Raw genomic sequence first — 72,089 nt, forward strand, 5'->3', positions numbered from 1 at the left:
GTGCCCTGTCCTTGTGCTAGAACTGGAAAGGAAACACTCTCCATCGACTGGATTCTGTTGCATTCTTCGTACTTGAGAGCATACCATGATGAAGGTGGATGTGTGCAGATACTCATAGTGTACATCAGAAAAACATCACAGTAGTTATACCAAACTTCTGTCATTTGCTTTAGAGGTACATCAAATATTCCTGTCAAGTTCTTTAGAAATCAAGCCCATAGAAAAAAGAACAGATTCCTGCACAGACAAAATTACCTCTGCCTTGGTTTATTTGTGACATTTCAGTCACCTGGCCTCTCTCAAGACCTACGTTCCTTACAAATTCAATTCAATTTTAATAGATTCCATACATTAAACCATGTCCTCTCCAACCTCCCCTCTCCCAACAGCAAGCTACAGTGGCTTCCCTATGGAAAGCGTGAAGAGCAGCTACTCCAGTGGCTACTCCAGCGGTTTCAGCGGCGGATACGGCAGCGGCGGCGGATATGGCAGCGGCTACGGCAGCGGCAGCAGCTACGGCGGCGGCAGCAGCAGCTACGGCTTCAGCTCCGGCAGCGCTGGCGGCTACGGCGGCGGCAGCATCACCACCCAGAACAAGAAGAGTGTGGTTATCAAGATGATCGAGACCAAGGATGGCAAAGTGGTGTCTGAGTCCTCCGAGGTGGTTGAGGATTGAGCAGTTCAGTTTCAAGGTTTAGCTACCTGTCTGCTATGATCTCCTCTGCCTGTCTGGTAGTTTTATACTCACAGTTCACACCCCAACTCTCATGTAATAAGCAAATCTGAAGTAAAATGCTTGCCAGCCACTCTCCAATAGACCTTAAAGGTGTTTTCTAGTGAAGCAATAAACAATTCTAACTCTACCAAAGACCTGAAAGGGACCAAAGAATCTATTTTGTCAGTCATATTTTGTATGTCTGAGGTCTGACTGTTTGTTCGTCTGTACTGAAACAGTTGTTTGAAGTTCCTGTCTCATAAAGTGACAAATATTCAACGGGCAAATTGCAACTATGAAAAAAAGAAAAATACAACATTCCCTCCAAATCTATGCAACGTCTATTCCATACTCGAAGGGCTATTCCCTTGAAAAATCCGTTGCATGAAATGGACAAAGTGGTATTGTCAAAGGAATGTGAATGTACTGAAACAGTGCTTCAGTGTTTTTGGTCAACTAATGTCTTAAAAATGCCTGCTACAGTAGGTAGTGCATGTCTTCCCAGTGTGTGTCCTGTAACTGTAACTGTTCGACCCCTTAGGAGGCTGCCCACATCATACTGTTGTCCTGAGGTGCTGTTTTTGCTACCAAACCAAATAAAATGTGTTTACTGAAACATTTTTTTCTCCGCTGTATTTGTTTTTAGCTCTGAATGCATCACTCACAAAAAGAAAAGAAAGAAAGAAGGAACAAAGGGATGAACAAAGGGATGGAGTTTGCGAGGGAGGGATGAATGAATTAACTTTTTTTTAATAACTCCTAAACAGAGTACAGACCAGAAAGTGGATTTTAAAAGCCAGAAATCTCAGCAAGTAATAATTTACAACATGGTATGGATCAACAACTCTATCAACCCCCACAGATATATTATGGTCTGTTTGTGCTATGAGGCAGGAAGAAATATTGATAAATGCACCTTTAACAGTTAACACTTAGCCTCCTACAGTGTGGCTGTAGTGGTTGTGCTGGGCGGCCCAGGTATAACTGTGTGAAAAATAGCATGCAGCCTCAGTAAACACACGCACACACACACGCACACACACACACACACACACACACACACACACACACACACACAAATCTGCTCTGGACCACTTCAGGTAGACTTGTATGGAGAAAATATTGAAATTAAAAAAAGGGTTTCATTATTTTCAGCTATTTACCACCAGGTGGCACTATCTCACCATGAGAACAGAGTCCATATGTTATCCTGCAGAGGGAGCGCTTGTACTGTAGCAGTGAGGGTTCATACTCATGAGTTATTACTCCACTGTTAATGTAAACCCTGTGTGTGTCTGGAATCCCTAAGATGTACAGAGCATATTGCTGGTAGGTTCAACAGGGCAAGTGTAACACTGAGATTACTGAGCCTGTACCAGATTTTATTTCCTGCAATGAAAACACAATGGCACAGTGTTTTTGGAATCACAGTGAGACATCATGATTACAATCTATTTGTGTGTGTGTGTGTGTGTGCGTGTGTGTGTGCGCGCACGCGTGTTAGTTTACTGGCTCAAATGTGTCCACTTAGCTTCTCAGGAAATGAGTACTAATCTACAGTAGAGTCACTGACCAGGTTACAGGTGATTTAAAAAGCATATGGTATAATTGTTTATGGTCCCAGCACAAATGATTACCCTTTAATGAGGAATACCCTTGAAGGTGGGGCAGCCTAACAGCCTTTCAGGAAGTGGAGGGCGCAACCTGAGCTAACATTTATTTTATGCTTTCCCATAGGGAGGCAGTATTGTGTCGTTAAGTCTCACAAACACCCCCATTTTAAATGATGTACTTGATGTACTCACATACACATTACACAAGGACAGCTCAAAAATGAAGAATTCCAAAATGAAATTTGAAAAAAGGGAGCCCAACTCTTGCATAATTGATGGAACAAAATTATGAAATTAAGGAATAATGGTACTTTTAATGGATAGCAGTTCATTTAAATCCTTGGATTAGGAGTTAGGAATGGAACTATCTTCCTAAACCTTGTCTGAAGTTAAAGAACATTGCATTCATGCTTCTTTAAGCATGAATGCAATTTCACTAATGAAGTTTCACTAGTGTCACTAGTTTCGCCATTCAGCGAAGCGTCTGTCCTTTACCTTGAGAGGTGTTCGTCAGATGCAGACCTGGATCAAATAGTACTTGCAAATACGTCTGAAGGATTGTTTTACCATTTTTTCAGTATGCGATGTGTGGGATTTACCACGACAAAACTACTCAGATCATGACAGATAAAGTGCTAATTACAGCAAAGAACACTTCATTCATTCATTCATTCATTTTCTTTACCGGCTTATTCCTATTCAGGGTCATGGGTGGCCGGAGCCTGTCCCAGCATGCATTGGGGCGGAAGGCAGGGAAACACCCTGGACTGGTTGCCAGTCCAACATAGGGCATAAAGAATACTTCAACTTGAAAAAGTATATGTAAATACTAATTTACCCAGAATATGGTCAGAAGCACAATACCTAATGCATCATACCCTTATCCTGGAGATTAACACTCACTCTTTTATCTTGTGTGTTGTTTGGTTTACCTCATTCTGCCACAATATAACACATACTGCATGTTGTATCACGATCTCTCTCTCTCTCTCTCTCTCTCTCTCTCTCTCTCTCTCTCTCTCTCTCCTAATTTGAAGCGTTTCCCATACTCCTTACAGTAACTGGAGTTTTGCATATCCAGTCTCAGGGGCTGCGGCCAAGACGCGGCATCCTAAAGCTAAAGTATGCATGTAAGAGCAAATAGCAGGAGAGAAAAGCAGGCTTTGGTTTGTGGTTACAGCAGGTGACAGGTGTTAACTAAGCAACAGGTGATGACTGACAGAGCCCTAGTGGCAAAGTTCATCTTTTTCTTGGAGCAATAGCTAGCTGGTGCATCGCTGTGCAAATCTGACAACTCTTACCCCCACTGCCTCAGTTCAGGTGATGAATAAAAGGTCAAATGAGTTAAGTGCTCTCACTTTTAATCTCTCAGGCCATGATCGAGGCGTTATGATCATTTTCAGAAGATGCAAATTTCAGCAGAAACTTGTGTGACATTTTCTGTGCCTCGTTTTAATTGGTGAATTTGTCACGGCCTGCAGGTATTTGTAGTAAAGACTACGCATGTAAGGTTCCGCCTGCGTATGTTTTAGACCTCCTACTGACATTCATTTGTATTTATAAATTCACAATCAACCACAAATATTTCTCACTTTTCGTAAGCGTGGTATTAGTGTGAATATAACTAATAGTTTGGATTTTTAGTACCTTGGACTGCTGATCAGTGGATTCCCTGCTATGTTTACCACTAGTGTTGACACACTTATGCAATTTGTGACTCCAGGGAGGTGCTCAAGGAAGCTCAACATAGCCAGGCTATCTTTGCGTTAGCTGGCTAGACAAAACCTAACCTGGCAATCCTGGATAACCGGTCTCACAGAGATGGTTATCTGGTTAACTGGCTCTGTCAACCCAGGATTTACCTATCCAGCTATGAGCGTGTTCACATAAAAGGTGCAGGTTTGTAACAAATAGCCAATCACATGCAACATGGACAAATCCAAAGCAGTATATTTAATATGAGATAAAATGAAACTATTGATCCCTGTAGGAAATAAGGTTGTTGCAGCGGCAAAAGTAATATGATTCAGTGAGGAAAAGGAAATTGAATGAAAGCACACAAGAATATAACAAGAAGCAATAAAACAGTAGAAAATAAACTATTTAGACTATGAATAATTATGGGATTATGTAAACATATGCTGCAGACAATTTCAACATGTTATGTAGACTGTAGAAGTGGGTATGGGAAAGAAATGCATAACATTTGTGTCTTTCTCTCAAGAAGAACAAATGAATAAATATGAGCAATACAAAAACATTGTAACAGTGAAAACTAACACTGTTGCTGCTACCAAGGCTGGAGAGGATTGCTGGAGGAGATAAATAAATAAACAGGCTTATCACTGCCTTGTCATTAAGACACGGTAGATTTTCTATTCACAATGTTGCCTCATCTGTGCAATCTATTACACTAATCAACTCACTAACTCTTGAGAATGCTATGAAATAATTTCAGCGCACATAATATGCAACAGTAACTTTCATTCATTATTGACAACTACAGTCAACTAATAAATAATAATACATTTTATTTGTATAAAAACAGAAACTTACAGTGCAAGAGCAAGGATAAAGTGCAAAAACATAATGAGAAAAACAGAAATATAAAATGCAATTGATTCTAAAAGTCACAGGCAACCAGTGCAGAGAGGCCAAAATTGGGGTGATATGTGAAAAATGTTTTGTCTTGGTCAATAGCCTGGTGGCAGAATTCTACACAATCTGAAGCTGAGTTACAGCTCAAGGTGTTACAGTAATTAAGGCGTGAGGATATAAAAGCACGTATGATTCTCTCTGTATTGCTAAAAGACAAAACAGATTTTTGACATATTCCTAAATTGGTAAAAGCATGACTGGACAGGTTTTCTGTATGTTGCTCAAAATTTAAACTAGATTCAAAAATTACTCCTAAATGCTTAGAAGCAGACTTGATGTTAGAAGTTAGAGGACCGAGAAACGGCTGAATTTGTTTGGGGATGTGTTCAGGACCAATGATAAGGACTTCTGTCTTGTCGGAGTTTAGCTGTAAGAAGTTCTGGGACATTCAATCTTTGACATCAGCTAAGCAGTCATGTAGTGTAGCCAACTTACTGAGGTCACTGGGTTTGACTGTAAGGTACAACTGTGTATCATCTGCAATGAAAAGATATGTTATGATGACTAATAATATGGCCTAGGGGCAGCATATACAGAGATAACAGTACTGGTCCAAGAATTGATCCTTGAGGTACACCACATGTAATCACAGAAGCTGACGAGATAAAATCACCAATTCAAACAGACAATTTACGATTAGACAAGTAGGAAGAGAACCAGTCCAGGGCAGTCCCAGAAATACCAACCCACTGAGACAATATATTGATTAGAATGACATGTTCAGTGGTATCAAAGGCTGTGCTAAGGTCAAGTAATACCAACACAGAACAGTCTCCAGTAACAGCAGCCATCAATAGTTAGTTACCCTGAGAAGGGTGGTTTCAGTGCTATGCAACTGACGAAAACCAGACTGAAATTTATCAAAAACATTGTTATTATTCAACAACTTTAAACCTGCAATAAGCGATTTCAGACCCTGTAACTAATCCTGAAACTAATGTGTGCTACGTGGAGATTTCCGTGAGACGTAATGATATAAACAAATAGCCACACACCCTCTAGTGGTCAGAAAAAATCGCTTAGTGTAGCTTTAAAAGTTGTTCCAAAACCACTTTCTCAAGAATTTTAGAAATAAAAGGTAATTTGGAGATGGGTCTGAAATTGTTTAAGACAGGGATCAAGGCCAGATCTTTTCAACAATTATCAGTCATTATCTACATGCTCTTTTAAGGTTATGTCACCAGAAAACAGTATCAAATGTAATGCACAGATGGTCAGAGACAAAGAGGTCTTTAATGGCAAGATTATTTAAACCCAGACCAAGAGTAAATACTAGGTCAAGCGTGTGGCCACAGTTTCTAAGCTATCTGCTGCTTGATAGAGGCCCTCTTTAATGGCCATGGGCAAATGGCACAGCAAGCATTGATTATATCTCGGATACAGGGCCATCGGGAGGACCGGGACAATTCCCGGTGGGCCGCTCGCTTTATGGGCCGGTGGCCACGGCACTTTGAGCCGCCTATTTCATAAACGAGAGAGAGAGAGAGAGGGAGAGGGAGAGAGGGAGAGGTGAGTGAGCGATGCCCCCACACCTCGCGAACGGAGCGTCAGATGAGCCGATCAGCGCGATCAGACAGTAGTATTTTGGAGAAAAACTTAACAAAACGGAAAGGAACCTTCCGAAAAACGAAAAGGTGGGGCAGAGAAATTGAGGAATAATGAAGGCCCGTGAAGCTGAGGCATAAAAAATGAGGGGTTGGGTTAGCCAAAGTGTGCATTGTCCCAAAACAAGACACACAGATGTGTGAAAATGACATCCTTCTTCATGCTGAATAAAATGGAGTAGAATAGAATACAACTTGTGTTACTTTTTGTAGGGAATGTCCTCCTACCCATGTGGGTAATATTAATGTAAGGAATATGGGTCTTTTCACACAGTGGCACTCATTAGAGTTATCAATTTTCATAAAGTGGCACAAATTGTAAGATAAATATTCCTACAATGTCTAAAAATCTGTCTCATATCAGTCTCATAAAGTTAACTATCAATTGGAAATATTAACTAACAATTGAATAATTATTATTGAAATTTCAATATTAATAGTTAATCTCAATTAAAATACAATATTATACCTTTGGTTAACACTAAATTAACAATATTGATCATCATATACTCTTGCTGTATTCATGTATGCGTCACTGGGGTGGGGATGGTGAAATATTCGCAGGCTGGATGTGGGCCGGTCTGGTCAAAAAGTCCAGGGCCATTTTCTTGTCCCAGTCCATCCCTGCTCGGATATAATAAATCATCATGGAGAGCAAAGTAGTTTTGCTGGTCTCCAAACACTGTTGCCCTGCGATGAGCCCTTCTTACTATCTATTAATTTAACAGCCTAGTATCCCCCTGCACAGTTCTTTTTATTATTTGTCTCATTCATTTGGATGCAATGTTTTTGTTTATATCATGTTTGGTAAATGGAATTGTTGCAATAATGGTTATTTTAAAAAGTCCATAGGATGTGAGTGGTGATGCCATTTTTCCAGAGAGTTGATTGGTGAGGAAGCAGGCTTTTTTATGTTTGGATCTGATAGCCTGAACATAACCTAACCTGCGCCAGAGCAGGTTAGTTGTGCAGCATAAATGACCATTTGCAATCAACCCTGCTATAAAGTGAGCCATCATTGTGAGACCAAAAAGCCAGGGTTAAGCCCTAAGTCAGCTCACTAATCCCATACTATGGCTTCGTAGTAAACCCCCTAGGTGGGAGATATCAGAGCCTGAAAAAATATTCTCACAGCATCCTACTTGTAATTACCACTAGGAGGCTGATGTGAACGGCTTTTCACAGATATGACTTGAATGCAGCATCAGACTACTTGAACTTTCAACTTGCCAACTAGCTCACACTAGTTAATAACATATCTAATACTGCAATATATGCACGTTTCAGGTTATGGATTATCAGAAAATCAGATGTAGGCAGGTCCCATTGCACTCTGAGTGTTATTGTGTTGAAAGGACATGTTTTAATCACTTTTTATGCTTGACAGCCCAGGTTGAAAATAACCGTAATTATCCTTTAATGGTTTTAAAACAGCTTTCTTACCATCAAAACAAACTCAGTACTACAACAATTCCAAACTATAAGTATCTCCAATGATTCTAACTCTATGCCGCATGGGCTTACAGAATGACTACAGTTGTCTGTAAAACATGTTTTTATGATAAAGTTGAACCTAACCTAAGTGTCAGTCTGAGCAGGTTGATATTACATAATCAAAGGAAGGGCCTTAAAATGGAGGGGCTTCTCAAGTGCAGGTGTGCAGGGGCTCAGTGTTAGTGCAATGTCAGCACATTCATTGTTCTAAATGTCATTTTTCATCAGACTCACCCTACACACTTAATACAGCCTTTACTGGGCTCTAGGTGCCTGTGGGCAAGGCTTGTCATTAACACCGCCAGCGGAATGCAGGCTCAGGCAAGGCATTGGCGTAACTCGCCAAGCCTGAAACAAGTCAGATTTTAGGGGAAAAAAAGGAAGATGGATTTGGCTCCAGAGGGGTTTGAGGTGGCCTTATAGTTCTTGTTGGAGCCTGTCTTCTGTCTTTTTTTTTTTCTTGGCTGTTTTAAGGAGTGGTACGAAGAGTAAAGGTGATCAAGGAATGATATATGAGGAAACCTTATTAATAAAAATCGAATCTGATCAATTACTAGGAGTGAAAAGCAGAGCACCCAAATCCATCTCCAACCACTATGCTGTAATTTTTTTTTTTCAAAAAGTGGAGAAAAAATATGCAAAATAGCATGAAGACAGTGTGTGTATGTGTGTGTGCGTGGGTGTGTGCATTTGTCGGTTTATTTGTGTGTGTGTGTGTGTGTGTGTGTGTGTGTGTGTGTGCAAGGGCGGAGGGGGGGAGACATAAATCAAGCAAAAATAACAGATGCTACATCCAGTGGGTAAAGTTTTGTCATGCTCTCATAACGGCGCATTGTTTTGCAAACCACCACAGGAATGTGCAACGCAACTACAGCGACTCAAACAGGTGCTAATAAACTGACTTCACTCAAAGAGGTGAAGGCAACTCTGCACCGCTAGCATATCGGAGTCGAAATCTGCAGGAAAAGCAGGTACAACAAAAATTCACACATCTTGGCCCTGACCCTTTTAAGCTCTCAAGCACCTAAAGGCCTGCAGGATCTGGCAACCTGTGGAGGAATGTCAGCCAGGAGGTACCAGACATATTCGTCACCTGATAGCTGAGACAACTGGGCTGCTCATTCAGGGAAAGTGACTCCAGTGGCATGTGGTTAATTACATTCAAACCGGTAGTTAAAGTTATTGACCTTTCGGAGCCTTTCTGAAAAGGAATTGCGGTAGATGTGGAATGAGTGTAGCATGGGTGTGCATTGCTAACGACACAGCTAGCATTTTAGGAGATTTCCACACAGTTAGTGTGTAATAGTGTGCGCGAGTGAAGAAGGAGAGAAAGCAAGAGAGAGAGAGAGAGAGAAAGAGAGAGAGAGAGAGAGAGAGAGAGAGAGAGAGAGAGAGAGAAATCCAATGCACTTGTCTTACGCCTAAGACATGATTGGAGGTGTGGCTGTACCTTGGGGTGGTTAGCATTCTTTGCTCAGCGCATAGTTGGCCCATTAGTTGCTCCAGGTAACCAAGCCATTGCCTAGTGGTGGGGTGGAGAAGCAGACTCACCATAAATCAGTCAAAAAACAAGAAAAGGTGAATGTAAAAGTGAGGGAAATATGATGGAAAGTGCTGACACCTCATAAAAGCGTTATGAGCTGGATATACAGTCGGGTGTGACTAGTTTGAGCTGGTTTATGTTGAACAAGTTGTGGTATCGCTTAACACAGTCTCTACAGCATGTGCTTTCCCCCTCGGCAAACCTTTGTTTTTCTCTTTTCTAGGCAGGCATACAGAGTCTTAAAGGGTAACTTCGGTATTTTTCAACCTGGACCCTATTTCCCCATCTTTTTGTGTCTAAGTGACTAAAGCGGACAACAATTTTTGAAATTGGTCCAGTATTGAGCGAGATCGCTTCAGCCGGCAGCCGCGAAACAGGCCGCAATGTAATCCGACGGGGCAAATGTGAACCGTCAATGTACGTCCACTAAAAGTGCTTGTTTTTGCCACTGACAGGCTCAGATTGTTATTATAAGTGTCTGACAACATTATGGAAAGGACCTTACAGAGAAATTAAACCTTTTTCTTTACCTTTCGCTTGATCCGGTCTGTGTGTAACCAAGTCTCGCGAGAGTTGAGTTGTTGCAGGAAGTTACATAGACCGGATCAAGCGAAAGGTAAAGAAAAACATTTAATTTCTCTGTAGGGTCCTTTCCATAATGTTGTCAGACACTTATAATAACAATCTGAGCCTGTCAGTGGCAAAAACAAGCACTTTTAGTGGACGTACATTGACGGTTCACATTTGCCCCGTCGGATTACATTGCAGCTCGTTTCGCGGCTGCCAACTGAAGCGATCTCGCTCAATACTGGACCAATTTCAAAAATTGTTGTCCCCATTAGTCACTTGGACACAAAAAGATGGGAAAATAGGGTCCAGGTTGAAAAATACCGAAGTTACCCTTTAATAAGCACTTCTTGCATAAAGGACACTGAATCTGCACAATCTTACAGTTGTGTCAGATTTATTATGAAAACCTGTCATTCTCAGTGCAGCATCAAGCGTGAACATGCACAGTTACGGCACTTATTAATATTTATTTATGCAACAAAATGATTGTGAAGTGCAAGTACACATACAGAAGTGTGGGAACAAACTTAATATTTAAATACTGTCCTGTACAACATACTTGCAATAATCCAAAACTATTTGAGGTTGTGCCAACTTCTTTTGATGCCATCTCAGGATGTTCAACTGACAGGTTTTGATACACTGCTGTTATTATCTCCATTATTTTTGTGACAGGTTGAGGCTGTGGCAGGTTGCAGAGTGCAAAGGATGAATAAAGAAAGAAATGTAATTTTTGCACTTTCACTGTGCATTCAAATGGACTTTCAGGGCCGATGTTAGTCAAAGCTTTTCAGAAAACACCAGTCCAGGTTGTCAAGTTGGAGACAGTTGGGAAGCTTAACTCACAATGAGGTGACTAACCATGGGAAAAGAAGAAATAGTCAGGTTTTAATCACCGGTTTCATGTATAATTGTTTCTCTTGGGTGCAGAACACAGGGTGAGTGACTGGGTGGCATAGTGAAGGGTGAGGTGTATGTGGGAACATGCGTACATGCCTCCCTACCTAGGATGACCTCTCAGGAATGTGCATGCAGTCAGAGCGTCGATGCCATTTATCTCATCCTTTTGACATCAATCCAATAAATTCTGCTGTTTAGCCTTTGCCAACAACAACAACAAACTGAAGCAACAGAAACAGACGTGCAAAGAAAACATTAAGATTGAAACTACTCCCTCACTTGTTAGAGAGAACGTCCCGAAACCAGAAGGTCCCGGGTTTGATCCCCTACGATCCAAAGTGCGCACCCTGCTGAAGTGTCCTTGAGCAAGACACTGAATCCCACCTCTGGGTGACCCTGTACTTTGAGCTCCCTGTGGTGGGGGGCAGGTGAAAAAAACAAAATTTCCCTCTCGGGAATCAATAGGGTAACACAAAACCAAAGACAGGGCACTTGGTTGGCAATGGGAAGCGTGCCAGTTTAGTGTCCTGGTTTCTTTCTGTTTTCTTTAACTTGAAAATGAAAATTGGTTGTGGTCCTAATCCTGGTGGATCGCAAAATAACCGGACTAGCAAATTGTTGTTGTTGTTTTATGAGCCTGGGTGTTAGGACAAGTTTAGGTTAGGGCAAGTGCCTAGGTCCTATGGCAAAAAAAGTTCTAAAACCCCAATGTAAAGCATCTCCAAGAGGCTGGTGAGCCTGTTGGTTTTGCAGTTTCCCCACTAATGGCAATGTTTGTAACAGAGCAGGGAGACTGTTGCCTGATATCAGACAGAATTGTCAACTTGGTACACTCCATTTCCATCTTCAGTCTGACATTGCCTCCACTCTAACCAATTTCCGTGGGGGAGGGGGATTCGATTTTCCCTAACCAATCACTAGAGACCAACGTATCCGCCTGAATCTAACGTCATTTTAAGTCGACACTGATGCGAAAAAACCATCTCCCCTTTGAATAAATGCCTTCAAAGCAGAGTGCTGTTCGGATTTCAAAGTAATTGGTACTTTTAATCGATTTAGAACAGCCTCGATAGCAGTGTCTACCTTGTCTACAGCGGTCACCATTGTTGTTATTACTCCTCCTTGGTTCCGGCGCACAGCTTGACAACGCTTGACAACAGCTTGACAACGGCGTTAGTCCCGCCCGTGGCGCTGATTGGCTAATCGTTAGTCCCCCCCGGCGCTCATTGGACCGATCATTTTTCAACCGAGAGAAACCGCTGTTTCGTGTCACGATGCCAGACCAGAAGCAGTCAACTCGGTGGAGTGGGCGGATTCAAAGGTCTGGACCCAGGCAAGGGAGACTGGGCCATAAAGACTGTATATCCCTTACAAAAAAGTCAACTTGAAATGTATTTTTTAAAGTATACTTAAGTATAAGAAGTGTACTAACTTTGGTAAACTATTAGTTGAGTTGTGTACTAAGGTATATTTGAACTTCTTGTGACTTCATTGGACCACTTTTAAGTTTGAGTATATTAAAGTACATTACATTACATTATGTCATTTAGCAGATGCTTTTGTCCAAAGCAACTTACAATAAGTACATTTCGTCAACAGTAGACAAATATCACAGCCTTCATCAGCTGTACCTTCTGCAAAAAAGAAGCATTCAACAAGTCGCAGTAGCATTAAAAGTACAAGTACAAGCCTAAGTAGAGTATTCTCAAGTGTACCTTTTCCAAGTACATCAAAGGTAAAAAGTATGCTCTTATGGTTTTTGTTTTAAATAAGCATACTAACAGTGTAGTAAAATAAGGGATGAGTGATGAGTTACTTTGCAGGGGCTTCAGTCTTCCCTCAGGAACTTCCCTGGTTATTCTTGTTTGGCTGTTCCACCCAACAAGCATCACATGCTAGCTTCTGAAACAATGTTTGTTAACTATACATGCAGGTGCAGTCATGCCTCTGGGTGCACCATCAATTACCTTCACTTGCTGCAAGTGACACAGCTGACAATGTTACACCGAAGCTACAGTGACAATTTCAAGATGCGTCCAACTCACATTAAACCACATTTGATTTCCTCCGATGCAAATAACTATGTTTACAAAATGTCAAGTAATAAAGCAAGTGTGTGTGGTCCAAGGTTTCAAAACCAGATTTCCTCAAACATTTCCTTTAGCTGTACCACCCGACCACATGCTCCCAAACTTGAACCAAAGCTGAGTTAGCACAAGTTCTAACTTCTACGAGACAAAGTGCTATTCTCTGAATGTACACGCCTTGAAGATGCGACATCAATTACCTTCAGCTATTTCAGGGAGTGACATAATGACAGCCTTGCATTAAACCCATAAATCATTACAGCGTACTGATAAGCATGCCTAAGTGAATTGTACTCTCTTCTGATGAGAGTTGCTGGAGCAGTACAATCTGTGCAGAAATATGCCCGTAAATGACAGCATGCGGACCTTCACAGTGAAAGTACTGATCCACTGATGAAAAAAAAACACAGCCTGCACTGTAGGGCCTTTTCTAAACTTCAGTTTGATCTGTTCTGATTCTGCAGCTGCCTGTGAGAAAAAGGATGATGTAACAGCTGAACTGCGAGCAAGTTGTCTCACGCTCTGAGAGTGAACAAGCACATCGGAGACTAGTCCCTCCCATGACTTATCTCCGGACTATATCTCATTCATTCCACACGGCACCATAAAAGTGAATATTTCAATACATATTTTGCATGTGTAGTGTGTGAATTCATTAAAAGTCTCATGCACTGCTGGGGGCTACATGGTATAATTCATGATATGGAATATACTCAACAAAACGCCTGCAGCGGCAGTACTGTACAAGCCTGTAAATTCAGTTTTGGTCTTGTTTGTGTTTCTGTTGCTGACATTTCAGGTGAAACTTCACTTCATGCAGAAAGAGGAGTTACATTGATAATCCGTGAGATTTTGATTTTGTGTTTTCTCATTTGGCCTCCATCTTTGTTGCTCAGCGCTCATTGCTGTGGTGTTTCTGCACTGCACTTCCCAGAGATCACCTGTCAATCAAACAGTGTGTCCAGTACTGTGACGTCTTTTTCCTTGGATTTTCTGTTGATGCAGTTTGAGTTTCTCTCTTCTTTGTCTGTTCAGCCATGGTGGCTATCACTGCTCATGCTAACTACCCAGTTCTTCTGTTTATTCCAAACAAACCGGAAATGTAAAGTTCATCACTTCCTGTGCACCAGAGGATTTTTTCCGGTGTTGTGCCAAAATTTGTGTCCCCTAGGGAAATTATCATGGTGGAACACACTTAATAAATGACAAGTAGACTAATGTAGACCCTGACAACTTCTTTGTAGAATGAATGGACACTCGTGGTTTGAGGTCTGATCTCATTATGAGGCAACTAGGTAGGTTACTTTCTTTTGATAAAAATTTCATAAAAATTGAAAGAATTTTATCTACTCCCCTGGTGTGAAATCGAGGTGATGACACACCACCGGGGGAAATACTTTTTTTTAGGGGAAACAAATTTGGACACAACACTGGGAAAGAGCTACCAGACACTGGGTGTCAGCAAATGTAAAATCTTTCATGAACTGGGTATAGGTTGAATCACTGTTGTGTTATAGCAATTGGTGATAGTAGCAAAATGGACATTTATTTATATGAAAATGTCATGGATTATTACTTTAAACTTCATCTTGGAAACACTTTACAACGGTATTATTCAAGTGTATTATCCATGTACTAAGCTTTGGAAATTTATTACACCTCTAGTACATGCTCATACTCTGTAAGTACTTGATGAAAGTCTCAATAATATTAAATGCACTAAAGGTGTAACAACAGTGTAGGTCAAAGTGTACAAATGTAATGTGCTAAACTAGGTACTTTGGGCATCCTTCAAATAATGTTAGTTTTGCACTGAATTTTACAGTATTGACGGCTCCCATAGTCCTCTTGTCTACTCAGTCATTCAAACTACTTCTTTTCATGGTTTTATATAATGTGTCATTTACTGCATGTTTCTGTACTATATCTCTTTATTGCAGTGTGCTGTGTACCTTTATGCAGGCTGATTTTCCCATTAATAACAATGTCTTGAATCTTTGAAATTTGCTCAGTGCTTTTCCAATGGGCTACCTCTGTCTTAGTGGTAAGGAATTTGACCTCATTGCTGTCATCAGAGCTTGGATAGCCTCACGTCTTCTGCCATTCAAACTCAGACAGAAAAATTTCTGCCCATAGGGACACCATTCATCAATCAACGTTGACCAATGGAACACATCATGTTGTACAGCATGCACATTGTATTTTTTCCAAACATGACTTTATAAAGGCCACAATCATTGCAGTTGCAATCATATCAAAAGTCGTTCCATTCTGCCAGAATTGAACGTGAAGAGATCATTGTGCAAATTTGCCTCCTACTCTGCCATGAGTTTTGTTTTGCCTCTTTGCTGCCACCAGAAGAATGTAACAGTTGTGCAAGTGAAAATAGTCCCCATTAAACTCGATAATTAGCTGCATGATAAAGCCATGTTAGGAAAAACTACCATCCACATGCTGTTCAACATGATGGATTATGCTAGTCAACACAGCAGTTTGTCTCTGAGCTGTTGTTAATGGATTTTTGAAAACCATGGGAGCCTATGACTTACAGGAGGCCGGGCAAACCTGCAGTAGAACAGACAGCAACACCTTCTGACTGTGGCAAATACATTGGTGGGTTGAGACTTTTCATGGACATTAATGGTTATTGGAAAAAACTAACATTGCACTGGTATTATCCTGTGAGAAGAAGAAAATTCCACGCCAAACACATGGTTATACACGACAAACTACATGTTGCACTTACATGCAGCATGCAGACAACCACACACTGTCAGGGTGTGGTTGGTCTTTGCCAGCTCCGATTAACAATTGCTTCTTTGATGTTGGTCTCATCAAATAGTCACACAAGATACATACATGATATGACTGGTCAGAGGGTAGCAAATGGACACACACATACATACACACACACACACACACACACACACAACACACACTGCGGTGCCACCCTTCCAGTTCAGCTTTGCCTCCGCTGTGCCAGTTAGCCCCCTGGGTATTGTAGTGCAGGGTGTGGTTGCAAAGGATTAGAATAGCTTCACAGAGCAGCCTTGCCCAGTGAACTGGTACATTCTCACCATGCTGAAAGATGTTACTTGTCCTGCATTCATAGTTTGCTGAAGACGCAGCCATTATTTTACACAATATGCGTTGACTGACAGAAAGCATGAATATGCATACGTGTAATCCGACACAGACGCAACATGCCGTGTGTAGACTGTTCCATTGGCCATTCTGTATCAGTCTAGAAACTTGAGTATGTGCTGTCGGTAGTTTACATTTTGTAGAATCTTCCTCATTCAGCTCTTTAAATTTTAGTGACTGAAGGTGTGGCGAGTGTCATCATTATTTTCCTTTGACATGCAGCGGAGTTCCCCTCAGGCTGGATGGACGAGGTCCACTAACACTCCCTTATAGTGGCTTTTGTGGAACTCTCATTTTGCCTGTGTGACTGTGAGGGAGGGAGTAGTCCTTCAGAAGTGCAGTAGGACTGTGCGTAGATGTGGTGTTTGTCTGCACCACACCTTGACCATAGGAATTTCAAGTGGGTTTCCGCTGTTCGCAGAGAGCTCAGGTCAGGATTAAGCAACAGTGAACTAAAGTGGAGGAACTCAGCTTTGGCTTTTGTATAAGGTTAAATCCAAAATGAGGCATCCATCAGTTGAAAAGAGTGACACACTGAAGGCATGAAAGTAAATTATTATGGATAAGTATTTGTTATTAAACCTGAGATTTACTGCTTGCATGATGAAATCATTGCTGTTATTAAAATATTGTGCAATAAATCTGCACCATGGATACAAAACGTTTTGGAATAAAAAAAAAAAAATGCACTCATCTCAATAGACAATAACAAAAATGCTGTGAAATTTGTAGAGAATCATTGATTTGTGATTTACCTCCTCGTCAAGTTATCAGTCTAAAAAACGTAGCAAATAATATTCCTTCTTTATTTTATCTCCCATTTCCCTGTTTTCTTTTACATTTTTTACTCTTATTTGTTTTCCACCCAACACACCCAATCATTTTCACAATAAATCAATCATTGCAAATTTAACTAGATGGCACTCAGTAGAGCGCATACCTCCGCCAACGCTATACAATTGTCAATATACGCCAGTTCCACATGTCACATTGTCACTAAAAGTTAATTTCTTTTTTTACCAACTTGTTTCACATCAGGAGATGCACATATTTTCATGACTGGACCTGAAATTTCACATGAGATCTGCCTGCTCAAATTCTAGCCACTTTTAAGCATTTCAGCCCACAACACCTGGCCAAACACATGGCCGATCAGCTCTATATCACTTCAGTGGCCATTAGGGCCGCTCTTCTACCACTGGACCAAGTTTTGATCTCTCCAGTGCCTCCATGTTGTTTGATTGGGCCAATAATGGAGGGTTTACCTCTTCTTCTGTCTGCTGACAGGCACGCAAAGGTTGATGTTACGTAAATCCGTTCGAAAGTTATATGTGTTTTTATGAGAAGCCACGGCCACTGCCATGCCCCCCTTTGGCCAATCGGTGTGAAAAGTTTATTAGTTCTTCCTTTCCCCATGACCAAACTTTCTATAAAGTTTCATGCAAATCCATTCATAACTTTTGGAGTTATCCTGCTGACAGACAGACAGACAGACAGACAGACAGACAGACAGACAGACAGACAAACGGGCCGGGCCAAAGCATAACCCCCCAACTCGGTTGGCAGAGGTAATAAATGACTTCTGTTAGTCATTATTTTCACCTTCAATTCAAATGAAAATATTTCCGGGCGTTGTTGTTACTTGTTGTCTGTACCCTTTTATGGGACTAAAACACATAATGTGGCATCAAGGTTAATGATAAGTCACCTTTTCACGTAGATTCCTACAAGGTCACAACAGATCTCACATGTTATTATCCATTATAATTCAACTGCTGCTCTAAACCATGGTAATTGGTTTAACCTTTAGCGCATCGCTTAGAGGAGAATCTTACTGATAAACATGTTGGCCTTTATACCAACCCCTACAGGGATAAGAAGACAAGTTTCACTCTCGCCCTGGGGACAGACACATCAAACTCTGTGTAGATTCATAACTAAAAATCTGTGTATGCACAAAACTAAAAACATGCATACGCAGTCTTTTCTTCAGATTTATAAAACCCTGCTGATGTAGTACTCAAGCATTGTTGTGTTTTATAAATCTCAATCATCGTGAAACTAATGCCCACTTCCCACAATTAGCCATAAGTGAGTGTCGACACGCCTCTGTTGAACCTGGTTTGGCCTCTAACAGCGCCATAGCAGCCATTGTATTGCATTGTATTGAACAGCCACTATATTGTAATCCATAATAGCCTGATTGATCACACATGCGCAGGTCTGATTTCTGATCTGATGTGCGTTATTCTTATGCCCACATTACTGTGCAATTTGGTGACAATGTGGAAACCCATTTACTTTCATGCTTGTTGAAAAAAGGATGTTAACACACATCTATAAATGTTATCATTATATGAAACTCTACTGAGACCTAATAGGCTGGTGTTCTGAAAAGATTAAGGCTCCAAATGAAATGTCGCCCAAATTCCGTTTTTTATATTACCCTTGTCTTTGCCATGTTGCAGTGTCACACTCAGCTCAGCTCATTCATAAAAGTGTGTATACGCATGGTGTAAAGCATGGGTGGCGGTACACACATTCTCACAGCACCTTCTCTATTTTTTATACCAATTTCTGTGTGGAAAGTGACATATGCATTCTTTTTATGCATACGCATCTTTTATACATCTGGCCCCTGGTTGGCTTTGAACCAGGCGGTGTGAACCTAATGAACCACAGACAAAAAGGAGTCACTGTGATCCGATATGATAATTTGGTTTATTATTATCATTACTGTCATTAATAATGCAATCCCTTCATTGGTTGAATGTGACTTGAAAAAAATATATGTCCAGTTTTATGTTTTACATGGAATGTGTGTTGTGTTAGATGTTAGTCAGGGACTTTGATTCATGCATAACTTAGTTCTCTCTGGTGCATCTAGATGGGCTTCACACACCTGTCACAGCCATTAAGATGTGACAAACAACGCATGGTTGATTAGATGTTCATGCCCTGAGCAATGGCAGAAACAGGTTGCCCTAAAGTGTGAAGAGAGATAAGGTGAAGTATCAAATTGCCGCATAATGTAATACAAACACTGTCCTAATTATCATGATAATATAGCTGGTACTAAATGTGCCAGAGGACTGTCAGGATTAATTCGCTCTCACATAATTGCTCTCGCTTTTCTCAGCAGTTCCCCTTGCCAAGTTTCAATAGAGTAAATTCCCATTTGAAGGTTGGCTCTCACAGCGCAACCGAACAAGCCAACATTCCACGACATGCGCTGACAGGAAAGCCTGAAATGTCACCTGTCATATCAGGGGAGATCAAATGAGATGCTGTGGCAGCTTTATAGGTGCCACTGCCTTTAAGGAAAGGTGTACAGCTTTTGCTTCATAATCCAAGGTAATTTGGTGACAGGTGAAAGGATATATGAAGGGTGGGGAGTGTAGCAGTTATAAAACCCTGCTGACTGTCATTTTCTCTGGATAGGTTAAAGGTTTTAGGGAAAGGGAGAAATTGTTTGACAAATCAATTATCCTTTTTGCAGCGCAGTCATGTGTCTCATATAGGAACTGTATATGCACAGAAAACAAACATGCCGCAGTTCACCTGTAGGTGTTAAGCTTCTCCATACAGCCAAACACATTATTCACACACAGTATGTACTGCAGGCTGTGCACACACATAAACCTGCAGCATGACATGAACAAGTAAGCTTATGAAACAGTATTGACATGACAGTTGTTAAATGTCTCCAAATGAGATAAGGTAGCCTTCAAATCAGGTATTACCATATTTGGCAAAAAGATTCAGCCACTGCCCTTAGGTGGGTGGCTGGGAAGGAGGGTCAGGTAAACCACGCCTCCCACACTTTCTCCCTTACTTTCTCCACCGCTTCAGATTCACTCAAATAGTTCAGTTCATACAAGGTGAAATGAAACACGCAATTTAAACCTGAAGCCATTGTTAACCATTGCAAATCTGGCAGTGTTGGCTTTCTGCAAGGAAATAGCTTCCTTGTTCTTTTCTGTTGTTCTATAATAAGAATATAATAGAATAACCAGCTCAGCTACAATTGAATTAAGTCACACAAGTAGTTTGCAGTGAAGTTCACACATATTTACACCGGCAACACCATCTACTTTTTGCTAAGACGTTGCATTGTAGTTGGCACTGGCTAATAATGGCATCAAATCACATCTACAGCAACATGGAAAAAGAGGAAAGAATGCAATTCCAGTGATCTTGGATGCTACTTTAAGTCCAAATGTTGAAGTTAATTTGAGTGTCTACAATGATGGTATCCTAGTAATTTTCAGCTGAGCAGCCACAGAAAGTACCATGACCACATGATGACAGTGCTGACTCTCTTGTTTCTAGCTTTGGGAAACATTTGTCCATTAGTCCAAATGTCCATTCGAAAAATGTGCACACTCTGTTTCCAGGTGTATTTTTATTGCATAGAAGTGTGATGAAGAAAATGATCTAAGAAGCACTGGTATTTTCCTTTACTGGGGTGTGGCTCAGTTGTGCCCTGCAGCTGATTTCGAGCCTACCAATTCACAGAGAGACGAGAGAGAAGCCAACACCTATACCACTTTAATGGGCCTCAACAGGTATCAACAGTTCCAAATCAGTCAGAACAAGAAATCTGCTCTACATTTGACTCCTGATGCCCTTTCTTCTCTAAACTGTCACTTATGCAACAGAGAATCAAGCTTTAACGTTTTGTACAAGAGCTGAAAAGTTGAAATAATGACGTGAAATAATCACAATGCACCACTGAATAAAACAGGTATTAACACCAACTTAGCCTTGGCCAACACAGTAAACAGTTTCTAAGACATAAACTGGTATGAGTATTGGAGGCGGTATGTATTTCCCCTCAAGCACCCGCAAGCTGCAGGTCTAAACACATGAACGAAAGAGTAGCTGAATTACACAAATCACCTTGGAATTCATATCCATATCCCGTGTATCCCTACATCCCTTCATTCTTAATCTCTTGTCTTCCCCCCTCGCTCTCCTTGCCCCTCTACGATACCTAGCCCATGGTGCCACTCTTACAAGGCCAGTACACCATGGATTAGTCACATTCATCCCTTGTGCATCGCTGGGTTCATCCTTTTATAAGAAATAGAGAAGATCTTTTCATCTTGACCATGACTGGAAGATTTTGCATTTCTCTTGCAATATGCGTTTTGCTTTGCTTTCTTCCTTTTCTCTTTACTTTCTCTGAAGAACGCTTGAAGAATTTTCCCATGCAATCTCTCTAAGCATGTGAGGGCACTTAAAGTACAAATTGTATTATATATACATGTAGGCATTATCTCAGGAATGTTTTGCTTAATATAGTAACATGGCTGATGGCTTTGAGAAAGGCATCATCATGCAGAGATTGGTTTGAAACATGGAAACTGTGGTGCATTCTGGTCCAGTGTCAACTTTGCAATAATACATGATAGTGTATAGCACACACACCAAAACATACAATAATAATAAACTTTACATTTACAGCACTAGACACCTGCAGTAGCATTACTCTGTCCATCAGTGCCCCCTATAGACACAAAATAAGTCTAGGAGGAAACTTCATTGCAATTTTGTACTTTTATGAGAGACTAGCAAGAGGAGAACACACTCAAGGTTTTCTGAATCCTTGTTAAACGGAGATGGAAAAAAACATTGTTTGGCGTTTTTCTCCACAAATGAGAACTCAAGTGCTCTTTATATCAAAAGTCATTGGATGACAGATGTTTACCAGAATTTCAGTAGAGGAGGGTTTGAGGGTTTTGCTTTTTGTGCTACAAACCATCAGTACAGGCTACTGCAGTGTTATCGAAGTGTGTTAAGTGAATTGTGTTGTCCAGTATATTGCATCTCCTTAAAGTATAATGTTAACTTGCATTCCTTGACCCATTATTTATGCCATGCACAAATGCCTACTTATATAGCACATGCATGCATAGCTTTGAAAACAGCCTGGCAGAATGTGTGTGTTGCAAATGCAGTGAGAAAGACCATGGTAACTGATTGAAAAGCAAATTGATTAATACCTATTTCAGCTTTCGTTAAAGCTCTAAGGTATCATATGCTATTTAGCATGCGTCTTTCTTGCAAGAATAAGAACAGGAGAAAACAGTGGAACAGTGAGTGCAGTTTTACCCACCCCACCCCACTGAAAGCCCCCAGCTATTTAAGTAAAAGTCTTTGCCAACATGTCTTTCCTCCCTTTCCCCCCAGGCCCTGATGCCATTCCTCTGCGAGCACCTGGGCGTGCCGGGCCCCGATCACCTTACAGGGGATGGCACTGCTACCTGTCTGACGGGCTGGGCTGCTCCGAGCCTCTCTACCTGCCTTCCAGGGGCCAGGTAGATGGAGGAGGGTCAAGAGGGAGGCGGAGAGCAGATGGAGCTCAGTGGAAACTCCTCCTCGCTCGGAGGCCCATAAAAACCTGCGGTGAACAGAGAGAGGACACTCAGAGGGACTCGACTCTCCTCTTAGTGAGCTCCACTGCTCTGCCGAACCTCTCTGTCTCTCTCTCTGCTCCCTTCCTTCTCTCCTGCTCATCCCCTCACCGAGGAAACAGAACCAGCCATGAGTGTCAGCATGAAAAGAACGTCTACAGTCTACAGCAGTAGCGGAGGCGGAGGCGGAGGCTCCACCCGCAGCTCGAGTCGTGGATTTGGAGGAATTGGTGGCAGTAGCATGAGTTTCGGCGGTGGAGCATATAAATCATTAGGCACCATGTCACTAGGCGGTGGTGGCGTGAGCGTGAGGCGCTCCATGGCTGTCGGCGGAGGCATGGGCGGAGGCATGGGCGGAGGCTTTGGCGGCAGCAGTGGCGTAGGCATGGCTGGTGGCTATGGCGGTGGTTTTGGCGGTGGTTTTGGCGGTGGCATGGGCGGTGGCGGTGGCGGTGGCGGTGGCGGTGGCTTTGGAGGGTCTCTTCTTGGCATGGGAGGTGGCGGTGGTGGCCCTATGATAGCCCCCATCACAGCCGTCACTGTAAACTCGAGCCTGCTGGCCCCCCTGAACCTTGAGATCGACCCCACGATCCAGACTGTCCGTACCCAGGAGAAGGAACAGATCAAGACCCTCAACAACCGCTTCGCTTCCTTCATTGACAAGGTAAATGACCCCTGTCTGTCTGTTCCATCTCTGTCAAGCTTATCCCCAAATCACGTCAAGAATGTTAACCGAGTTTCTTTTTTTAATTTTAAATGTGTCTGTTTAAAGCATGTCATATATTCCAGTATGGAATATTTTGAGATTTTAAATTTCATGTGAGTGTGCATTTAGGTGTTGAGATGAATGCAAATAAAGCATTAAGAATAGATGGTGATTGCACTGTATACAACAGTGTTCATTGCTTAGTGCAATCATCACACCTGAATAGCTGCAATAGACAGTCTCTCTCTCTCTCTCTAGAGCCCCCTGGGCTCATTAAATATTACACAGCAACTGATCCAAACCTGGATACTTTGCACACTAAGGGCCTAGCTAGAGCAGGCATTGAAAACTAACACTAATAAACACATTAGCATTCATTCGCTGTCTATTAAAATGGAACGTGCCGAAACAGCAGCTTTTCTAATCACCTCACATGAACTCATACATGCTTCTCAAAGCCCCATTGTGCAGCAACTAGCCACTACACTGAAACTGAAAGCAGATTGCTGCTGGTGAACAGTTTCCCTTTGAGCATAATTGGCCCCTTGCAAGCTGTTTCTCTGTAGAGTGAGAGGGAAGGGGGTTGAGGTAGGAAACTCTAGCCCGGCAGTATCCGGTGACCGCGCGCTCTCTCTGTGTGAGGGGAAGAGGGGGATCAGGTTATCATCCATTCCCATGGCAGCAAGGACTCACAGGCCTTCAATGGAGCTGAAAGTGGACGCCATGTAAACTCTACCTGCAATGCATGACACGCAACCTTATCAAAAGTTTTTGCATTAACTTTTAATTATTTATTCTAGATAGAAAGTGGCAAGACGTTTTCAAGAATATGTAATACTTGACGTAATCAAGAATAAAATAACAGTGGAGTTTTTATTTAAGATGCACCTTCCTTGCACTTTAATGTGTAATTAGAGACCTCAGTTCCACTGGGCTTATGAACACTGTGACGATGAGGGACTTTTTCTCTCAGGGAGAGATGAAAAAGAAGTTAGCCACACCCTGCGTGTGAAAACGCTCAGTCAGCTTTTCATACATGGTGTACAAACCACACCTACTCTTTGCTCATACAGGTGAACTGATCACATGCAGTTAATTCATAGAAGCCTTTCTTTTTGAAAAATAGAAGATGCAAAATAAAAGATTTAGCAATTAAGCATGCTTACTTACGTAGTACAATATAATACAAAAAACCTGCAGAATAAAAACCCAGCGGTTTTAGTGATCATTTGTATCATTGTATGAAATAGTAATATTGCACAAATCAATAAATGAATAAAGATCTGTAATTTATAACACAATATATGACAGTTAATACCCTTAGGCATGTAAAACCAGGCCTCTATAGTATTAATTATGGGGGGTTGAGGCAGGCAAGTTCATTCACTAAAACTATGCATCCTGGAGGCTAGGGAGGAGTAACCTCAGGTTTAATAGGAGGGGATAGGCTGAGGCGTGGCACTGTAGACCTCGCATTAACACTCCCCAAGCAAACTTGCACGCACACATACACACCCCAAATGGAGGGAGGGGTCTAAACTCCTGTCTGCCTGATACTTGATTGTACTGTACTCTGACTGTATCTTGCATGTAAGGTATTTTTTGTCTCCTTGGAGAAGGAGTTGAAACTTGTTTCTTAGGATCACGTCAGTTGTTCTCAACAAAATGACCTCACTAGGACAAGCACTGCTACAGTGTGTAGAGAGATCTGCACTCTCCAGAGAACATCCCAGCCCTGCGGGGATATTTTAATACAGCAGCTGCCAATATGTGTGCACAGAAGGGCTTTTATGTGGGAACGTCACACACACAGGCGTGGCACTATGGAAGGATCACCTGAGGAACTTAAATCAAAGAAAGCAAACATCGTTGTTACCCCAGAGTGAGCGTGTCTAATCATGCACAAGCCGGGCCGTAAATTTAATCCACTTATATATTTTAGAATTACACTGTCATGGAAATGTTGCAATGAAAACAAACATGGGCAACATTTCCCATAATACACTAAGCACATGAATCTCTGAATATGAACGTCAATGAATTGTTTTGAATTTCACCACAAAAACACATACTTCCCCTATTCATACTGGATCTAAACCTGACCAATGATGCCACTTCCTGTATACAGGTCCGCTTCCTGGAGCAACAGAACAAAATGCTGGAGACCAAGTGGAGCCTCCTGCAGGACCAGACCACCACCCGCTCCAACATCGACGGCATGTTCGAGGCCTACATCGCCAACCTGCGCAGACAGCTGGACGGGCTCGGCAACGAGAAGACCAAGCTGGAGGGAGAGCTGAGGAACATGCAGGGCCTGGTGGAGGACTTCAAGAACAAGTGAGTTCAAAAGCACGAGTCATAAAAGAAACAGGAGTCACAGAACAACAACTTCCAACAACTCATTTTTCAACTCTGTGCTTTTCTGTCAGATATGAAGATGAAATCAACAAGCGTGCTTCTGTGGAGAACGAGTTCGTGCTCCTCAAGAAGGTCAGTGAGTTTCAGTGGACCCACAGTAGAATTGTGAATTCCAGTCCCTGTTACTGCACCATGCCTTTAATGATAGTGGAAGAAATTATGCCGTACATCAGAGCCATTGCCAATACAAATTCTCTCCCCTCCCCTTCCAGGATGTGGATGGTGCCTACATGAACAAGGTTGAGCTGGAGGCCAGGGTTGACGCCCTCCAGGATGAGATTAACTTCCTCAGGGCCGTCTATGAGGCGGTAAGGAAAATAAACCATACTTTAGTTGTTTGCTTGCTTCTTTGCACTATCACTATTTCATTTACGTCTGGCTCTATCCCTATCTCATCTCATCCATTGTCATCCATCCTCACCCACTACATATACCTCTTCTCCAGGAACTGCGTGAGCTCCAGGGCCAGATCAAGGACACCTCAGTCATTGTGGAGATGGACAACAGCCGCAACCTGGACATGGACGCCATCGTGGCTGAAGTGCGCGCTCAGTATGAGGACATCGCCAATCGCAGCCGCGCCGAGGCCGAGACGTGGTACCAGCAGAAGGTATGTGGAGAGAGAACGTCACCCATATAATAGGTTGTCCACAAGCCCAATATGATACACACACACACACACACCCTGCACACAACTTCAAATAAAACTGCAGAGGAAAGTCCATGAAATCACTGGTCAAAGTTGTTTTAAATCATTTGGACAGAAGAGCTACGGAAAAGCCCTCTGATGTATTGAGAATCAACAACAGATAAATGTACAGACTGAATATTGATATTCGGAGATCTTCAGTAACAATTGGTGTTCTTCCTTCAGTACCAGGAGATGCAGACCTCCGCAGGCCAATACGGAGACGACCTTCGCACCACCAAGTCTGAGATTGCTGAGCTCAACCGTATGATTAGCCGCCTCCAGAACGAGATTGAGGCAGTCAAGGGACAGGTAGGCTTACAGTTACAGCTGTAACTGAGTATACCTTAGTAGTAATTTGCTACAGTTTGCTGGAGTTACAGGCCTACCAGCTAAGTGACTGTGTTTTGAGTCACAGTACCCTCAGCTAAGCCTATACATAGCACTTGAGCTTGCCATAATAACATCACTGCTACCGCTTTTGCTGTCTTTTCAACCTCACAGCGCGTTAACCTGGAAGCCCAGATTGCTGAGGCTGAGGAGCGTGGTGAGCTGGCTGTGAAGGATGCCAAGCTCCGCATCAAGGACCTGGAGGACGCCCTGCAGAGAGCCAAACAGGACATGGCCCGCCAGGTCCGCGAGTACCAGGAGCTCATGAACGTCAAGCTGGCCCTGGACATTGAGATCGCCACCTACAGGAAACTGCTAGAAGGAGAGGAGACCAGGTAAAACCTTGAGCTAGTTTTTGAGCTAGTTAAGAAAGAATGAACCTTAGGAGATATTGAGAGTACATTGCATCTCGGGGTATTGTACGGGCAGCTACACCAGTAGCTAAAATAGCTCATTTATGCACCTCTCTGCAGAATTGCCTCTGGTGGTTCATCTGCTACCATCCACGTCCAGACCTCAGGCGGCGGCGGGGGTAAGTGTGTTGCTCTATATTCTCACACTTGAAATGATTTCCAAGCCAATTCTCAGGTATTCATGAAAAAGTCAAAATAGAAAATGAGTAAGCCACTAGGGCCTGATGAACACTAAAATGATCAGATATTTTTAGTGATCAGAATCAGAAAAATTCCTGCCATCTCATCTCATCTGAAAACATCTCTTTCTCATCTCCAGGTGGTGGTGGTGGTGGTATGGGCATGGGCATCGGCGGCGGCATGGGCATCGGCGGCGGCATGGGCATCGGCGGCGGCGGCGGCGGTGGCATGGGCATCGGCGGCGGCATGGGCATCGGCGGCGGCGGAGGAAGCTCATTCGGCTACGGAGGCGGCATGGCCAGCGGCGGTGGCGGTTACAGCAGCTACTCAAGCGGCGGCGGCGGCGGCGGCAGCAGTCTCAGCATGTCCCGCTCTGTGTCCACAAGACGCTACTAAACACAGCAGTTGTCTGTCTTTCCCTCCCTTCCTCCTCTTCCCTCTTTTCCTCCACCTCCTCCTGTTCCTCCCCTCCTCCAGGCAACCACTCATACAAGCTTCCATACACCACGCCACCTCTCCCCCGCAGCCTCAGAGCAGCCCCTGATTTACACCAAGCCAAGAAAACCTGTTGCATTTGATCCCATCATTTACACGCACAGCACATGTCCCCGTAGACACAGGATAGTCAGAACGTGCAGTGGTGGAAATCAGAGGACGCGCAATGATCGCATCCATGTAATAGTACAGTTCTCTTTGGCATTTGCTTATCCTCAGAGAGTCAGAGAATACACCGAAATATAAGAAGAGGCAGAGAGATTATTAGACCAAAAACAATCGGCAGCAGAGATGTGAGTCTGTTCACGCTTCCTTTGATCAGTCAGCCTGGCTGTCTTTTAGTTGCTGGATCTCCTGTCATGTAGACAAGAGGATACTTGTAGTGTCAAGACGGAGAATCCTCCCAGGGCAACAATCATTGCACACAAAATGGCAGCAGCAGCGTATAGATTTGCACGGAAGGAGGTTCAGATGCCATGTTGTTCACCTCCAGTTGAAAAAGCAGATATGGCAGACACCCACATAGTGTTACAACTATAACTTCATCTCCTCTATTCTGCAATGTCTTCTCTGTTGTCTGCCATCTTGTGTGTTTTGACATCACTAAAAGCAGCCATACATAACACTCCTACAGTGGCAACCCATTCTCTGGGATTTAATTTTTTGTGTTCCTCCTTTTCTTCTCCCTTTCCGAGGGAAAATGGGTTCTCCACTAAGGTTTGCAAACAGTGTTTTAATGCTACTTTTCTTTCCTTTTCACTCTGAACAAAAAAGATGGAAAAGGCTGACTGGTGCAACCAGATTTATTGAATGTGATTGAATGTGTACCACCAAAACATCCTGAATAAATCTGAGTTCCATGTTCATCTCGTCTCCATCTTGTCAATTCTTCGTGGTGTATTGGAATTTTTGGGGCATTACAAATTACTTTGTGTTAGTTGCATTGTTTGTAGTTTGTAAACCACAAATACAAAGATGAGAGAGTTGCACTGCATAGTCAGATGAGTGAACAACTGCTACTTGGTTTGTATTTGTAGAAGTCCCACAGTCTCATACTGCACATTGCCCAATATACTGTATTTATCAAGACAGCACAAAATTAAGCAAACTTGTAAAAAATCAACCCTACCCAGGACACAAAACATTTTCCTCTCATGAACAGCCAACAGTCCTGTAATGCCCAGAAACCCATCAAATGAAACCTGTGATTCTAGCTACAAAACCAAACCCTAAGCATAAGAAAGTTCAATCAATCAAACTTTATTTGTATAGCACATTTTGTACATATCTGTGCAATGCAATGCGCTTCAGAGAGTTCACTTAGATCACTTAGAAAGCACTGCAGTAGATGCAGTACATACCCAGCAAGATGTCGCTTGAGGGTGCATGAGTTACAGAGGTGTAGATGACAGTTGTTACCTAAGGTTGACAGATCAGACAAATAAAAACGTCTGATTACTTAAAGCTGCAATAAGCTAAATTATTCGACCAGAGGGTGACAGAAACCACAACACATTTGCAATTAAACCACAGCAAAGCCACTGCACTATGGAGGCTTACTAAGGACAAACATTGCAAAGCAGCCTGCATAAAGACTAATAGCTAAACTAAACGTACCTACAGAGAAGTGTCACCGGTTACCAGTCTCACTTTGACAGAACAAAGTTGTCCCACAATGACAAGTGAAGAGGTAGGTAGCAAGTTTTTAGTTGTAGTAGTAGAGGGGGTGAGGGCCACTTTTAAACAGCGAGGGAGGAGACAAGCCAGTTTAAAAAAAACCGAAAAGCTACTGAATGGACCAGGAGGAGCTTCGTTCCGGTGCGGGATTTGACAAAAAAAGTTAGAAAAGAGGGGAAAACAGCAACTGCTTCGTCATTTGCTGTTTTGGCTTGAGAACGAGGCTTTGCGGCTTCCGTAGCTGAAATATGTTGCAACGCCGGTCGCTCGTCGCTCGCTTGTAGCACCGTCCTCCATCGTTGAGAAGCTGAAAATGTCAGTAGGTGGGTGGTGGAGTGGTCTTGAAATTGCAGTGGGGAGTTTATTATGATCTGCTTGTGCTATGTGGCAGTAAAAAATTTATTTATTGCCCCTGTACTTAAGCTCATTGTTTAGATTTTTTTTCCTACACCTTCCTTCAGTAGGTTAGTAGTTTTACAGATCGTTAAATGGTGGCCTCAAGCCTGAAAAACCCAATTTTTAACGCAAAAAACAGTGCATTACTACGGCTTTGCTCCAACTAAACTTTGGTTTAATTGTATTTATATTATTATTTGTCTGTTTATGTATTATTTGTTTGCATATTTTTATTTATTTTATTTTTAATTTCATTTTCATAAATCTGATGGGGTAAGGCATTGTCAGCCAACCAGGTGTTTGGTTGACACAAGTTTTATGCTCGTGTAATATGCTTATTCAGTCCTCCTTTAAACATGTTATGACATGTGAATGAATATAGCTGCTGCAGCACTAATTCAGCATAGATGTCTTATGGGGAACCTCTACACTGACTCTAGGAAGAAGAGTAACACTGAGGCTGAGGTAATTTATCGAACTGACAGAAATCCTTGGGATGTTCTCAGAGTTTGAAGGCAGAAAACTCCCACACTGTCCAATTCATTTGTCATAAAATAAGCCTGAGACACCTAGTCTGATAAAATCCCTTCTGACAAGTGATACAGAAAATAATCCTCATCATTCAGCCAGTACCCTGTCATCACACAGTTTGATCACAGTGTATACTCAGCAACATGTTATCTAAGGTGAAAGAACTGGATTGTTGACAGATGGATGGATGGATCTTTTTTTTTTTCAGGGATTTTCTCAGGTAGATAAACTGCCATGTCAAAACATACAAAGTAAATAAGACAGATATAAAACATACAAGCTGCTGTACAGCCAAACTTACATAAGTGTCTTTTATTTGTTCAGTGATGTTACAAAGTACCATGACCGTATGCATTCAAGCTGATCTGTGCAAAATACACCTGAATCCAGGTTAAAATATACTGAACAAAAATATGAATGCAACATGTAAAGTTTGGTTTTAATGTTTAATGAGTTAAAATATCCCATTAATTTGCCATGAAAAGCTTATGTATCTCAAATCTTGTGCACAACTTTGTTTACATCCCTGTTGGTGAACATTTCTCCTTTGCTCAGAATTTCACTCAAATGATTTTCTTATATGAACTGTAACCAAGTAAAATGTTAAATTGTTGCATGTTGCATTTATATTTTTGTTCAGTGTAGATTGCTAGATAGCTACATAGCTACACAGATAGCTACATAGATAGATAGATAGATAGATAGATAGATGACTTTTGTCGAAAGGCATTCTAGGAAACATAGGAAATCACTAGCAGTTTGAAGGAAAGTGGATACAAGATAAGTGTCATCCTATCCCATTACTCCAACAAAGAACCTGCATGTTATAATCTGATGCTGTCCTCTAGTGACTAGAAGCGGGACATCATTATAAGATTGTAGCCAGTCGCTCCCACACTACATTTCCTTTTCCATATTAGGCATTTAATCATTTAGGCACACACACTTATCCAGACAGGCTTACAATGACTGCAACAGTAGAATAACCTTCAAACCAGTTGTAAGGAGTGCAGTGGCTAATTCCCTGCATCCACAGAAGGATTATGGATCATAGAGAAGCGTCAGGAGGCGGGGAAAGTGGTATAAAATATATTATTATAATTAATAGTATTATTATTATTAATAAGGTAAAATGAACCTTCATTGATCCCCATGGAGAAATTACGTCATTGCAGCAACAAAAGTAATAGTGTGCAGAAGGAATAAGCAATAAAAAGCAGTAGAAACAATAAAAACAGCAAAAATAATATAAGAATTTAGCCACAAGCGGCGATTGCGGGGTCCAAGCACAATTTGAAAAGACAAACAGATAGACAAAACATTACAGAAGGTAGAAAGACACACAAAAACTGACATGTTGTGAAGATCGGACATGCAGTCTATTAGTTATGGCTTTACACCGGCTTTTGTGTTGGCCCGTGACTTCTGTCAAGTTAATCTTTTCATTGCAACCACGAGTTGTTCACAATGGTCAAACTTCCTATTACTTGTCCTTGATGATTAACGACTGTGGAAAGGACAAGTCTGGATCTGATCCCACAACCTTCCACTTAAAAGGCTGATGCTTGTTACAGGTTTAATGAGGAGAAACTAACTAAAGGGAGAAGTAGTGTGATATTGCAGCCTGTGATTGACAGACTGACAGTGCTAATCACTTTATAGAACATTATAGTGCTCTCCATTAATGAATAAAACAATAGTAAGTCACATGGGCCAGAAAACTGCTGCTGCACTGCTCTCTATGGGTTGAAAGGTCTGGCCACGCCCCAATCAGTGATGACATTCAGTTATTTTGCCATTGACAGATGTTGTCAAACACCTGCTTTGAGTTTTCTGCACTCTGTGATTTAGTGTTGATTTACTTTTTATAAAATTTCAAAATGGTCACAGATCGTCAGGGGCTTGAAATCACAACCTTGTGGTTTAAAGACCTGAGCTTTACCACTCTGCCAACTTCCACTCTGGTGTGTGCCCCAGTGTGGAAACAAAACAAAGGGACAAGTGATGGCCACAGGTGCTAGTCCAACCCATATTGAAAGCCTCAGAAAGAATATTATAACTGTACTAGCGCGCCACATTAATCAATTTACACATGGCTTTACAGACATCATCTTGACAGTCCAGACATCATTTGTCTTTAGTTTGATGACGATTGATCAAACTATCTTGAACATATCACATTGTCAATTTATCAAACTATTTGCAGCTGCACATTTCTATCTACCGTACGCTCAGTTTTCAAGATATCATTATAATTTTTGGGCTGTTTACTAATTAAGGTATGACGATTTCAAAAATCATGTTGTTTTTTTCCTGTAACGTACGGTTTAGGAGGACAACACTGTGGGATCACAGTCAGTTTTTGCTATAAACAGAGGGGGGCGACGAACCCTAAAATCCTAAAATAAATCACACCTCACACATCCATATCTGCTTTATTTTAAAATGGTTTATTTGAATACAGTTGAGTGAGTCTGGGTTGCAACAGTCAAGATAAAAAGAAGGATGTACATATAAGCACATGTCCAGAAACTGAAATTATATGGGACAAAATATATGAAATGCCCTCAATGAAATGACACAATGTAGCTTAACATGTCTGGCTTTGTATCATTTGTTGATAAATCACAAGAATACAAGGAAATTCCTGCATCTTTACAAACCCGTCCGAAAGTAAAATGAAATGCTCGTTCCATTATAAACCCCTGAAGCATCATGAATCTATTACACACAAAAAAACACAATAACTACACATGTAGTGTAAAACAGATACAATCTACCTAACTTTTTGTCATTGCAAGGCAACATCACCTATCTGAATTCATTAGCCTCTATTCTGAGCATTTAAATCTGGAACTGTTTTAGCTCCTTCTCCATTACTCCGCTAACATTTGCAATGAGCAACTACTATCCATTATGTTGTAACAAATAAGGCTAAAATCTATGAAAAATGAGCCAGCAGTCTGCACCAGCTGGTTAGGTATGCCCACAAATAATGTTATAACACGTAATGGCAGCAAAACAACAAAACACACACACATAAAGGAAACCACAATATCCAATGATCACCTCATGTTACCCTCAAGTGTTTTTCTTTGATCATTTGTCCACACAGGGCTACCGTACTTAAAAAGCTGATGCAAATCGGTGCCTCAATATTGTGGAGCAAAACCACCAACACTACTAGCATAACTCCTTCTGTGGGCCTCCTATTGTTCTTCTGCTGGCTGATACAGGACAGGCTACTGAAGCTGCCATCCACCTAAATTCATTTCATTTGCAACAAATTTCCACTGTATTTTATTTGTTTTCATTTGCTTTCAATGGAGAATATTACCGCCACATAATCTCAAAACATTTCCAGAGGGCGACCTCTTTGTTTTTCCTGAGGTTGACACATTGTTGACCTTAATGCATTTACTATAACCAAACACTAGGAGGCGCCAGCACATCACAGTGTCCTACATTGCTGTCTGGCTGGGGTTGGCAGGGTCGAAGGTCATGATCTCCATGTGGATGAGACCTGATTGGATAAAGGAGGGAATTTAACAATAAAATATGTGATGTAAATACATCAAAACAATGGTGTATACACACAACTTACGTGGAGAAAAAATAAAGTAGTACTAACATTTTTTTCTTTTTCTCCCTATTTTTTCCGTTTCATTATCTTTTCAATAGGTTATACTATAATTATTTTATGTAGATTTGTTAAACTGTGACATGTATTTTAACTGTGACCGAAACTTCAACCGAAAGGGACAACATGAAAATTTGCCTGATGGCTAAATCTGGCATATTTACATTTGGTTTTAAATGTTCATTAATATGGACTGTCCCTATTAAATAAAGAAATCATAATCATAAATCATAAATTGCTAAGACCAGAGCCACAGCCTCTGGAAATTTCTGGAAAATCTCTATGTACAGTGTAGATTTATTACAAGAGAAAGTGGCACAAGGTTTATTCTGGCTTTTTTTTTACACCAAGGTTTGAGCCTTAAAGCCAGCTAATTGATTTTTGAATAAGACAAAATTCATTCTGGGTGAAATCAGGTAGGAGGTTGAGACTTCAAATGCGCGTTGTACACCTCAGAAGGAAATCCGCACTGTAACAGAGTCACCTCCGGCCTCTCCCACACAGCCATACTTACTCTTCCACTCCCCGACGGCGAGCTCCAGGCTCTCGAAGGAGTCGTCGTACGGGTCGGAGTCCGGCTCGCTGTCCGGGTCGTGATACTCGGCCAGGTAGGGGTGCGACAGTCCCTGTTTAGCTGTCAGCCGCGTCTCGGGGTCCAGCAGCAACATGCCCTCCAGCAGGTCCACAGCTGGAGGCAGGAACACAGACAACACGGCAGCAGGAAAATAAAAGATAAAGGGGCAGTAAATGACCATAATATATATGTGGGGACTGATAGGGTTGTTGATCAATACCAGTGACTCAGCAATTACTTCACCAGCTGCTGAGACTTCTGGCTTTCAAAACTCACTTTCCAACTCACTTTGTTGTTGCAATTCCTACTGGCGGCCAATAGAGGTCATATATTACTTTCATATGTTTTAATGGGGCAAGAATGATTCACCTTGGTGGGGATACAGTCATCTAAATCCCATTTAAATACCCCCCCCCCCCCCCCCCAGTATGTATTGACAGCTCTGAATTGACCTTTCATATGCAAGGAGATTCAGGCAAGAAAGGAGAATGTTAATTTTTTCTATCAAATCAATCAATTCTATCAACGGGAGGCAGTTCAGCTCACCGTTTTCCTCCATGGAGGGAAACACTTCCCTGAAGTTTTTCTTCTTCTGCACAGGGAGACCTTGCACATATGACTGCGCCTGGAAAACAGCATCATTCCATTAACTACGGTCAAGTCTTATTCCAAAGCAAGAGGGTTAAATAAATAAAAGCAGATGAAACAGATATAAAGGATGTGTGAGACAGTGAGAAGTGTGAAATATTCCGATGACATTCAGAAACACAAGTACTTATATTGTACTAATCACTCTCATCGTGTTTCATATGAAAGGGAACGCCTATGGAATCAAGCGAAGGCCGACCAGAGATGAACTCAATTTACATCTTTGCTCTGCATCTTCTCAACCAGGGAAGACGGTGGTGTTCCTGTCAGGCGGAGGATCTTCTTCAGCTGATCAATACCTGAACAGGCTAGTTAAAGAAGCCTTATGATGGCACACACAGGACATGTATGATACACCATGTAGATCTGTAGCTGCTATACTATTGTAGAACGTTTCATTCATTCATTCATTCATGTTTTTATGAATATACTGTGATTTGTGTGAGTTTTCAGTTAATGCCATCACAGATATTTAGTTATCTTTGCACTTGGTACATTTTGTATATTTATTATTTTTCATATACAATTCTAACATCCTACTCTGAGCTTAGATGTTCTACCTTTTATTTCAGTGGATCACTGTATTTCAGATTTTTATTTGAAACCCCGGCTGTTCCCTTGTTGGGACAGTAAGGATTGATTGGTTTATTGCAATATTATTTGCAATGATTAAAGAAATCTAATAAAACCTTACAATGCTCTATGTTTTCTTTATTTTCAACATGTTAAAAAGCCTGAGATACTGTGGATATTGCAATTACACTGCTGCTGTAAAGCTGATGTGCTATAAGGTCTATATGCGGCAAAGTATTGAATGTGTGAGGATACTGTCATGTCCAGGGAAAACAACCTGGCCAGTTATCATCTCGGCCAGGATACAGGCGGCCGACCAGACATCCACTATGAGAGAGAGAGAGAGAGAGAGAGAGGGAGAGAGAGAGAGAGAGAGAGAGAGAGAGAGAGAGAGAGGGAGAGAGAGAGAGAGAGAGAGAGAGAGAGAGAGAGGCACAAGGGAGAACACCAAAGGCAGGCCAATTGGTGAAACTTTTAATATCGCAGCTGTAATATTTTGCTATATTAAATGACAATATGCTGTTCCGGTCTGCAGCTGGGGGGATGATATGAGCATGTCACCTGTCTGACTGTAGTGCATCCAGTTGAATATGACCTCCGGTGCTCTGTACCAGCGTGTCACAACATAACCAGTCATTTCACTCTCCGTCTGCCTCGCCAGGCCAAAGTCCAGGATCTGAGGACAGTCACAGCTTCAGTTTACAACAGTGAGCGAGAAGGAGTGGAGAGGATTGGCTGCTGTTGTCTGTCTTTCAGTCCACTTGTAACATTGACAATCTAGGAAGTAAGACTTTTCCTACTCCTTTTCTCATTGTAAGTCACTCTGGATAAGAGGGACAGTAAACGCCTAAAAAGGAAACCATCATGTGTTGTCATATATAGCGCTGAAAAGGCGCTACTCATCATCTTGACCTCAGCATAACCCAGCATGTATCTCGTTGACTAACTTACCTTTAATTCACAGTTCTCATTTACAGCAAGGTTGCCAGGCTTCAGATCCTAAAACAAGCCATAAGAGACGTTTCAACACCACACAGGTAAAAACAGCCAACTGGGACTTGTTGTAAATTATAGAAAAAAACACATATATGAATGAGCCAAGAAGCCTACAGTGGCAAAGTAAAAACGATCAAATACCAACCCGATGCACGATCCCCGCAGAATGAATATACTGCAAAAATGCAAAAAAGAGGTTGGAATGCACAGTAGACAATAACATATACAGACATATTGCACATACAGAGTGGGCAGAGCAACATACTGTGATTGAGAGGCTTATAGCTCTATGAGTGACACTGCATTGTACATGGATTTAAAATACAGCATAAACACTTGCACCACAAAGTCTCAACCCATGGCTGTTTGTTTGAGAAGACTGTGTTTTGTGTGTTTTCCAGCCCTCAGAGCATTAAGTAGAGTTAGGTGACATGGACACATATTAGGAGGGGAAAACATCTCAGGGTCGAATGGGTTTACAGCTCACAACCAGCAAAGGAGGCAATTACAAGCAGTTATTTTCGTTTTCCGCTCTGAAACGTGCCTTCTCTTTTGTTTCCGTTGAGCACTTTTGGTTATACATTGACTATCAGAGTGGAGTGGCGTAAATACAGATAAAACAGTAGAACAAACACATTATGTGTTCTGTGTGCATGGCATATTGCATGGTTTCATTTGGATAGAATAGTTATTTTTTAATATATTTATTCATCATTTATATATCCAGGTTAGTCCTGTTGAGATCAAAGATGTCTTTTAAACTACACCAATAGCACTTTTGGTTACAGGCAGAATAACAATATAACATTTCATAATAACTAATACAAAAAGAGGATGAAAAGACAGAGAGAGATGGGACGAAGATGTAGAAAAAGAAAAGAAACAGCGGAGACGTTATAAGGTAATGCATATTAGAAGGGAGAAGAGAGGGAGAGAGAAAAAAAAAAAAGAATGTCTGCCTCAAATTGATTCCCGGTATCAGCATCTCCCTTTGCTAATAAATGAATACGGCCTAAAACAACAGACAAGCTGTGAGCCAACAAGCGCAGCAACACACCTTGAGTCCTCTGAGGAGCTGGTAGAACAGGTATGTGATGATGCGATCGGTTAATCTCCGCCTCTTCATAATGTGGCTCAGGTCCTGGGCTACGAAGGGCATTACCATATAACTAGAGAGAGAGAGAGGGAGAGAGAGAGAGGGAGAGAGAGAGAGAGACAGCTAAAGTATAGATAAGCCAACATAAATGAATAGTGGAGGGGCAAAAAGTACATATAAAGGTATTTTTGTACTTTTATACTACATCGATGACTAGAAGAATGAGAGTCTATAGATTGCATGTAGACGACCAACTGTTCATATGGGAAAAAAACAAAATCACACACACCAACCAAAACAAACATGAATAAGCTTGCTCTCACACATGGCCTCTCTCATGGCTTTTCATACGCGCGCACACACACACACACACACACACACACGCAGACTCTCAACAAGCTGTGACAACTGGCAGAGGAATGCGGCTCCTGACTCCCCACTCACAAGGTTTGGAATTTTTCCAGCGAGGAATCAGGTGTGAAGACGTCGAGGAGGCAGATCACCTTGAGGGAAAACAACATGGAGGAGAGGAAGAGGAGGGTGAGGCCAAGTTTGTTGTCGGTTAACGCACGCTGCCCTGTTGCAAGTCTACCAGAATGTGTCTACACACATGCACACACACCTTTGGTCCCCATGCTCATCGAGAGGTCAGAGTGCAGGGTCAGGGACAGTGCACAGGTTAAGGGTCACATCTTATATAAATGTCATGTTTGCATTCTAGAGCATCACTAGAGTTCCTGTAGATAAGTGTTTCTTTAAGTGGTAATCTGCAAGAACCTCATGTTTTATTATTTTGTCTCCATCTTTGGTGCTCAGCCTCATTGCTGTGGTGTTGCTGCACTGCTCTTCCCAGAGATCACCTGTCAATCAAACAGTGTGTCCAGTACTGTGACGTCTTTCTCCTTGGATTTTCTATTGCTGCAGTTTGAGTTTCTCTTTTCTTTGTCTGTTCAGCCATGGTGGCTATCGCTGCTCATGCTAACTACCCAGTTCTTCTTCTACTGTTTATTCCAAACAAACTAGAAAAGTAAAACGCATCACTTCCTGTTCGCCAGAGGATTTTTCCCAGGAAAGAGCTACCAGACACAGAGTGTTTAGAACAGCAAATGGAAATGATTTCAACTGGATGTAGGTTGGATCACTATTGTGGTATAGCAATCAGTGATAGAGAGGAGAAAAAATGACATTTAATTTTATGAAAATGTCACAGATTATCACTTTAAACTACAGGTTGGGATCCAAAATGGGTCCCAGGCTAAAAAAAACTTTAAGAAACCCTGCCATAGATTGGTCTGATAAAAGACATTTATGTGGGTGTCTGTGGTCCTTCAGTGGTTTTCAGTGAAAACACTGAACTATGAGGGTTCCCACAACACACAACACACACAGCTTGACAGGAACATAAATCTAAGTGTCACTGATGGGATTATGGACTTCTGTCACATGGACCACAAATTTTGCTCATGCCTGAAAGAACACCTACGTATAAAGATAGTTTATTTTTTTTAGGCTCAAGTTTTAAGATTTTTTAAGGATTTCTGCTTCACTGGAAAGAGAGGGGAGAGAATATTTGCAAAATTGTGAGTAAGATTCAAACCCACGTCTCTCTTAGCTTGCTGAGCCACCAGGAAACTTTTAGCATTACAGAACAAGGTCAATGCATTGAATTTATAACACATTTACATCTGGGACCATTAGGAGACTGTCATCAGGAATCAGCAAATAAGACTTTGTTCTTAGTTGATGTTTGTGATTGACCTGCCTGGTTGAAAAAGGCTTACATACATGAGAAACTATTTATTTCTCTTGTCAGAAACTCAAAATGTATGCATTCATGGCATTGCAAGGCACTTTGGATTAACAGCATCCACCAAAAGTCATACATTATGTTATGAAAGCTCAGTCCAACACAGAACCCATGTCATCCACCATGTGTCCAAGGGCTTACATTGTCGTTCTGTATGTGGCGAAGCAGCCTGAGCTCCCTGTAGGCCCGCTTGGTGTGGATGAGGGACTGGAAAGGCCGATACAGCTTCTTGATGGCCACCTTGTCCTTGGTCTGCTGATCGATGGCAGAGCTAAGAGGGAGAAGGAACAGCATGAGAGGTGCCACACACAGTGAGCACATCAGGAAATTACAATATAGTTACTGTAATGGTGTATTTTAAAGTTACTGTACTTGTTTCCAGTCTGATCGCTTCCCACCAAGACTTTACAGAACAGTGTGTTGATATTTTGAAAGAATATAGGAATCTTTGGATTTACATACACACATATGGAGTTTATAGGGGAAAAAGATGCGTCTATTCTATCAAGCATCTAGTCTGACATGTATTCTATTCTATTCTATTCTATTCTATTTGGTTCTGTTCTGTTCTGTTCTGTTTCATGGATGTCAATTGGGTAAGACAAGGTGTGGCAGTTGCCTTAGCTTAGCCTAAGTGAGTCCAAATTTGATCCTGTAGTTTTTATCATTACAACAGAGAGTGAAGATCAAGCAAAACTTGCCAGAAATCTATTTGGAAGTCATATCTGAAATATGAAAGTCACATCAAGGCAGCATTCAGGACTGATGTTCCCTCTAAGCTGCTAGTTTGGTGACCGACAGCTAATAATTTATCACACTGACCAAATAATAATAATAATATCTTGTCAGTCATCGGTCATTGCTCCACTTTGTCTCCAGATACTGAATCGATTTAGGCAGGTTTGGACATTTTGGTGGTTCTATTCTATTCTATTCTAATCTATTCTAATCTATTCTGTTCTCCCTGATGGATTATCATCAGATACTGTGTCTGAGAGTGTCTGCTGCTCCAGTAGGTTGGGTCGCTCTAGAGGAGATTCCTGTCTTATCTGGGAACCTGCATTGACTTGCTGTCTAGCCTCAGGCACACAATAGTGCTTCTGTTAGCAGATGTCAGAGGAACCTACTCCTTGGACTGCATGCAACACTCTGGCACTGGTATGCAGACTTAGGCCTACATAAATGCAGACAGTGAGTAGAAAACCATTTGTGATAACGTTCAAGACATTTACATTGATTGGTAAATAATCAAGCCAGGCCCAAATTCCTTTTACCAATTACAAAACATGTACCCTAAAGGAAAATCACTGTAATATTGCAATATTCCTGTAGGGACATGCAGTGTGTCTGTGGTGCTCAGTAGTTATTTTATAGAGACCTTATTGTTTTTATCTTCTATCTGTCAATATTCCTATAATATTCCTATAGGGACTTACAGTGGGTTAGTAGGAAGTAGTCAATAGTCATTTTTATAGAGACCTTATCATTTTTTGTGGTAGTTTTTCTCTCCTATGAAATCACTATAATAATCCTATAATATTCCTATAAGGGATATTTTGCTTGTATAGTATCCTTCTAAAATGTACTATAGGATTACTATTGAATAAAGAAGCCAAGCAGAAATGCCTTGCATCTCCTATGGTACTAGTCCTATAATATTCCTATAGGGACTTATAGTTTTGCTGTGATGTTGTATGTCCTAGTATCCTTCTGCTATAGTTTTAAGTATTTTTCAACAACACAACAGGTCTTATGATCAGCATTAAAATGTATTACAGGATTAGTGAATAACGCGGCCAGGCCAAAATACCTTGCATTTTGTTTTGTACAAACTATGTGAAGGGTTACAGACACTGATTACAATGTTACAGAATAGATCCCTTCCCACAGTCAGGATACCCGCTGTCCGGTTCCCCCTCCCCGGGTAAACTCACCACACTGTCCCGTAAGCGCCGGAGCCGACCGCCCGCAGCGCCGTGTATCTCTCCGGGACGTCCCACGTCGTTTTCTGGATCTCCACTCTATGATAACCGGCTCTGACAGGGGAATCCTTCAGTGGCGACTCCATTGCGTTGTTGAGTTTCAAATTCAAATCGGTGTTTAACTCATAAAACTTTTTCATAGCCTCTAAGTTTCGACCTGACAGGTGAGGCAGCAGCAAAGGTAATAGGAGCGCGGGGGAACGCCCCCCTCTCTACTGCCTGCCCCCCTCGTCACATGGGGAAGCTGTCATTTATTGTTACACATAACCTGGCAGTTGTCGTTACAATCTTGTCGTAAGCCTGTTGCCACATTAGAAATAATATTGTACCGCTTGAGGCTAATAATAATGCCGGTGCTGTTGCTGAATAATCCTTATAGCAGAACTCAAAACGGTAAGTCTCCATAGGAATATTATAGTGATACCATAGGAGATAAAAAAATTTAAAAAAATTAAAAAAAAGGATGATAGGGTCACTAGAAACTCATTGTAGAATACCACAGAAACATATTCCCTATAGTAATATCATAGTAATATCATAGGAATACTATAGTGATACTATATGAGACAATGAAATTCCATAAGTACAGTATCACTAGAAACTCAATACTGAGCAGCACAAACACACTATCAGTCTCCTATAGGAATGATATAGAGATACCATAGGAGATTAAAAAAATACCATAACACACAATAAATTCACTATAATCTCATGGCAACACTTGTGTTCTTTAACTAATGTTAACTAATACATTTACTAACATGAATTAAACATGAACATTAACAAAGATTAGTTAATGTTAAATGCACATTAACAAACATCAGTAACAACATTACTTAATGCAATTTTTTTTTTTTTTACTCATCTTTGTTAATGTCATTGTTCATGCTTAATTCATGTTAGTAAACACATTAGTTAATATTATTAACAAACATGTATATTAACATTAATTAATGTAGTTGTTCATGTGTATTTAACATTACCTAATCTTTGTTAATGTTTTTTTTCATGTTTAATTCATGTTAGTAAATGCATTAGTTAAAATTTGTTAATGATCGCTTAAGTGTTACCAATTTCACTATTGAGTACCACAGACAATATAAGTCATTTTCTGAATATTATAGTGATATTACAGTGATTTCTTCATTAGGGAAAACTGATTTGGCCTTTAGGTTTAGACCTATTGATCAGGTGAATGATGGATTGATAATATTATTTCAGAGCAGACTGCGGGCCATTCACTGTGGTCAATATGTTACATGTCACAGACATAAGACAGTCTATCAGACTGGACACAGCACTGTAATGAAAGGCTTCACTGCTGGCACAGAGCCTTGCCTTTTGAGTTGCTCTTCCCAGTTTTTGACATTTGATACCAGGGAAGGACAGACCTTGGTCAAACACAAATTTGCAACTAGGCCAACTTTTTTTGGTTTGTTTGAGTCTGTATTCTGGTGCCAGACACTGGTTTGCAACACAGAACAATAAGATGAGTATCAGAAAGCTGAGACAAACACAAGGAAGTACTTGAAAGCCAACCTGGTTCATGGAGAATTTACCCAACTTTTTCTGAACTGGCCTGATGTGGTAAACTCCAACTATGTGGAACTCCATGCAGATTCAAATGAAAACGAAATGATTTTGATTCAGAACGACAAACTTGCGTTGTTTTTTGTTTCTCAAATGGAGATATAATGCTTTTGAGTATAGCTAATTTCCATTAGACGCCATTCAAATGCCAGCAGAGAGGACAATTTGGCATGCTTCCAGACACAAAAAATATAAGCCACAGCCTGGACAGCTAGTTTCTATCCTTGTTTTGATAGGCTCTGAAGCCTTAAATAACAATAACATTATAAAAGTGCTGTCTTTTATTGATTCCTGTAGGGAAGTTCTCCCCTCCTCCACAGGGAGGTCAGAGATCAGAGGTCAGGCTCAGCTACAGAGCTGGAGCTGGTAGGGATTCAGTGTCTTGCTCAAGGACACTTCAGCAGGGCGGATGCTTGCTGACATGGTCTCTTTCACCACTAGAGCAGAATAAAAACACATTTGAACCAAGACAGAATACATAACATTTTGACTTAAGTGCTCTTTATCATCATCAGATCTTTCTCTTTAGCCATTAGGCCACCCTCCTGCCAAATATGGCTTACTTAAAGGAAAAAAACACAGTAAAACACTTTAATATTGTTAAAAAAACAGCTATTAGTGATGTACCTTGCATTTGTGGGTCAATTTTGCAGTTTGATGGTGTATTTTTCTTATTCCCATAATTCATAACAATCATTGAAAGCAGCAAATATATAACTACAGTCTTCTTTCCAAAAGTTCCTCACAATATAGCATTCAAAGAGTAACATTTTCATCATCTCTCTTGCAAAACACACGCATTAGCAATGTCAGTGAATTTTGTTAGTAAAGACATTTTGAAATGACTTTCCCTTCTCTTAATGAGAATGCAATATTAGTATGGGGTCAGCCAAGCCTTTTTCCAGTCAATATTAAAAAGGGAGTTCCAAAAGAATTTGCCTTTAGGGGATAGCTTACGTTTTGAATCCAGCATTCCTCCAGTATATTTCTTGTCACAGGATTTGTCAAATAAACTCAACCCCTCCAGGCAGAGGGCTCCAGAGTCCCTCCTGACTTCCCCACAGCTCAGGTGATTCCTCATAAGTCGACTCAAGCCAGTGGGAATAGCTGAAAAACTGAGTTGAACTCCTTGTGAGCTACAGGGAAATCATGTTTCAACACAAACCGTTCATAGGACGGAACATTTCCTTGGCTATCAAACATATCTGAAAAATCGCTGATGTTGCTCTTCATAGAGTTATAAGAGAGAAACTGTGGAGGAAGCAGAGTTTTCATGACATTCCATTCCATGACCAGATAGTTCCAGCAGCTACAATGGAGTTTGACAGCAGAAAATGTTTCAGCGATCTAAAACTTCAACGGTAAACATCAGATTTTGGTGTCAGTCTCTCTGAATCAGAGAGCGAGTGCTTCTTTCTAGACCCGCCATTTTGCACTGACAATCATACTTGGTTGCTGACGAAGTGGCTGCTGTGGAAATCCCACTATTTTTACATGAAGGCTGTATGAAAATCACTAGAAATGCTATAGCACATGACTGTAAATGTATGTTAATCAAGATCTCCCCATTTTTTAAAATAAATGGATACAAGATGATGAACAAATACTCCATGGAAATATTTGTATATGAGCTCCTCTTGGCCGCCGTGCTGTCTTGGTTTTCCCCATGATGGCAAAGTGCACTGTACTGTAGGAGTAGGAACCAAGTTCTTTGACCCTCTCATACCAAATGACCACACAACTGATTCTACATCAGCACATATAGGCTTAAGAGGTCGATACAGTCAACAGGAACATCACATTTTGCCCTTTATAATGGGAGGCCAATTTCAGTCTAGACCACCACCCTGGCACCTCAGGTCTTCAATACCAATATCATCCAGCAGAGGGCGATCATACATTATACTGGTAGAAAAATGTCCTGACAGGTGAGGATGAATATAAGGATGAGGAGACATCAACTCTAAAATTTTCTCTATTGTGAGATCCCATGACTAATAGTTTTGACTGTAGAGTAAATTCTATTGGGTGATTACAAGGAATACACAGAATAAATGGAATAATAAATTCCAACAGAGCCGTGATAATCAGACTTTGAACCCATTTCTCAATGAGTTGAGGCTTACAGGGTCCCTAATAACATAGACTATCACCCATACTGAAAAAAATATTCACATATACAGTATTTCAGAATATCTTTACAGATATATTTCTAAATTTACAAAAATGTAATTGTAGGCCTACATGTAGATGAGATACTTTCATTCAAGTGTTTTTTTAATTTAATTTAATTAAAAAAAAAAAACATTCAGTATGAGCAGGATCACAGAAGGTCAGTTTTTATCTCTATGACATTGGTGCTCATCTGTCTACAATGAACTGAATGAAATGTTGGTCAAGTCACGTCTAGGTTCAGGCTACAGAGTAGTGTCAAGCTAGCCAGTGTAACGAGTCAAACATCCGGTCAAATCTTTCAAAATAAAACCTATATTGACTAAGACGTTGCGATGCTTTTCTTTTTTTTCTTTTTGAGTAGTACAAGATACAAAACTGAAGATTAAGATAAGACACCAACTTGTCTGACTGGAGAAAACTTTTGTGTTTGAGACTTTGTCATTTTGTCAATATATTACCTATATATGGTAAACAGAGGGCATTTCAGTGGTGGCTTATTGTGGCTGAATTGACACAAGGAATTGGAGCTCCTATTCTATAGCCATTAGGAACAATTTTGCCACAGCTATGGGTTAAAATAGACTTAAATCAGACACCCTTCACGTTTTCTGGAATGTTTTTTTCATGGTTAATCTTTTTTTTTGTGATTAAGTGTAGCCTATAACACTTGCATCATGAAATACCATGTATCATGATAGCATACAAAACTGTTTTAGTATGTATTTTACAGGTATAATCCACTCCCTAGGATTATTCATGATTACACTGAGCATTTTGATTCGATTTTTATTGTTTTGTAGGCTACACCCCAATATCATGGGTGTCAATTGGGCATAGCAAGGTGTGGCACTTATCATACCTAAGCCTGAGTCCAAATTTGATTTGATTTTTTTAATGTTAGCCTACAATATCAAGCAAAGAAATTGCCAGAAATCTATTTTTAAGCCACTGAAAATTCACATCAGCGGAGCATTCAGTTCCCTGGTGACCTGTACATGGAATAATTTGTCATATTGGCCAAATATAAATATAGGCTATATATTTTCTGTCATCAGTAATTACCACACTGTCCCCAACAATTTAGTGGATCTAAGTCTCGCAGTTTTCTTGGCAAAGGCTATTAGATACAGAAACTTTGCCGTACCTTAATGTTTTCGTGAACTGACGCCTCTGCCCTGCCCTAAGATGTTTTTCTTCAACAGCGGCAAGTTTGGGCTTTTATTTTGAAGGGGTAATCTTCTAACGTCCGGTGTTACTCTGTCTAGCTCCGTGTAACTTGACGCAGCTGTCCGCTGTAGTAACTGTTGACGCCTCTCAGTCAGTTGCGGTGCGGACAGTCTCGTCTTGTCTGTCCTGAGCGCTCCCCGCCACACAACAGAGGCTGCCGGTGATTCATTTCGGACTCGGAGTTTGTTTCTAGTTCCACAGTTAAAACTTGTCAGACAGCGTCCTGGATTATGAGGGGAAACTAACAGTGTCGGTGAGCGGAGGAGTGCCTGGATCTGATCTGACCTGATCACATACTTTCTGCTCGTTACCGTGGATGAGAGGCTCTGCTCTACTCGACACCATGCGCGGCTGATTCTCTCACAGTCAGGTAAGTGAAAGGGCATCATTTTGAAACTGTGGATGACTAGGGATGTAGTGGTAGTAAATAAAAAAGATGGGTAAACTACTGTATGACCTCCAGTCGGTGATCATCATAAGGCAAAGTCCCACCAATGTAAGAAAAAGTCCATCACATTTTCACTAAAGCATCAATTTCTGCTCAGACCCAGTCTTACATACTCTGAATTTCATACCATAAAGATTTATATAAACCTAAACAGATGAATAAGCTGTATTCTGCAAAAAAAAAAAGTTGGGTCATTGAGTTTACATCAGTGTCTAATTATGTGTATGATTGGAAAAAAACACTTTTACACTGTTTTCTTTTCACTTGTGAGCCAGTCAGCTGAGACTCTTGACTGTGTTGGCTAAGTGATCAGTTATGTTAGTTATTCTCATGGATGAAGTTGAATAAAACACAGAAATCTAGCTATATAACGCCTTATTGTCAGAGTTGCCCCAACACACACACACTCTCTCTCTCTCTCTCTCTCTCTCACACACACACACACACACACACACACACACACACACACACACACACACAGACTTGATTACTCACACTACAATGAGTATGTACAGCAGCTATGGGGCTATTGTGAACACGAAGCACAAGCACTGGGCTCCAGTCTCCAAACACACACACATACACACACACACACACACACACACACACACACACACACACACACTCACACACACCACACACACTTGTCACCTGATATAGGAATGTCTGTGAGTTGTGTGAGCCAAATGTCAAATGCCTTGTTCACCTGCTAGCACTCTGCTGGACAAACACAGCCGCCTAGTTATTGCCTCATTTACAAAAACAGAAATGAGCTGCTTTTGACTGTCCGCTGAACTTGACCAGCGCCTCGTGTTCCAAGTTCATTTTAGAGGTGCAACTTTGCGATTCGGTCAGTAAAAGTCATTCCTGGGTGATTATCAGCAATGCTATTTCTGGAAAATCGGTTTATTGGTCCATAGGGATTCAGTTATGTCCTGTGTTTGGACTGGAAAAGTGGAAGCGCCACTGTCTCCCATCCTTGTTGCCCCAGAGCACAGAGCCGCTCCCTCTGCCCTTTGCTGGCCAAGACTGTGGAGAGTGGAGCTGAAATGCCTCAGTCCTGGAGTGTCCGCATGTTTACAGAGAGTCATGTGCTATGAGTTCAGCTGTTCGGAGACTAGGTGAGGCTTTGGGCCTTCGTGAGATCCCCCTCGGTCCCTGTTTTGCACCTGATAAATCTGCAAGTGTAGCTGCTGTGAATCTGCACCAGCAACAAATGCGGAAGGCGGAAAGCTCTTTGATTTGGGGAGTGTTCATGGTTTTGTTCAATAAAGGATACCTTTCTTTGTGAAATTGCAAGAGAGTGTTTGGTTCGGCTGGTTCCATCCCTCTGAAACAGCTATAGAAATCTATTTCAAAAGTCTCTCCTCCTTTCTCCTGGTCTTGTGATGCAGCGTAGAAGAACGTTTTCTTTCAAATACGCTTGAAGAGGATCAAATGTTTGCAGAGCCGATTTGATACGCAACCGCTTTCTGAAAGATTCTTGTGGTTCCGCAGCCGAGCCTTGAACCTCTTCTCTGGTTTTGCTCCTGGTCCCAAAAATCCAGGCATTTTTGAATAGCTGGGCCATCTGCTTGCTAAGGGTCCGTTCCACAAGCACAATATCACATTACCCACACTCGACCGTGCCGTAGTGTGGGGGATGAATGGACGAGGATGCGTGGATATGGTGTTACCAGAGACGGCAGTGCAGAACAATTCTGTTATTTACAGATCGGCTGCTTTTGTCGCTCACTGGGTTGCTTTTGCCTCGCAGGCTGATGGACGGGAATCTGTTTCTGTCTCACAATCCTCTCATCTGTTTGCTTTGTCTCTTCAGTCTTTGTAATGTTTGGTAAAAACAGGTGTGATCCTACTTTCTCAAGGTATGGAAGCTATGTTTCCAGTATTTGACCATTAATGTTACCACATTAAACTACATTCATGCCAGCTATGCCGCAGACTGGTGCCATTCACACTGTGGCGTGATTATTCTGATTGGGTAACAATCATAATACAGGAAGCGGTTAGGTTACCAGTCGGCGCTCAAGCCTCTTCCAACCGACACTGACAGAAGAAAGGGTCGAAGGCCATTTCAGCTGCAGCTGGTCATTGAAAAGCGCTGCTCTGCATCTGAAACGTCCATTTTCAAGCCCTTTCACTGAATCGTAAAAGTAAGACCGCTAAGCATGCACGCAGCGCGGACAGGGCGTTATGATTTATAAATGTCAAATGTCGTGCGCCTTTCATCGGCGTGAGAACTGAAGAGGAGTGGGGAAAGCGGGGGCAAAGTTAGCCCTTTTGAAATCAGATGCCAAGTGAACCGTCGCCAGCAGGCCGCCTCCTTTGTACATTTCAGGTGTTACAAAGGATGAAAGCTATATTTTTGAGCTTTTGTCCAGAAGTTTAGTCAGCTGCATGGTGTGTCATCATGAGAAGTGGAAAGAATTGACCAGGATGGGATGTATTCACTTCATCTGCCGGGTTCCTGATGAGCTCCTGTCTTCCTCCTGTCTCTGAATGAATCACTATGTTGGATGAGTCCAGCATGATTTCACCTGATTGATCCCCGAACCTCTGTAACCTGGAGGTAGGATATAGGTGTGTGGGGAACAGACAGACTGTGTAAAGAGGCTGGACATCTTGATCTTAGGTAGGTGTGTGTCTCTGTCTGCACAAGAATATGTGCATGTCCACTAGTGCCAGATTTCTATGATGGAGGTATTTAGGGCGTTCCCCTATCAGTCAATGCAACAACAGCTGGTGGTCCCTCATGGTACATTCCTCTCTCTGTGTGTGTGTGTGTGTGTGTGTGTGTGTGTGTGTGTGTGTGTGTGAGAGAGAGAGTGTGTGTGTAGGGTGTGGGAGTTTGTGTTGTAGTGAGGAGTGGAGATTTAGAGGAGGACACTTGCTGGGGCACCAATGTGGCCACAGGCATCGCTGGGAAGATAAAGAAAGTCAATGGTACTGTAGAAAATACTCATGTTCTTCTCTTCTCTGTCTTCTAGAAAACACCTTGTCTCTCCTCTCTGTCTTCTAGAAAACACTTTGTCTCTGCTCTCTGTCTTCTAGGAAACACTTTGTCTCTCCTCTCTGTCTTCTAGAAAACACTTTGTCTCTCCTCTGTCTTCTAGAAAACACTTTGTCTCTGCTCTGTCTTCTAGAAAACACTTTGTCTCTGCTCTCTGTCTTCTAGGAAACACTTTGTCTCTCTTCTCTGTCTTCTAGAAAACACTGTCTCTGCTCTCTGTCTTCTAGAAAACACCTTGTCTCTCCTCTCTGTCTTCTAGAAAACACTTTGTCTCTCTTCTCTGTCTTCTAGAAAACACTGTCTCTGCTCTCTGTCTTCTAGAAAACACTTTGTCTCTCCTCTCTGTCTTCTAGAAAACACTTTGTCTCTCCTCTCTGTCTTCTAGAAAACACTTTGTCTCTCCTCTGTCTTCTAGAAAACACTTTGTCTCTGCTCTCTGTCTTCTAGGAAACACTTTGTCTCTCTTCTCTGTCTTCTAGAAAACACTGTCTCTGCTCTCTGTCTTCTAGAAAACACCTTGTCTCTCCTCTGTCCTCTAGAAAACACTGTCTCTGCTCTCTGTCTTCTAGAAAACACCTTGTCTCTCCTCTGTCTTCTAGAAAACACTTTGTCTCTGCTCTCTGTCTTCTAGGAAACACTTTGTCTCTCCTCTCTGTCTTCTAGAAAACACTTTGTCTCTCCTCTGTCTTCTAGAAAACACTTTGTCTCTCCTCTGTCTTCTAGAAAACACTTTGTCTCTCCTCTGTCTTCTAGAAAACACTGTCTCTGCTCTCTGTCTTCTAGAAAACACTTTGTCTCTCCTCTGTCTTCTAGAAAACACTTTGTCTCTGCTCTCTGTCTTCTAGGAAACACTTTGTCTCTCCTCTCTGTCTTCTAGAAAACACTTTGTCTCTCCTCTGTCTTCTAGAAAACACTTTGTCTCTCCTCTGTCTTCTAGAAAACACCTTGTCTCTCCTCTCTGTCTTCTAGAAAACACCTTGTCTCTCCTCTCTGTCTTCTAGAAAACACTTTGTCTCTCCTCTGTCTTCTAGAAAACACCTTGTCTCTCCTCTGTCTTCTAGAAAACACTTTGTCTCTCCTCTGTCTTCTAGAAAACACTTTGTCTCTGCTCTCTGTCTTCTAGGAAACACTTTGTCTCTCTTCTCTGTCTTCTAGAAAACACTTTGTCTCTCCTCTCTGTCTTCTAGAAAACACTTTGTCTCTCCTCTCTGTCTTCTAGAAAACACCTTGTCTCTCCTCTCTGTCTTCTAGAAAACACTTTGTCTCTCCTCTCTGTCTTCTAGAAAACACTTTGTCTCTCCTCTCTGTCTTCTAGAAAACACCTTGTCTCTCCTCTCTGTCTTCTAGAAAACACTTTGTCTCTCCTCTCTGTCTTCGAAGCAGATTATTTGGCTCCAAAACCCTTTTTGAGATCCTTTCATAACCCTTGGAGCCAATTTGAAATGGTCATTTCTAGCCACTTATTTTATCATTTTACAAGCATAGTGCCTCTTGAAAGGCTTTCAGAGAGTTGACCCCGGGTCAGATATGCTTGCTATCTCCAGGGTGGATTGGATCCCAGGCCTCAATAAGCCCCCGAGGGTGTTTGGCTGACGGTCAGATTGGCAGCCTAATAAATACTTCTTTTCATTAGCGGTAAGCTTCTATCCACTGTACTTAAATGGAAATCCTCTCCATCTCCTTCCTTACCCGGTCGACCATACAGTAGTGTGGGGAATGGAAAAGATTCTTGCATGTACTCTTCTCTGTGCTATGTGCTGATGTCGATGAGTTTACTGGGAACAACAGCAATATGGAGTCGAAGACAAGCTTCCCTATGGGGACAATGAAGTTTTTTACCGTATGGTGCCAGCACACTTCACTTGAGAACAGGTGAATAGCAAATACAAGCAAGCATAGACTTGCATACAGTGTTTAGACCAATAAATCCAATGACTCACATTACATAGACTCCATCTTATTAAATCAACCGTGGGACTAGTCACTGTGTGGGTGCTTGATTTAAGTAGCTGCATAATACAACAACATGGTCAAGATTAACCCTCACTAATGTAATCCTTTTTGAAAACCTAATCTGCTTATATCAGGTCAGCTGAATAGGCTCCTTTTCCACATATGCAGAAAAAACATGTCATATTGAAGCCAGAGGGTGTGGTTTTTATTGTACTGGAGCAGCTCTAAGCCCCAGGACAGTTGCCTAAGAGCCTCGCCACCAGCCTCAGCCTCAGCCTCAGCCTCAGCCTTCGCCTCAGCCGCAGCCCCTGTCCCCTTCCCCAGCTCCCTGGAGAGGCTTTTTCAGGCCCCGGCCCAGACTGCTGCCCAGCTTCTAGCCAAAACCTTAAACCCCCAGCTGCCCCTCTCTGTGTTCCTGCCTGCCTCAGGCCCCAGCCCTGCCCTGTCCCTTATAGAACTAGAATTGATAGAAGATAACTGGCAGAAAATGTTGATATTGCTGTTGCTGAAATTAGTAAGTTTCATGTGTGAACTGTGCTAAGGTTTATGAAAGTGAATGTTCAATGCAACTTCCATAGGAAAGTTCAGTGAAATGATGCCTCTCCTGTGGTAACTCACCAACTTTTTCAGCCTCATGCACCAAACAAATGCTTATTTATTCCCTGATAAATTATCAAACATTATACAGGAACCATAATAACTACCAGTATAGTAATAGTTTTCTAGGGCTGATTCGGATCGGCAAATTTTTAACAGTGTGTCATTTTACCTTGATCGGACGTTCACCGATGACCTAGTTAGAATGTTTATCAGACCATTCATCGGGCACCCCTAATACTAACCAAATGGCCGCTCCAAAATGGTGATTTGAATGGGAATGCCCATTCTGTCCATTTCACTTCTGTCTACCCCTGAGCCCTTGCTTCTTGGCCCGAAGCTTTGGCTGCTGGACAGTTACATGTGGCCCCAGTCGCCTATTAGCCCCCCCTCAACCTCCCAGCCACCCCCCCAAGCTGTAGCCTCTTGCCCCCAGCCACCGGCCCCTGGACAGTTGCCTTTGCACCCAGTAGAGCTATGCTAGCGATCTGCCTGACTCACAGGTGCTAGCATTCCCTTTCTAGAGGAAATGCCAGTGGATTTGTCTGTGGCATTTCTGCTCTGAGCTGTGGCTTGGTGGCACTGGCAACTGGCACTAATGTTCTGAAATGTAATCGTGGCACCACCTGAACCTGATACCCATGGTCATGTCAAGTAAACCTCCACATCGGCATTTGATTTGCTTGAATGTTTCATTGTCTTACTCAAGAGTACGCATGTGTTTGTTAAGATAGGATTCAGGCTTGAATTAATTATTCCTACTAACAAGGGCTCAAAAACACCAGTGGTCAATGAATGATCAATATCATTTGCACAATTGTCAAGGTAACTTTCTTGGAATTGATTGATCAAAGAAAAAGGACTGAACCGCCTTATTCCGCTGTCAATCCAGCTAATGGGTTTGGGATTACTTGTTTGTACATGCAGTGAGAGGGCCCAGGGTCTATTGCTAAGTCAGCTTTGCTTCTCACATTGTCTGCAGGGGCTTGGCTGTTATATGGGGGTTCATCTGATTGTCAGGTTTATCAGCAGTGGAAGGGGATTTGCAGAGAGTCAGTTCAGATCATGATAGATAGCGGATGGGTTTAATCCCTTTAGGCTACTGAAGACAAGGGGATGAGATGGGAGAAGACAGAAGAATCCTTTGCCTTGATTAGGCCCTTGATGGTTTGTAAACCATGCTGTCTGCGTTTGTTTTGTCTGTTTTATACAGTCAGTAACATTAGTAGCATTAGTACTGGAGCAATTAGTATTCGGACAAAGCAAATTATTCATTTTGCTCAATTTGCTCTATATGAATAAGCCCACATAAATAAATATCAACTCTAGATCTTTTTTTCTCAATATGTAGGCTTTTTCCTGCATGCCTCACATGCCACTTTTGGCGTTAATTTTGCTGAGTCACTACATTCTACTTATCCGCAATTTTGATTAAATCCATCTATTTTGCCTCTTGTTCATTTCTTCAAAGTTTATGTCTTTCTACTACTGCGTTTTAAGAGGATTCTTGCAGTGTTTATACCCTAGAAGCGGCTCACTCAGTATTTTAGGTTTTTCTGTTGTGATGTCCGTGGAAGTAAAATCCTCTTAAGTCTTCCTCTGATTAATGAAAAGCTGAGGGAAAGTACTAAGGTTGAAGATTAGACCGTAATACCTCCAGGGCGGGTCTGTTGGCCACCCAGTATGGAGTCCACCGACTGTCTGGGGCAGATAAAGCTCGCTGGTCAATACACACATCACTGTACTAAAGGCATAGCAGTGGTTTTGACATGTGGGTTCTCATTTTTACTTTGCTTTGAAGTAAATTCACTTTCAGACCATTTCCTGCATTTTCTCCACTAGTAAGCTATAGGATGCTGGTGCTGAACCAGCATAAAATGGTTACCAGAATTAAATGGCTACCAAATATCTCAACCAACAGCAGTCAAATCAACAGAAAAAGCATGGAATCCAGAAGCCAAAACACTAATATTGTCCTTTAAAATGTACAATTGACAGAAGTGCCCACATATGCAACCTTTTAAATATACCTCAGTTCTAGATAACATTTTGATCCAGAGTCTCTTTGTTTGGTTAAATGTAAGCAGATTGACCTCAGTGATTATTGACCTCAATGATTATTTGGCTTTTTGTCCATCGTCTATGATTAATAACCAAACTACAACTTACAGAAGATGGCTACACTTGAACCATGAAGCCATTCAGTGTTATTCTTTGTGGCATTTGCCTCAAAATAGAGTCCAGTGGAAGTAATTGGCCTTATTTCTTTTCCCCTTTTCATATGTAGAATAATAAGGCATTCTAAAAATACCCAAGTACATGAGAATATGATTAGCTACAGCATGTTTGTATAGGAGTGGATGTATTTCATGATCAGTAATGATGTAGACAATTGAGAGCTATAGAATCAGTCACAACTAATCAATACTCAGCTAAGGACAGCTGAATGGATGGCCTTATTAAAGTAGGATTGCTTACACATAGATTAGACTTAGATACGTACACTCTCAAAAACTCAAACTATAGTTCTGGTGAAAACAGTCAAATTTTGCTTTTCTTTCCAATGTTATAACTAATGACACTTGGTTTTACATGCTTCAGCTTCCATTGAATACACTTCTCTTTTACGATCTTAGAGTTGTACCATTGTAATAATCTATTTAAATACATACATGCTATTCTGTATGGAGAGCAAAGCCCCAAAACTGTGTGTTTGATAATGATTTTCCGTCCTCTTGATTTCTTGTCAGAAAACCTAGGCCGTATTACACATTTGTTGAAATGTATGTTAGCGCTCCAAGGTGATGTGAATGTGATACTCCTCACCGTATTGACGTGTTCTGTTGAGTTGTGCTAAAAAGGTTGGCTTTCCGCTTACTGCTCGACAGTAGCTCAACAGGAAATGCTGATCTCATTCGCTGAGAGATTTATCCGGAAGGTCTGTATTGAACCTAAAAGTGGCTTTAAATTACCCCATTCTCCGGCTCGCGGGAACAGACAGATAGATGCTTCCCTGCCAAACTATTCCCAGCCTCCGTGACTGGCTGCTCACTCGGTGTTTTATCAAATGAGGGGGGGATGAAGGAGGGGAGAGGAGGAGGAGGATAGGAGGAGAGGAGAGGAATGGCTTTCTGTGCTGAACGGTATAATTAAGTAAAGGACCTTGGCCCAAGCACAGTGTAGCAGAGGAAACTGTGATTCTACAATTCTGCCCGTTTGCTCCAATTCCAGCAGCTGCAGCAGAAAGAGGAGGAAATCATTTAGATGGTTTGTTTTGACCGCGGCAATCGAGAAGTCTGCCTCGTTTCTGTGATCCAGTTGGCTGCGAGCCGCAATAAAAACATGCCCGCTTATGAGGCCTGCAATCTCCGTGGAAATGGCTTTTATACATTCGTCGTATGTGCCGGTCTAGGTCTATGGGTCTAAAGGTTTTTGTGCTGCAAAAAATGTCCATCTTAACAAGCCATGTAGTGTATTGAGTCTTAAAATTGTGTTTTCCTTTAAAAGTGAAAAAATCTGTCCACTAGATGAGATCATTTTATTTGCTGTTTCACCAGATTTTTTTCTTGACAGCAATTTGAAATAGGGCAGCCCACCTCAGTATCAAGGTAATGTCTCTTGATTCAAGAAAACTCTTGAAACAAGTTCATTTGCATTCAAAACAATCAAAATTATCTCACCCCATTGGCAGATTTATTTGACTTTTTTTTAAAGGGGCATTAATATGGAGATTTTTTCCTATCTTTATTCAAGAGCGTGGTCTTTCAATTTGAGAGCATGACTTATTGATTTCACGTTCAGATTTTGTAATGCTTTCCCTCAAACCCTGCCCTCGCACTCAAATATGTCCTGCTTGCGCTTAGATTTGCTCTGCTTCTGCTCAAACTGTATGCTTGCACTCAGATATAATGTTGCTTGCACAGATTTTCTGCGCTCCAGCTTCAGCCCTTCTCCTCGCACTCAGGCTGCTTCTGTGCGCTCGTGAAACTTCTGCTCTCAGATTTCTGCTCTGCTCTCGGATTTTTTGTGCAACAACCCTGTCAAAATTCCCCAACCAATAGAATGCCAGGTGTAGTGTTGACCAATGAAATGATCCCTGCCTCGTTGCGGGCGCGTTCGCTTTACTTCTTAGAGCGTCCCGTACGGGCGGTTACTGTTTAACCGGGTTCATCCACTCCCGCCCTCCGGGGCTTTATTAAATACGACTTTTGGAATGGACAGTTAATGTATATACCAGCGCCTGTACTTTTTCTTTTACTATAATAGCTACATAAAATAGTAGCCGTATAGCACACCGGCCTCCCGTCGGTGTGCTAGAGGAGAAAACGACGTCACCTTCATGACTCAGGAGCGGGAGTCTCGCGGATCGCTGGCCAATATGGACCGCCAAAGTCAAGGACCTCAAGTAAGTTTTTTATTTTAATGGTGCTATTACTTCCTTCAAATTGAATTGGTTAAGTCATATTTGCGGCACAAGAATGCATCCATGATAATATGCTTGGCTTTCAAGTGGAGTTCAAGGAACATTGTTGCTAGGCAACTAACAACAAAATGGACGCCGCCATGTTTCTTTTTTTCCTGTATTTTAGTGTTTAGGAATGGGAAAAGTACCAACAGCAAAAGTAACCAGCTGACACATTAAGACAGTAGAAAACAAAAGTAAATTCAATGAGCTACTACATTTTAAAAACGCAATTGGTGTGTTGTGTATATATCCTTCTCTTCAAATCATACTACGGACTACATCCAAGATGGCAGCACGTCAGCACGTCTCTACCTGTCTCTACCTGTCTGTATGTCTGTGTGACTGAGTGACATCCGCTGTTTCTGGAAAACTACCGGTCAATTCTGCAAGTTGTTTCGGCTAATACCACCACTTTACACCTGTTTCGATTCTAACCTGGATCTTATGTGAAGTGTGGCTTACATGCTCGCCGACTCTGGAGGACCTAGATCGCACCGTCTGTCTGGACCATGGAGCCTGTTCACCTCGCGGAGCTGGGATGTCGACTCACCGCTTGATTTTGATGGGCCCAAACTTTTCATGATAAAGGAAAGTGCTTCTTTCTTGGCTCTGATACTGGTGTTCTAAATTGTTTTCCTATTGTTTTAGACCCCGGCTGGTCCTGATTCTAATTCATTTATTCACAGTGTTGCCTCACTGGGTTTGATTTCCTGTTTACGTGTGACGACACGCAACGACATCAGCCGATCGACGTAAAATCACGGATCGGATTTTACGGCACTGACTTGGATTTCTTCAATACACCTGTTCCCTACCACACACCGATCTTCGGCCTGTTTCCTTCAGCACCTCTTCTGCTTTTATTGACTGTATTGTATCTGACTGTGTGTTGACGAGGCTAAACTTGGCTACATTGTGTGGTGGTGGTCCGAAACTCGGCGCCTGGTTGGGTTTTGGAGTTGGCTCTCTTGGGCAGCCTAAATCTCCGGTGCTCTCATTGGATTATCCCGATTCACGGGATTGAAACGTACAATGTCGCTGCTCTTTGTTGTTCTGTCTTTGTTAATTTTGTGCGGCACTGGTGGAAGCCTCCACGGGACCGACAACTCCCGTGCAGTACTCTCAAACCTGGATGCAACATACCGGGGAACGTGCGCATCTGGCTGTTCGCCGGGCGTAAAATCGTTACCCCTGCCTCTGTTTTTCTCTGATACTGTGGACTTGGCCCGTCTGATCAGTGTCATGGCTCTACAAGATAATTTTACCATTCCTTTAAGCTGTCTTCGTGACTTTGCATTAGAAGTTAATACTAAGAAAGAAACTTCCATTAAACCACGTAAGCAGAGGTGTCTAATTGTTCTGTTACTGCTGATTTCAGGGAATGTACAACCCAATCCAGGCCCCGATTCTGCTTTAAGTTTTAACACTCCTGCCGATTTTAAATCAAGGACTGGTCTTGGTTTCATCCATTTGAATGTACGCAGTTTGATCGCTAAAATGGATATGATCCGTATTTGGGCACATTCAACCGATGCTGATGTAATTGTTATATCTGAAACTTGGCTAAGCAAATCTGTTCTGAACAAGGATATTAGAATTGATGGTTATAATGTATATAGGACTGACCGACCCAAAAGGGGCGGGGGTGTCGCAATTTTTATTAAAAGTAAGTTTCACGTGAATGTGCTTCTCTCTACGTCAGTAGGTAAGCAATTCGAATTTTTAGCTCTTGATCTTGAGGTCTCTAAAACTCTCCATATTACTGTCGTTGGTTGCTATAGGACACCTTCAGCTGTCAGTGGTGCTCTACCCTCTTTAATGCAGCTTCTATCGGGATTAAATTTTAATGAAATTGTCGTTATTGGTGATCTAAACTGGAACTGGCTACAACCAGTGTCTGATGATTTTAAAGCTTATTGTGATTCGCTAAATCTCTTTCAGATTGTTGATAGTCCCACTAGACCCAATCTGAAATGTCCTGAAAAATCATCTCTAATTGATCTAATCCTAACCAATGTTCCTCACAAATACACAGATGCTTCTGTTTTTGCAAATGACATTAGTGACCACTGTGTCGTTGCCACAGTTAGAAATACAAAAGTACCCAAAACCAAGCCACGCATCATTATAAAGCGTGACATGAAACATTTTATGGAGCAAGGGTTTTTTCATGACCTGTTTTACTTTGATTGGGAAAAAATTAACCTCATTGCTGACGTTGAAAATGCCTGGAAATTATTTTATGATGGTTTTACTGAAATTGTTGATAAGCATGCTCCCCTCAGAAAGTACAGAGTAAAAGGCCGTAACAATGCATGGTTCACGTCAGATTTATCCAATTTACTTCATGAGCGCAATGTGGCATGGGCAAAAGCCAGGAGAACAAGTCTTGATTCAGACTGGCTGCTTTTCAGGCGACTGCGCAACCAATGCACAGTTGCAATTAGAAAAGCCAAAGCTGATCATTTCCTCACCGAAACTTCAAACAATCTAAACAATCCCTTGAAATTCTGGAAGACTATTAAATCCTTAGCTGGAAATAAAAATGGCATAGAGCTTCCCCCATGCATTGTTAAGGACTCACATAAAATCTCTGATAAGGCCGAAATGCTTGGTTGTTTTAATGAGCATTTCATTGCCTCTGGTTCCTTGTTCGACTCTCTCAACATTGCCCATGGAAATTCCCCTGCTGTTTGTTCTGACAGTCATGTTACGGTGGGTCAAGCCTTTAATTTTAGTCCGGTTACACTCTCAGAGGTGCGTAAAGCCCTCAAACTTTTAGACACTAGAAAATCGGCAGGTCCTGATAACCTGGAGCCTTACTTTTTAAAGCTAGCAGCTGATTTTATCGCACTACCTTTGACACATCTTTTTAATCTCTCCCTGGACACAAACGAAATTCCACACATATGGAAATCTGCTTTTGTTCTTCCCCTGTTGAAAGGGGGTGACCCTACTGTCCTAAACAACTATAGGCCCATCTCCAAACTGTCTGTCCTGGTTAAGGTTCTGGAATCCCTTGTGAGTGAACAACTGAAAGAGTTCTTATCCACTAACAACAGTTTATCTGATTTTCAATCAGGTTTTAGGAAAAAACACAGCACAGTGACAGCGGGTTTAAAAGTAGTAAATGATTTTATTGAATCTTTAGACAACAAGCAACATTGTGCAGCCCTTTTCATTGATTTATCTAAGGCTTTTGATACTGTGGATCATGCAATACTGATGCAAAGACTTATCAGTGTAGGACTGTCAGAACAAACTGTCTGTTGGTTTAAAAATTATCTATCAGGCAGATCTCAGTGCGTGCAGGCAGAAGGTATCACTTCTAGCTCCCTTAGTGTATCCAAGGGCGTGCCACAGGGATCGGTCCTGGGACCACTACTATTCATTATATATATCAACAGTCTCGTTCAAAATGTTTCCAACGCAAATTTCCACTTTTATGCCGATGATACTGTGATATACTGCTCTGCGTCTACACCAAACCAGGCTCTCTGTCAGCTACAGCTTTTAATACTGTACAACGTACCCTGTGTAACTTAAAACTTGTTTTGAATGCCGACAAATCAAAACTCATGATGTTTTCGAATGCAAAATCCAAGCCACTGAACCTCCCATCTATCACCACTTTTCAGGGCTCTGAGATTGAGTCCGTATCTCAATACAAGTATCTAGGAATTGTAATTGATGATTCTCTCTCATTTAAGCCTCACATTCAGCAACTGGTGAAAAAACTGAAGTTGAAATTGGGTTTTTATTTTAGAAACAAGTCTTGCTTTTCCTTCGAGGCCAAAAGGAGACTTGTTGTTGCCACCTTTATGTCTGTGCTGGACTACGGCGATGTTATATACATGCATGCATCTTCGCAATGCCTACACACGCTGGATACTGTCTACCATGGAGCACTGAGATTTATTACAAATTTTAAAGCCCTTACTCACCATTGCTCTTTGTATGCTCGGGTTGGATGGTCTGCCTTGTCCACCCGCAGACTTAACCATTGGCACATCCTTATTTATAAGGCTATTCTTGGTCTGCTTCCATCTTACCTACGGATCTACATCCTTCAAAAAAGTATGGGAAGTTATCGTCTTCGCTCCCAGGACTTATTCCTACTAACTGTCCCTAAAGTCCGTACTGAACTGGGAAAAAGGGCGTTTAGGTATGCTGCTCCCTCTGCTTGGAATCAGTTGCAAAATTACCTGAATCTTCGGGAGCTGGTCTCACTGGATGCTTTTAAAGTGTTTCTAAATGACTTGGAAGCAAACACATCTGGCTGTAGATGTTTTGAATGTTGATGAAATGTGTTCTTTGTTTTCATTCTAAATTGTTATATGTTTGTTTTATGTCTGCAACCGTGTAACTGTGCTGCTGCCTGTCTTGGCCAGGACACTCTTGAAAAAGAGATTTTTAATCTCAATGAGACTCCACTCCTGGTTAAATAAAGGTTAAAAAAAAAATAAAATAAAAAATGTTTACCGTTGCTGTGTCAAAGTCTGCTCTATCAGAAAGGTTTCACATATTGTAAATACGGTAAACACGTCCCCACTTGCAGGTATCATATCTGTAACATATCTATAAGTAATAGCACCATTCAAATAAAAAACTTACTTGAGGTCCTTGACTTTGGCGGTCCATATTGGCCAGCGATCCGCGAGACTCCCGCTCCTGAGTCATGAAGGTGACGTCGTTTTCTCCTCTAGCACACCGACGGGAGGCCGGTGTGCTACACGGCTACTATTTTATGTAGCTATTATAGTAAAAGAAAAAGTACAGGCGCTGGTATATACATTAACTGTCCTTTTATTCCAAAAGTCGTATTTAATAAAGCCCCGGAGGGCGGGAGTGGATGAACCCGGTTAAACAGTAACCGCCCGTACGGGACGCTCTAAGAAGTAAAGCGAACGCGCCCGCAACGAGGCAGGGATCATTTCATTGGTCAACACTACACCTGGCATTCTATTGGTTGGGGAATTTTGACAGGGTTGTTGCACAAAAAATCCGAGAGCAGAGCAGAAATCTGAGAGCAGACGTTTCACGAGCGCACAGAAGCAGCCTGAGTGCGAGGAGAAGGGCTGAAGCTGGAGCGCAGAAAATCTGTGCAAGCAACATTATATCTGAGTGCAGCATACAGTTTGAGCAGAAGCAGAGCAAATCTAAGTGCAAGCAGGAGATATTTGAGTGCAAGGGCAAGGTTTGAAGGAAAGCATTACAAAATCTGAACGTGAAATCAATAAATCATGCTCTCAAATTGAAAGACCACGCTCTTGAATAAAGATAGGAAAATATCTCCATACATTAAGTAATCTGTGACATCATGACCTTCATCGCCGCCCAAGGAATTGCAACATCGACAGGTCTCTAGCACAGCTTACGGTGGCCTTGTAATTGACATAAATAATAAAGTCACATTTTCACAACAGACGTAAGCTAGCTAATTAGAGTAGAGATTCATCAGAAACGTCTATTTATGAGATAATATATCACCATGCAAAACACTGGAATAATAATATTGCTTTGTTATTTGCTTTCTTGGCTTGAGAACAAGCTTTTTACCCGTTGTAGCTGACATGTGTTGTGATGCTGGTCGCTCACTGTCCTCCATCGGAAAATGAGTTTTGAAAGCCATAAATCTCAGCACTTGACCAAGTAATAGTTGAGTCATTGCTATCGATCATATGTTGTGGTCTGTTTGTGATATGGGGCAGTAAAAATCTTATTTATTGTCCCCTTTAGGGAAAAAAAGCTTTTAAGACTGAATGCTAGACTACATGGCTTGTTAAGACAGACATGTGCTGGTATAACAGTGAGAGTGGGACACTGCAGCCTTGAGTCTGGTGTGCAGGAGAGGCCAGGCCAGGGGAGCTAACCAAACAGTTGTGTGTGTTGCTGAGGAGGGAGAGTACAGTGTGTCTGGGTGCAGAAGGGGACTATAGACTTTCGGAGCGGTTACAGCACAGCTGACCACACAGTCTGAGAACAGGAGGAAGCGATCCGAGCAGAGTAAACAGATCTATGCGTGACATCTTGACATCTCTGTCTCTGTTTCTCTTTCAGACTCTCCATCTCCCAGCAATCAGTGAGTCTTTGGACAACATCCGTTGCTACTCTCTATCACTTATTGCTATACCATAATAGTCAACCTAAAGCCAGTTCATGAAAGCTTTTCCATTTGCTGTTCTAAACAGCCGGTGTCTGGTAGCTCTTTCCTGGGAAAAATCCTCTGGAACTGGGTAGTCAGCATGAGCAGTGATAGCCGCCATGGCTGAACAGACAAAGAAAAGAGAAACTCAAACTTCAACAGAAAATCCAAGGAAAAAGACGTCGCAGTCCCGCCCCACACTGGTTTGATTGACAGGTGATCTCTGGGAAGTGCAGTGCAGAAACACCACAGCAATGAGCGCTGAGCAACAAAGATGGAGAGACTAAATCTTGCAGTCTTGGGACTGAAACAATAGAGGTGGTACATATAAAAATAGTGGCCTACATAGTTCTGTGATGCAGTTGGTGGCAGTTTTATTTGGGACACAGCGCTTGTAAATATTTCGAGTGCTGTTCATGGTCAGACTGAGGGCGGGAAACGAGGGCTCTGAGACCTGTAAGACAGAGATACTGTGTGTGTGTGTGTGTGTGTGTGTGTGTATGCATGTGTATGTATTTAGTGTTTGCGCCTGTGCATATGTGTGTATGCTGACAAAACCGAGGAAATATAGTGCCCATAAACTGTGTCATTACACGGAAAGCAGATGGTAAATTTGGTGATAATGTCCATGAGTTTAAATGTTGTGCATGATGTTATTACTGCGGGTCCGTTCAGCTGGGACAGACCTGGCGTGACAGCTGCCCACGCTCAGCAAGACCACACACCCATGCCACATAAACTCATTTTCAGCACTCGGCCCTCATCGTTCATACACACACACAGTCCATCTGGGCACTGGATGCTACCAGTCTCTCCTTATATCTGGGAGCATTACAGAATTATTAGGTCTATTAGGAATTTATACAGTCTGCTTACAGTGGAGACAATCACATTTGTAAAACGGGGTTATGGATACCATGATAAGTTAACAAAAAATACACAATAGATGTTTACAGTTGGTTCATGACAATCTAAAAAGGCATGATTTGGATGGAAATGTATGAGCAGGGGATAAGTGTGTATCCCACTAGCGTGTTTTCCACACATACACTGCAAAAAAATGCAAAAAAAAGTCATTTAGTCTCATATTCAGTCTTCTTTTTTTCCCTTAAAACAAGTGAAAAAGTGAAATAACTCCACTTATTTGCATTACAGTGTCATGTGTTTCAGGAATTTTCCAGAAACAAATATCAGTATCTTGAAACCAGGCAGAATAAGGCGAATCACTGTACTAGTATCAACAAAATGATACTGATTTTTGACTTGCTTTGAGAAAGGTTAGATTTAAAGACTCAATACTAGATTAAAGCAATAATCCACAACTTTTAGATAATAATGTAATAATGCCTCTATTGCTGATCGATACCATACAATCGTGATTCAACCTCTAGCCGGTTCATGAAAGCGTTTGCTGTTCTAAACACCTTGAGGGAGTCCTTCTCTCCCAGCAGAAATCAACAACAGCGGTTTGTTTGGAATAAATAAAAGAGGTAGAAGAAGAAGCTGCAGTCTACACTGAGTGTCTTTATGTTGGGTCAGTGCCGGCATTGAATTGAAACACCAAAACAATGACCAAAAAACTTTTTTTTTTTTTGGCAATTTTGTTAAGATGGATTTTTTTGTTACATCTCATAGCTTCCCAAGTTCAATGCCTCACAGACACTTGATGTATTGACATGTTCAACTTGTCTACATAGTGTTTGGGCCCTCAGCTGCAGACGGACAGTAGCTGCTCGCTGTGCTTCTTTGTGGCAGCAACAGGCTGCTGCCTCCAGGCTCTGGGTTTCTCTGGGTGCACACACATGAGCCTCCAGCCCACAAGCCGCGCACCGTGCTTATTATTGTAATATCATGCTTTCACTTGACAGTGGGCGATGGCAATCTGAGAAACAGACTCTGAAGCATGCAGACCAGAGGTTGTTGTTGTTATAGCGGTGTGTGGGTGGGTGTGTGTGTGTGCGCTCCAGGCCGTCAGTGGTCTCCATTAGTCCAACAGTAGTCAGATCAGGTCTGTTTGTCCAGCTGCTGAATCACCCCCCTACCAGGCACACACACACACACACACACACACACACACACACACACACACAGGTTTGTATGACTATACTTGTGAGGACCTTCATTGCCAACATTCATTCCCTAAACCTAAACGATCCTTAACCTTAACCTTCACCTCATGACCTCACTTTGCAAAAATGTGCTCACTCCGAAGGTCTAAAACTCAAACTAACACACACACACACACACACACACACACACACACCAAGGCCCTCTGGCTTTGTGTCTTATCCTAAATGGATTCCTGCGTCCCCCCCCCTCGCCTTACAGAGGCGTGTCCATATAGGTCTTGTCCGTCTGTCCCTCCCTCCTGTCTTTCTCTTTGCATCTTTTCTTCCTCCACGCTGCACAGTTTGACCCCAGTTGCCCTTGACACATGCATTTCTATAGGTTTAGCCAATCAATAGGGGCTCCTGTGGCCCAGTGTCAGACGTTGAGTCCTCTAATTGAAAGGAACAACAACCCATGGTGAGGGTGAATGAGGATTTGTGTGTCTGTGTGTGTGTGTGTGTGTGTGTGTGGATGATGAACGAGGAGGATGGAGGATCTGCTACATTCACATGGTGATCATCCAGTCATTAGCTATTGTTGGTACCTCAGTTTTTTGCAAGATGAGGGAGAAAAATGGTTGTACGCTCATCTCAAGTGTACGACGACAAGATGGATGTGAATTGAATCGGTTCTGTTCATTCAGAGTAGAGCAGTAGAGCAGGGAAAGGCGTGTTGGTAAAGATGATGAAGGTGGGTGTGGGTTGAGAATTATGGTTTCAGGAAATTGTAGAGATAATAAAATGTTGCAATAATGCAACACTGGATCAATACGCTGATGCAAAGTGTTGATATTTTAATTCCCTAAGGCTATTAATGAAAGATCATGTGATCAAGCTGTATGAAATGATGTCCTTGAAAATGGACAAAGAGGAAAGCGTAAATCTGGAAAGGCCTTGAATTTCACATTGTAATTGAGTTATGGTATTTTATAGTTGCTTTTAGACTGATTCTATTTTCCATTAATTGATTAATCATTTAGTCTATAAAATGTAGAATAAATAATCCTAAAGAGCCCAAAGTGATTCTTAAAATGTCTTAAGTCTGACCAAAGGCCAAAAAAAGCCCAAAGTATTCATTTTATAATGATATCAGACAGAGAAAAGCAAGCAAATCTTATATTTGTGAAGCTGTAACCAGAAAATGTTTGGTAGTTTTACTTGATAAATGACTAAAACGATTGATCGATTATCAAAATTATGATCCATTAATTTTCTGTCGATCGACTAATCGATTAAGTTTCAGCACTAGTTGCTTTGGATAGTTTATAGCCTTAATGACATGCTATCATGTTTTGTTCAACATGAATACATGTAAAATGATGCTTATGCTTCTATTCAAAACGTAGTTAGGATTTCTCTGCTTTGGTGCAATGGCCCCACTGCTGTAACACCAGTCCCATGTAAAGCCCAATAGAATAAATCAGAAAAGATCCGTCTCTCACCATACAGACTTGAACACATGTTGGTTGTGTCGTGGCGCGGCATTAGCCAGCTGCACTTATAAGCCGGCCCACTGACAGGAGGGAATTCAGATGGGCCTGAAAGATGAAGCTTACAGGCTTTCACTTTCCCCTCTATGACCAAGCAGGTGACAACAGCACAGCACATCTGCTGCTCTGCCAAATGTGGAATAAAGCATAGGACACGCTTTATACAGCTGGACACTGGATATGAATCATATTAACCAGACAGTAACGACTGCTGGTGTTTTTGGTATCGCGGCTCCAGCGAACTATTGTTGGATAAAGGGAGGACTTGATTCTTGAAGTTCATACACTGCAAAAAATGACAAGCTGTCCAATGATTTGAACTTGTTTCCAGACCTATCAAGCTTATTTCATGATATTTTTTTGTCAAATTATCTCACTGCACCGGCAGCTAATCTTGCTGGTTTCAATAAATTTCACTTGCCAATATGACTTCTTTCAAGAAATCATCATAAACCAATGAAAAGACATGAAACAAGAAACTTTCTCCAAGACAATTTCACTTTTACCAAGTAAATGTCCTGAAACAAGTTGCATTCTCCTCCTGAAAGAAGAGTCAAATTTGTTTTACGACGATTTCACACAAAAAAATCCTCAAATAAGCTTGAAAAGTCTGGCTTCGAGATAAAATAACTTAACAAGTCTGCCAGTTTTTGCAGTGTAGTCGACTTCTGATATAGCCTTGAGAGGAAGAAAACAGTGTTGGGGCGGGTTGCGGTTGGTAAAAAAGAAGAAAGGGCCTGCTTTGAAGCTACAGTAATTAATCCCAACCATCAGTCAGACTGTCCTCATTAATAATGCATTCCTAACCGGTCCTGACATAGGGAGCAGATTCAAGTCTTTTTATTCACAGATTCAGCAACAATGCCAGGCAACCCTCGGAGCCAATCTGCCTTACGATCTTAAGACCGGCGTCCAAGAAAAACGCTCGGCCATGTCTCCATTTTCATGACAACAAAAAAAGAAACAGGTTGTACCGCAGTCAAAATAAATATAGAGTAGAGGTGAAATCACGCCAGTTCATTATTTTTTTCCTAAAACACGCTAAACTCAAACGGAGAGTTGGTGTCATTGCCAAGGTAAAGTTTGCAGCGCATTTGTCACTGTGAAGGGCAGTGTGTGTGTGTGTGTGTGTGTATGTGTGTGTGTGTGTGTGAGAGTGTGTGTGTACCTAGGCATTACGTTCCAGTCCATGTGGATCTGTTAGAGCTTCTGTTTGTCTTTCGCCGGTCTGAGCACAGCCAAAACCATGTGGGCCAGCAGTGGGGGTCTCTGCAGGGCTGCAGTGGTTTGGCTTTGATGGCGATGTTTGCCTCAGCAGGGCCGGGATACAGGACCGCTCCGTCTGGCTGCTGCTGCTGCTGCTGCTGCTGCTGCTGCTGCTGCTGCTGCACTCTTTTGTTCTGGGTGGTTTCAGACCACTGCTCTATCTGTTTTCTTTCTTTGGCTTTCTTGTTTTTTCTTTTTTTTTGTGTTTTTTTTCGCTCAACGTTGACTATTTTTCTTTCGCTCCCGTGCTTTTTCTGTTCAAAATTTGCTTATTTTATCTCTCTTATCTCTCTCTCTCTGTCTCTCTCTCTCTCTCTCTCTCTCTCTCTCCCTCTCTCTCACTATCACACACACACACACACTCATTCTTTCTTTGTTGTTTTTTTTTGCCTCCTCACTCCCTCTTCTTTCCCCCCGTCTCCCCCTTGGTTAAACCCTCCAGTTTGATCAATCATTGATGATCCCAGGTGTCCTGAGACCTCAGGGGAAATCCTGATTGGCTGCCTGGCCCTTCTCCAGTCCTTCCACCCCCCCCCGCCCCCCGCCCCCCGCCCCCATCCCACCCTTACCCCCCTTAAGTTAAATCGTATTTCTTGCCCTCTTCCCCCAGCTCTCTCTCTCTCTCTATCACTCATCTCTCTCTCTCTGTCTCTCTCTTCTCCACCTCTCTTTTCTCTCCTCTCTCCAGACTTCAGAGAGCCAGCTTCAATTAAAGAAGCAGTGGGGTTCCCTAAGCCATTAGCCATATTAGTGTTGGGTCCATGCCTGCGCCCCCTTCTCAAACAAAGACCTCTTAATGCATCCCGGAGCAGTTTGGCCGGCGTTTGTCTCGATCCGTTGATTTGTAGCCACACAGCCTCTTGGAGACCCAGTCGGCGGTGGCAGCATCGTAGTTTTATAACGCAGTACACTGATGGTGGCCCCTTTCATACATTTTACTCTTTTAACGCACGGCTAGCAAGCAAAGAGTGAAGTTTGCGCAAGATAATCGACACGGCGTAGGGAGTTAAAGCCCTGAATTGGATTTTTCTCGGTGTGGAAGTTATCACAGCAAATATTACTAGAGCCGATGTCAGTGCCGATCGGCGATTGAAAAGAAGTGACGTCTGTATAGAAAGAGCGATGCCCATGTGATTAATGACGTCCGGGTGTGCCCCCCCGCAGCGCTGAAGGTCTTACCGTGCGCTTAACCTTTCGGCAATGATTCCTTTGTCCCCGGGTCACAATCACACACCTCAGCTTTTCACCACAGCCAGGCTCCGCTCATCAATCATGTTTGATTTTCTGCCAGAGGTTTAGATACTGGGATAATGTCTGCGAGCGGGGGGATACTGTGTGTGTGTGTGTGTGTGGGCGTGTGTGTGTGTGTGTTAATTGCGCGCAGGTCGGACTGTCCCGTGCGTGTTCCCGAGCAAGATGGAGAGAGCGCACACTCTATTAAGCGTTTGACAATTGAAGACCTCCCACTCTTAAGAGAGCCGCTCGGATTGTCCTCTCTCCCAATCCCAGAGTGCCGAGGGGTGGGGGTGGCGGGGTGGGGGGTGGCAAAGGCGTGTCTCCGGGGGCGTCCATTTTCTTTCTAATGAAGCTGTCCGTCACACGGCTCGTTGACAGAAGGCCAGGATGTATCGCTCCCACCTGCCTGCACTCCAAATCCACCGAATGAGTTTTCTCCAATGGAGCGGATCACAACAGGGCATGGTAGTTTTGCCCTTTTTAGGGAGATTAGGAGACATTCTGAAGGGAAAAGACACATGGATTTGTAGCAAAATATTATGATCGCAGCAATTTGTAGGCGAGGAAGTCTTGTGGCTGTTTGTGTGGCTCCTGGAGTTCATTAATGTCAGCATGTACTGTTTCACCAGTCGCTCCCCGGTGTGGTATTTTCCTCAGCAGTGTGACTAGATTATTATGATCCTGCTAGAGGCAGCACACTGGAGAGGGAGGAAGGACACTGCTGGGATACAGCCTGTCTCCCAAGAATTAGGATTCTTATGTCCTTGTGTCCTATAACAGAAAAGATGTGTTTCTGTGTGTGTTTTACCCACAGTACCATGAATACTCCTACTGCCACTCTGTCCAAAAGAAATTAATTTCCTTTGTTTTGCCTAATGAAAAATCACTGTAATATTCCAAGTTTGTTGTCCTCAATAGTGAGTTTATAGTCACCTCCTATCTCATTTTATCACCCATAATATTCCTATTAGGACTTGCAGTTTTGCTGTGATATTTGTATAGTATCCTTTGAAAATGTATTATAGCGTTACTATTCTTCTGTTTCATAAGGGATCAATGATGAGTTTCAGTGTTACATGATATAAATGTTGTCTAAATGAGGTGTTTCCACTCCCACATTATATCAATAACCAAATACACCCTATGGCACATTTCCCGATCAATACAGCTCAATCTATTATATGGATTTCTTTCTATTTAGATTGCCGTTTCCAGCACTGAGCTTTATTGGTGTCCACAAACCCGTCCCTACATTGTTTTTAAGCTGTTTAACCAACCATTACTGCCTTATATAAGGACCACACTGTGACCAGGAAGTACCCACCAGTAGCCACCCAATGGGCGAGACCCTGTAAGACTGTAAAGTGTGATCCGGAATGAAATGTGAATTAGAAACGCCTGTCACTGCCCCCTTTTTAGGCATTCAGTGGGATTATGTCTGCATGGGCGCTCTGGCTGCGGATGAAACGCGTCTGGGATGAAAGTAGGCAGTCTTTGCATACACACACACACACACACACACACACACACACACACTGAGGTGACCAGCCATGCCAGTGAGGTAATAAGGCTGAGTCTTGTATTGTTTTTCCTGTGGATTAGCGGCTGGCCACTGTCAGGAAGCCCGCAGTAGCCTCATTGCTAGTTCATAACGGAGTTTATAATGTATTTATTTGCATGTATAAAAAAGAAAACACAACGAAGAGGAGAAAAACACAGGTTGTGCAAGTCATATAAAAAACTGAAGGGGCTTTTATAAGCGTCTCCCCACCAAAGAGACAAAGAGACGGTAAATCAAGATGACAAAAACCCGACTGAAGTTGGATCGGAAAAAACAAATCGACAACTAAACCCAACAAAAAGTCATTTTAATTGCCTGGGTGTGAGTCAGACAGACTGATAGACAGAGCAGACAGTGTGTGAGCAGAGCTGACCCCACAACAGCTCTTCTATCAGACGGCCAATCGGGTGGCAAGTTCAGGTCACCGCTCCCCGCCCCGCTGACTGGAAGCACCAATCGGCACTCTCCATCGGTCACGCTGAAGGGAAAATAAACAGAGCAAATAAAGAAATAAATCTCTAAGCCACAGAGAATGGAACTGACTTTCCCTCAGAGTACATATCATTTAGAACTTTGGATGAACTGTGTCCTACATAGAGAATGTGGCTTTTACTGTTTCGATGATGATAACAAACTCTTCAATGATCATGTCCTTGAAGCAAATAACATGCTAGATATTCAGATGATTCACACTTGATCACTGGTAAAGAAAAGCAAGAACCCGCTTGATAGCTAAAAACTTTTATATTGCTTTGAGTGAAACCACAGCGGTCATATCACCCACTTTTCTGGTATTAACTTGGACGCATTCCTGATACAACGCTGCGATATTCTGTCGGGACACACAGCTCCGGCAGCGGC

The 72,089-nt window shown here is 41.9% G+C and overlaps 3 protein-coding genes across 3 annotated transcripts in view; 2 read left to right on the forward strand and 1 right to left on the reverse strand.

Annotated features, from left to right (window-relative positions):
• The window catches only part of krt8 (keratin 8), a 6,992-nt gene extending 5,661 nt beyond the window's left edge, over positions 1 to 1,331 (forward strand). The window contains exon 8 of the mRNA XM_071899392.2: positions 390 to 1,331. Coding sequence (XP_071755493.1) covers positions 390 to 676 — 287 coding nt within the window. The 3' untranslated portion in view covers positions 677 to 1,331. The remainder of the gene's footprint in view (positions 1 to 389) is intronic.
• A 21,414-nt stretch (positions 1,332 to 22,745) lies between these two features.
• LOC139911769 (keratin, type II cytoskeletal 8) lies at positions 22,746 to 28,903 on the forward strand. The gene is made up of 9 exons (XM_071899386.2): positions 22,746 to 23,411; positions 25,582 to 25,790; positions 25,883 to 25,943; positions 26,084 to 26,179; positions 26,317 to 26,481; positions 26,746 to 26,871; positions 27,064 to 27,284; positions 27,423 to 27,481; positions 27,682 to 28,903. Exons 1-9 carry the CDS (start codon positions 22,878 to 22,880, stop codon positions 27,936 to 27,938), a joined length of 1,728 nt encoding a protein of 575 aa, XP_071755487.2. The 5' UTR covers positions 22,746 to 22,877; the 3' UTR covers positions 27,939 to 28,903.
• Positions 28,904 to 33,070: 4,167 nt separating this feature from the next.
• Positions 33,071 to 42,119, reverse strand: LOC139911770 (mitogen-activated protein kinase 14A). Its single transcript, XM_071899387.2, has 12 exons — positions 41,910 to 42,119; positions 40,117 to 40,246; positions 38,613 to 38,671; positions 38,130 to 38,241; positions 37,218 to 37,247; positions 37,028 to 37,075; positions 36,638 to 36,752; positions 36,332 to 36,403; positions 35,723 to 35,802; positions 35,402 to 35,480; positions 34,796 to 34,969; positions 33,071 to 34,164 (listed from the first exon to the last, which is right to left on the reverse strand). The coding sequence occupies exons 1-12, from the start codon at positions 42,095 to 42,097 to the stop codon at positions 34,103 to 34,105; spliced, it is 1,149 nt and encodes a 382-aa protein (XP_071755488.2). The 5' UTR covers positions 42,098 to 42,119; the 3' UTR covers positions 33,071 to 34,102.
• Between the last annotated feature and the right edge of the window lie 29,970 nt (positions 42,120 to 72,089).

The sequence above is a fragment of the Centroberyx gerrardi genome, chromosome 14 (assembly GCF_048128805.1).
Source record: "Centroberyx gerrardi isolate f3 chromosome 14, fCenGer3.hap1.cur.20231027, whole genome shotgun sequence".
Lineage (NCBI taxonomy): Eukaryota > Metazoa > Chordata > Actinopteri > Beryciformes > Berycidae > Centroberyx > Centroberyx gerrardi.

Coding starts and splice junctions, on each gene's coding strand:
- LOC139911769 (XM_071899386.2), top strand. CDS start 22,878: ATGAGTGTCAGCATGAAAAGAACGTCTACAGTCTACAGCAGTAGCGGA. Junction 25,791..25,882: donor GTGGAGGACTTCAAGAACAA/GTGAGTTCAAAA, acceptor CTTTTCTGTCAG/ATATGAAGATGAAATCAACA. Junction 27,482..27,681: donor GACCTCAGGCGGCGGCGGGG/GTAAGTGTGTTG, acceptor TCTCATCTCCAG/GTGGTGGTGGTGGTGGTATG.
- LOC139911770 (XM_071899387.2), bottom strand. CDS start 42,097: ATGAAAAAGTTTTATGAGTTAAACACCGATTTGAATTTGAAACTCAAC. Junction 37,248..38,129: donor AGCTCCTCAGAGGACTCAAG/GTGTGTTGCTGC, acceptor GCATTTTTGCAG/TATATTCATTCTGCGGGGAT. Junction 35,481..35,722: donor AGAAGATGCAGAGCAAAGAT/GTAAATTGAGTT, acceptor GCTGTTTTCCAG/GCGCAGTCATATGTGCAAGG.